At 47.7% G+C, this 58953-nt stretch overlaps 2 protein-coding genes across 2 annotated transcripts; both read right to left on the bottom strand.

Moving 5' to 3' along the window:
* Nucleotides 1-12373: 12373 nt before the first annotated feature.
* LOC141977964 (uncharacterized) lies at nucleotides 12374-36422 on the bottom strand. Its single transcript, XM_074939800.1, has 8 exons — nucleotides 36319-36422; nucleotides 34814-34821; nucleotides 34191-34286; nucleotides 27961-28100; nucleotides 23747-24014; nucleotides 15369-15547; nucleotides 14671-14729; nucleotides 12374-12527 (listed from the first exon to the last, which is right to left on the bottom strand). The coding sequence occupies exons 1-8, from the start codon at nucleotides 36420-36422 to the stop codon at nucleotides 12374-12376; spliced, it is 1008 nt and encodes a 335-aa protein (XP_074795901.1).
* A 9379-nt stretch (nucleotides 36423-45801) lies between these two features.
* Nucleotides 45802-53862, bottom strand: POLE4 (DNA polymerase epsilon 4, accessory subunit). The gene is made up of 4 exons (XM_074939799.1): nucleotides 53671-53862; nucleotides 46907-46991; nucleotides 46535-46576; nucleotides 45802-46155 (listed from the first exon to the last, which is right to left on the bottom strand). The coding sequence occupies exons 1-4, from the start codon at nucleotides 53860-53862 to the stop codon at nucleotides 46142-46144; spliced, it is 333 nt and encodes a 110-aa protein (XP_074795900.1). The 3' UTR covers nucleotides 45802-46141.
* Nucleotides 53863-58953: the final 5091 nt, after the last annotated feature.

The following is a 58953-nucleotide window of genomic DNA, read 5'->3' as shown; positions in this document are numbered from 1 at the left end:
TACCTATCACTGGGGGGGGGGGACTTAGCCATTCCTGTCACGGGGTCGGGGGGAGGGTCTGCCATTTCTGTCACAGGGGTGTGTGTGCAGGGGAGATGATAAACACCAGTTACTTTGCTATTGCTAATAAATGTTCTGAAGGGAAGGTGGCTGGAGGGAAGGAATGGTCCCTGTGCCCCATATACCTGTCACCCTGCAGGGGAGGCAAAGACCCCGGGCACAGACAACAGAGCTATTGTTATCTGGTTCATTTAGGCTGAAGGGCCAAATTTTTGGATGACAAACCAATTTTCAAGGACAGAGTTTGGGTCAAAAATTGCCATGGTAGCAGATGACAATATTCTGGATTTGAAGAGGAGGTTGATATTCACAGGCACCAGTGAATAGTTTATTTTGATGGGACAGTTACTGTTTTTGGGAAGCAGTTTCTTTGGGTGAGCATAGCTTATTGGGTCTGGGAACAAATAGGAGGCAGGAGGCATATGATATTTATATCTTCAGAAAGCCCTTGCTAAGAACTAGAATATGTTACCAAAATATAAAGAGTGATTAGACTTTGTTTCTGGCACTAAAGAGTAGTTGCCATCTAGCAAGTGACAGTTAGCAGTGCACACACACTTTCAATACCATTTAACTAAAGCCAAGTCTACGCTAGGAAATTAGGTTGCTAAAAATCCACATCCCTGAGTGATGTAGTTAAACCAACCTAACCTCCAGTGTAGACAGCGCTAGGTCAATGGAAGCATTCTCCAGTCAGCAAAGCTACCCTCTCTTGGAGAGGTGGAGTACCTATGCCCATAGGAGAAGCCCTCCTCTTGGCATAGGTAGTGTCTTTACTGAAGTGCTACAGCTGTAGCATTTTAAGTGTCCCTTAAAAGAAAAGATTATTGAATTTCAAGCTCAAAGAGCACAAGGTCTAGGCTTACCTTTTCCATTAACTGCTGTTACATTATTTCTTTGTACTTCACAATTCAGGCCAGGCAACTGTCACCTTTCCACAAAAAGAAAAGGAGGACTTGTGGCACCTTAGAGACTAACCAATTGATTTGAGCATAAGCTTTTGTGAGCTACAGCTCCCTTCACGATGAAGGGAGCTGTAGCTCATGAAAGCTTATGCTCAAATCAATTTGTTAGTCTCTAAGGTGCCACAAGTCCTCCTTTTCTTTTTGCGGATACAGACTAACATGGCTGCTACTCTGAAACCTGTCCCCTTTTGCTCACTTTACTCATAAAGTGACGGAGAAAGTGCATAAAGCCATTTTAAACAGAGGAGTGAATAGAGCCCACATCTTCAACATGAAAGACTCTTATCCCCTTAGTCACACTGCTTTTCAGCAGACACCTGCTAAATCTCTGTTCTTGGGTGTTCAATCTGTACATTCCTCTCCCAGATCCAGGAAAGGAAACCAGGACGCATGATTCTCAGCATTCTACTGTTGTCTAGAAAATATTCGTGCAACCCCTTTGTAAAGTGTGTGCTTCTTAACTAGCAGAGGTTTGTGGTGAGGCTATGAAGATCATGCTGCTGACTAGGTGGAATGGGGGAGCTTGGGGATACCCTTGATAGAATTTCTGTTTCCCTGTTTAGTTAAGGCTATAGAATCATAGAATCATAGAATATCAGGGTTGGAAGGGACCTCAGGAGGTCATCTAGTCCAAACCCCTGCTCAAAGCAGGACCGATCCCCAACTAAATCATCCCAGCCAGGGCTTTGTCAAGCCTGACCTTAAAAATATCTAAGGAAGGAGATTCCACCACCTCCCTAGGTAACGCATTCCAATGTTTCACCACCCTCCTAGTGAAAAAGTTTTTCCTAATATCCAACCTAAACCTCCCCCACTGCAACTTGAGACCATTACTCCTTGTTCTGTCATCAGCTCCCACTGAGAACAGTCTAGATCCATCCTCTTTGGAACCCCCCTTCAGGTAGTTGAAAGCAGCTAACAAATCCCCCCTCATTCTTCTCTTCCGCAGACTAAACAATCCCAGTTCCCTCAGCCTCTCCTCGTAAGTCATGTGTTCCAGTCCCCTAATCATTTTTCTTGCCCTCCGCTGGACTCTTTCCAATTTTTCCACATCCTTCTTGTAGTGTGGGGCCCAAAACTGGACACAGTACTCCAGATGAGGCCTCACCAATGTCGAATAGAGGGGAACAATCACCTCCCTCGATCTGCTGGCAATGCCCCTACATATACATCCCAAAATGTCATTGGCCTTCTTCGCAACAAGGGCACACTGTTGACTCATATCCAGCTTCTTGTCCACTGTAACCCCTAGGTCCTTTTCTGCAGAACTGCTGCCGAGCCATTCGGTCCCTAGTCTGTAGCAGTGCATGGGATTCTTCCATCCTAAGTGCAGGACTCTGCATTTGTCCTTGTTGAACCGCATCAGATTTCTTTTGGCCCAATCCTCTTAGTTGTCTAGGGCCCTCTGTATCCTATCCCTACCCTCCAGCGTATCTACCTCTCCTCCCAGTTTAGTGTCATCTGCAAACTTGCTGAGGGTGCAATCCACACCATCCTCCAGATCATTTATGAAGATATTGAACAAAACCGGCCCGAGGACCGACCCTAGCTAAGTGTCTCTATCAAACTGGATTTTGCATTTTCTAAAATGTACAAAAAAGTCAAATCAACCTGAAAAACTAGGAATTTGGAAGTATGAGAAAGGATTCACAAGGTCATGTCAGACAGAGCCAGGAACAAAAACTAGCTCCCTTATGTAGCACAACCAATAATTAAGCTAAATGAATGTCCTTGTCTATGCGGTCTGTTCAGTGTACCTACTCCTGCATATCCATCTCTGCTAAACACTGTGAGACATGCAGATGAATTTTCCTTGTAAACAGTTGCACACAAACACAGGTCTGTGCAGTGAATGAGGCAGGAAGTTTGAAAGAAAAGATGATGAGCCTATGGTTGATACAATGGACCACAGTAGGACTGGTTTCTATCTCTATCTCTGCACAGATTTCCTATGTGCTCTTGGGTAAGACATTTAGCACAGAATGTTTCTAGGTGGCTAGTAATTTTGGCCTTAATCTCTCTGGGCCTCAGTTCCCAGCGTACAATGGGGATAATACTCCTGCCCTGCCTCACGGAAGAGCTGTGTAGAGAGAAGGAAGAGGCATTGGAGAGATGGGGATTGAACAGAGCTTTCTCAGGTAGTGGGGCAGAAGCTGGGCTCGGGAGGGGGCCTGGACCTCTACTGTGCAGGGAGGGAGTAGAGAATGGGGTGCCTAGGAAAAGCAGTTTGGAGAGCTGGAAGACAAAGCCAGAGACTCTCTTCTGTGGTTTGTGTAGTGACCTGACCACCACCTTAGGTGCTGTAGGAAGCACGGAGGGGCCATGCCCACCCCTCCAGCCGTTGGTCACTTCTTGTCAACTTTTGTGACTTTACTGTGAGTCTCACGATATTTGGTGTTTTTTTCTTAAATCCCCAGTTTCTGGAGTCATGGGATTATGTCAAAATCTCAGTTTCTTTCTTCTTACTTTTTTTAATGTAATTTTCTAACCCTTGTGGTTAAAAGCTTGAAAATATGCCCTGAGCATAACCTAAAGTCTCAGAAACCTGAAGATTAAGGGGGAAACTCCTCACTACCACATTCGAAATTTTAAAAAACCCTCATGATTTTTAGGCCAATCTCTTGTATTTTTGGACCTGAGTCAAAATTTTTGAACACTTGAGGTTGGCAATACTGGGGGACTCACCATCCCTTAAGAACAGCCATACTGGGTCAGACCAAAAGTCCATCTAGCCCAGAATCCTGTCTTTTGACAGTGGCAAATGCCAGGTACTTCACAGGGAATGAACAGAACAGAACTGAGCCTTAGGACCAGAGGCCTCTCTAGCTATAAACAAACTATGCAGCTGTCTAGGATGGCAGTGCTGGCCTGGCCACTCCTGATGGAGGGGTGGTAGAACCAAATTTGAATGGTGTTGTGATCCTGTGTGTCAGGGCCAAATATGCCAACCTAGGCCTATGAGGAGCGGGGAGGCACACTGAAGTTTTGCCTAGGCTGTCTGAGCAGCCTCTGTTTAGAAGGCTCATAATGACCTTTCCCCAAGAGGCTATTTTGGCTTGTTTAGGGCAGATCTGTGCCTCAGGAGCCTTTTAAAGCTCTTGGGACATCCCACATTCCCCATCATCCACTCTCTGGTGGTGGGGATGCTCTGTGGGGGCCTTTGGGGGTACATCACAGTTACATTGAGGGCATATTTGGGCATGTTGCAGGACCATGGATCACTGCTGTGCTGTGTGTAAGGGGTTTGGTTTTAAATTGACAATAGTGATTATGCTCCAGGTGTTTCTGAAGCCATGTTACCCCAGTTCACTACACTCCCATCTCTGAGACATGCATTGTTCACCATTGTCACCACACACATTGAATCTATTTCCCCATGTTAAGTATCCTCACACCTTCTTGTCAACTGTCTAAATGGGCCATCCTGATTGTCACTACAAAAGTTTTTTTCTCCTGCTGATAATAGCTCATCTTAACTAATTAGCCTCTCACAGTTTGTATGGTAACTTCCAACTTATCTGTATATATGTTCCATTCTATGCAGCCGACGAAGTGGGCTGTAGCTCACGAAAGCTTATGCTCTAATAAATTTGCTAGTCTCTAAGGTGCCACAAGTCCTCCTGTTCTCATTGTCACCTTAGCACTGTACCCCAGATGAGATCAGGGGGATGTCTGGAGACAGGCATGGGGAGGTGTTGTGACATACGTTTCCCTAGTAGTGATCAGGCTCTTTTCTTTGACAAGATTGTGGCTCTCAGGGGAGCTGTTGTGCAGGCAGGGACTCTCCGGCAGTGGTTCTCTCTGCAGCACTAGTGTCAGGGAGAAGTCAAGCTCCCTGAGACACAGAGCAATGTCTAGCATTGTCTATAAAGACCTGCTGTCCCAGCCATGGCAGATGAGTAAACCCACTCTGGGTTAGAGACAAAGGCCAGATCCAAAAGTTATCTAGGCACCCAATTCCCACTGAAATCACCTCCTCTCACCCCATATCCCTGAAGAGAACGTTAGTATGAGAAGGAACAGCAAAGCACAGACTGACGAAAAGTAGAACATGTACAATGAACGGGCTGCTTCACACGTGGCCCAACCATGGAACCTTAACTCAGCTCTATAGGGAGGGCAATGGCAATAGCACGACCTTACCTCTCCCTCACAGCCTATGCCATTTTCTCTCTGCCAACACAACTCCACATCAGGACGCTTTTATCATCCATCCAACGGGACCCTCAGCACAGCCTGGCCAGCGGCAATATGGGGATCACACTGGACACACTGAACTACCCTGTCCTCCTCGTTTCCAGCGGCACAGTCTCAATTAAAGAGGCTAATGATGGTTTAGAGGATTCCTTGTTATTAGGTTCCTGTGTTTTAGGCCAATATTCCCCATTCCCAAAAGAACAATCCAGCAAGGAGCTGCCATCTCACGGGGGGGGGGGGGGCGGGGGAGAGTAACATTATACAGTCATTCTATGTGTGTGAAACAGCCCCTTAGTGGGGCATTTCCTGGTCTTTATACAAACCAATGGTGTGGCCTCATCTGGAATACTGTGTGCAATACTGGACAGCTCAAGTCAAAGAGGGTTGAGTAGAGCTAGAGGGGATTCAGAGAAGAGCGACAAGAATGATCAAGAGGAAGAAAAAACTCTCATACGAAAAGCAATTGAAAAGACTGGGACTGTTACCTGAGAAGAGAAATGAATATGAAAGGACATAATAAAAGTCTAAAAAATAATTACTTATCTAGAAAATGTAGATCAGGACCATCCGTTATCTCTGCCACAAACACAAGAACTGGGAGAATTTCAATGAAATTAACACGTGGGAAATTCAGAACTGATGAAAGGAAATGCTTTTTCACACAGTGCGCGATTAACTATGGAACTCATTGAGACCAAGAATTTAACAAAATTCAAAGAAGCATTGGACATTTCTATGGATATCAAGAATATCCAGCGCTACCATAATTCATTATAACAACAATTTCCAGAAGGGGTATATAACCTTGTGCTTCAGGTTTTAAGCCAGTCTCTAACTATTAGAGACCAGGATGAGACCTTTGTGGGGTGGAGGTTGGGGCAGATTATCTCACATCTGCTACCAGGGGGTTCTTAGTTACACCTTCCTCTGAAGCACCTGGTGCTGGCCCCTGTCAGAGACAGGATACTGGACTAAATGGACCTCAGCTCTGATAGAGTCTGACAATCCTTATGTTCCTGAATTCCTTTGTACGTTTGCACTTCACTAGCGAGCATTGCCAGGGCTACGCATGAGGGCAGGGAGCTTAACTGAGTATTTCTTATATCAGAGGGGTAGCCGTGTTAGTCTCGATCTGTAAAAGCAGCAAAGAGTCCTGTGGCACCTTAGAGACTAACAGACGTATTGGAGCATGAGCTTTCGTGGGTGAATACCCACTTCGTCGGATGCATCCAACGAAGTGGGTATTTCTTGTTTTTTGTAAGTCTGAGTCCAAGGTTTTGAAGTGCCTAGCTCTGGAAGGGTCTGGGGAAAAGGTGGCACTGTGTGTGGAAGGACCTTAGTAATACATCATACATTTTTGTAAGTAATACATAATACATTCAGCCATAATAAACCAAGGGCATCCTCTTCTGCCCAGGTCTGTGTTACCTATTACCAGGAATTACAGCTTGGTTGTATGTGCACAAAGCAGCAACAGTCTTAGGACCAATGGACTAGCCAGAATCCTACAACACACAAAAGATGCATCCCCTGCTGTGTTAAAGGAAGCAGCGTCTTGCACCCATTAGTAAACTGCCACATGAGTGGCACATCAGCACACACACAATGAAGAGAAAGAATTAAGGAGAACAGCCATGAAACAGTTCTGCCAAAACCACATGTTTAAGCCCCTGGGTAAAAGATAGAGGACAGGCACAAAATGGGAATTACCAGATAGCATCCCTCTCTTCCCAACCTTGGGGCAGATGCAGATGAAGATGGTGATGGAGTAGCACCATGCAGGAATGGCAGGCTAATGCATTTTTTTACCTGGGTTGGTAAATTTTTGTGGCAGTTCTGAGAGGCTGACTTAGATTAATAGTATGGGTAGAAACTCAAAAGGCAAACATACATTGATACATTTGGCCAAAATTGTCAGACCTGTGCCTAGAATTGGACTCCTAAATCTCTATGCAGGAACCTAAATGAAAGTGACCTGATTTTCACAGGTATCACTGAATTCAGGGTCTTCCCCACCTTTGAAAATCTGGCTTTCGGAGCCTAACTTTAGGTAGCCACTTTGGAAAAACTGGGGGCTTGGGGAAAAGACTCCAAATCACAGACACTGAACAGGCGGGAGACGAGTGAGAGGCATTAATGCAAAAAGAGACCAAAGTGTGATTATGGACAACAAATTATATCGGATTTTCATATAATCACAGAAATGTAAGGAAATGCGAGAGGTCATCCAGTCCAGCCCCCTGCACAGAGGCCAGACCAAGTAAACCTAGACCATCCCTGTCCAACCTGTTCTTAAAAACCCTCCAATGATCCTCCTCAGAAGCCTAATCCAGAGCTTAACTACTCTTACAGTTAGAAAGTTTTTCCTAATATCTAACCGAAATCTCCCTTGCTGCACATGAAGCCCATTACTTCTTGCCCTGCCTTCGGTGAACATGAAGAATATTTGATCACCGCCCTCTTTATAACAGCCCTCAGCATATTTGAAGGCTGTTATCTGGTCTCCCCCAGTCTTCTCTTCTCAAGACTAAACAAGCCAAATTTTTAAAACCTTTTTTCATACATCAGGTTCTCTAAACCTTTTGTCCGTTTTGGAGCTCTCCTCTGGACTCTCCCCAGTTTAGCCACATCTTTCCGAACCTCTGTATGCAGCAGCAGCAACACACAAAATTTGAATATTTCCAGGGGTATGTGTTGCATTTTGGTTCATGACTAAAAGGCCTCACACCTGCAAGCACAGATACTGTAACTTTACATATATGAGCAATTCCATTGACTTTAGTGGAGCTGCTCATATATATGCAAAGTAAAGTACACGCATAAGTGTTTGCATGATCATGCCTTCATTTATATTTTTATTTATTATGTGTGTTGTTTTAGCTCCTAAAGGCACCAATCAGGGATCTGGGCCCCATTGTGCTACGTGCTGAATACACATATAACTAAAAGATACTCTCTGCCCCAAACAATTTAAAATATGGCTATATCTACCTAAATAGCAAAGGCCCAGGGTACCAGAAGAATGAAAGGAGCTGCAGTGGCTCAAGAGAGACTGCCAAATTAGATCAACTTCCATTTTCAGTGGAAATTTAGGTCTGTTTCAGGAAATGGGGAAAGTTTAGGCCCAATTCTTAATTTGCCTGAATTGATTTTCCCACCCCTAGTTATATACTAAGAATATTAAAGCAATTGTCTATTATACCCTCAAAGCATATACATATACATGAGAGATGGGTAACTGTGCAAAAATGTTTTGCAAATACTCATTCAAATTTTTCATTGAGTTCATTTCATTGAGTTCCTGCCCCTTTTGTTATCACTTTCTACAGACATTTGTGTGATCAAGTTTTGTTGGCACAAGTGTTTATGGCACATTGGAATAGTCATAGAAAGAGAATTTAAAATTCACTTTCCAGGAGTACTCATATACTCTCTATTTTAACGGTAAGTAAGGAGGATGATAAAGAGCATCTACTAAAATTAAAAACCAAGTAATTGCACCTGAGTTTTAAAGGAGTTGTCTGAGACTCCTGGACAATTGATATTATTAAAGGCTTAGAAACATGCATTATAGTGATAGACTCAAGGAGCTCAATTTATTTAGCTTAACCTTAAAGATAAAGGTTAAGGGGTGACTTGATTACAGTCTATAAGTGCCTACATAGGAAAAAATATCTGATAATGGTTTCTTCAATCTAGCAGAGAAAGGTATAACATGATGCAATGGCTGGAAGTTGAAGCTAGACAAATTCAAACTGGATATTTGGCATAAATTTTTAACAGTGATGGTAATTAATAATTGGAACAATTTACCAAGAGTCAGGGTGGATTCTCTATCACCGGAAATTTTTAAAACAAGATTTGATGTTTTGCGAAAAGAACTACTCTAGGAATTAGGTTAGGGATGTGCTATGGTCTGCGTTATACAGAAGATCAAACTAGATTATCATAATGATCCCTTCTAGCCTTGGAATCTATGAATCATAGAATCATAGAATATCAGGGTTGGAAGGGACCTCAGGGGGTCGGTCATCTAGTCCAACCCCCTGCTCAAAGCAGGACCAATCCCCAACTAAATCATCCCAGCCAGGGCTTTGTCAAGCCTGACCTTAAAAATATCTAAGGATGGAGATTCCACCACCTCCCTAGGTAACGCATTCCAGTGTTTCACCACCCTCCTAGTGAAAAAGTTTTTGCTAATATCCAACCTAAACCTCCCCCACTGAAACTTGAATGATGTTCAATCTTTGATGTTAACTCTGAATAACTTGAAAAACTGAGAAAATTCCAGATGACCAGACAAAAGCCAATGTTCTGCCAATATTTAGAAAGGGTATATGGGGAGACTGGTTATAGGCTAGTAGGTCTGACATGAATCCTGGGAATATTAATGGAAAGACTGATGTGGAACAAAAATATAATTCATGCCAATCATGGTTTCATGGAAAATAGGTTTTGTCAAACGAACTTGATATCATTCTTTGATAAGATTACAAGTCTGATCGATAAAGGTAACTGTGTTGAGGTAATATACTTGAATTTTGGCTTACAACCATGTGATTCCAACTGAAAAATTATCACTATACAAAATCCATGTGGCACATATCAGACTGCTCAAAAAAAACCTGATAGATCTCAAAGCATAATTGTAAATGGGGAATTTATCAATGAGTTGAGACTCCTCGGGAATGGTTTTCTCTCAACTCATTCAATATTTTTATCAATGACTTGGAAGAAAATATAAAACGATTTCTGCTAAAGTTTGCTGATCACACAAATGGGGGGTGGTAAATACTGATAGGGACAGGTTACTGAGACAGAGCAATGGGATATCTTAGTAAATTGGCCACAGTCAAACAACACTGATTTTTAATACAGCCAAATGCACAGCCAGACATTTAGGAACAAAGAAATAGGTCATTCTTAGAGGACAGCAGACTGTAGTCTGGAAAGCAGTGACTCTGAAAAGAACTTAGAGGTCATGGTGGAAACCTACTCAGCAGGAGCTCCCATTGCGCTCTTGTGGCTATAAGAGCTGAAATGATTCTTCGATGTGAAAACAGGACTAGGGAGGTGATATTACATCTGTATACAGCATTTATGAGACCACGACTAGAATACTGTGTGACGTTTCGGTGTCCATACTTTAAAAGGGATATTAAAAAATTGGAGAGGGTTCAGAGAAGAGCTACAAAAACAATTCAAGGTCTGGAAAACCTGCCTTACAGTGAGATACTAAAGGTACTCAATCTTTTTAATCTATTAAAGATTAAGATATGATTTGAGCATGACCTATGATTACCTACAGAAGGAGATACTAGATATCTTTGAGAGGCTCGTTGATCTAGCAGAAAAAGGCATAACAACATCCAATGGCTAAAAGTTGAAGCTAGACCAATTCAAATTGGAAATAAGATGCAAAGAGGTAAATGTATCACCACCTGGAGTCTTTACACTGAGGTTGGATGTGTATTTCTAAAAGCTACGCTCTAGTCCAACCACCAGTCACTGGGCCAGATAGCGTCAGGGACACACTAGGGAGTTCTCTCCCCTGCAAGAACTCTCTGAGTCTGGCCTATGTTATGTACGATGTCAGACTAAATGATCAGACTGGTTTCTTCTGGCCTTAAAACCTCGGAGCAGGTGGCTGGGGGCAGCACAGGTTCAGTGAATTGCCCAGGCAGCCTCTGCCAGCTGGGCTCTTCAGTCATAGTTGCAAGCTGTGCTGCCCTCATCACAGAGACTGCACTTTAGCTTGATGGAGAAAATGATCGAAGGGTTAAAATGATGGGAGAACACTGGACTGCTCTCGTCAGCCACCTGGAGTCAGCCAGCAACACTCTGCTGAAGGACCCTCCTGAGTTTGCTCTCACACCAGGCTGCAATGTTGGGCAGCTCCTTAGACCTTCAGTCGTCTCACCAGTGGAAGTGACTGCAGCCTGGTCTCCTCCTCTCCTTACAGACCCAGGACGTGCTGCTCTTCCTGATACTCTCACAGGGCTGGCAGGGGCAGAAAGGTTCTCCTCGCACCTTTCATTTCCCCCACATCACAGCCTAGACTGACTGACCTGAAAATGGATCCTCTCATGGCCAGGCAGTTTGTGGGGTGCCTGGCCCATTTGAGCCCCCTGCTGGGCTGCACGGTACAGGAGATGAAGGTTTAATGGGATTAGGTTAATGTCGAAGTCTCCTTTGAAAATCGGTGTCTATAATTTATTCTAATCCAATGTAAGGAGCGTGAGAGGGCTCCTAATTATCCAGAATACACAGGAGCTAATTACAAGCAATTTGAGTAGCTTTTAGTTAATTGGCAGGAGGAAACTGTTCAGATTCTTTCCTTCCTCTGCACACTTCCCCATTGCCAAGGCCAGGGCTGTTTGTAAAACAGAACAGTGTAGGTCTGGGACTGCTCAGAGCCTACACACCAAGAAAGGGAAATGTCCAGATGGGCCTCTGCTCCAACACATTCCCCTGCCTCCCTCTCCCCCATTCCTACTGCTTCCCCACTGCTGCTCCCTCTCCCCTGATTCCTCCTTCCTCTCCTGCCTCCTCCGCTCCGTGTCTGTGTGTGTTATGGGGCATTATCCATGTTGTCGCAGTTCAAGCATATTTTGTATGTGAGTGTATATTTGTAAAAACTAAAAAATGACAAAGGTACTGGATCCTGGTGGGGTCAGTCCTGAGAAGGCCCCCTAACTGCGCAGCTGAATTGTCTCTCGGCAGTAATGCACTTTGCCTCTTTTCACAGGACACGCAGACAGGTGTGTTTGGCATGCGGTTATTCACACAGAACATGGGAGAGAAGAACACTGAGGCACATAAAAGCCCATCTTTAGCCTTTCTAGGTTCTGGCTCTTACAAGGCCATATTCTGGCTTTGGATACACATGGGCTCCCACTGGAGTCCTTAGGAGCTGCAAACGCTCCCCAGTCACAGACTATGGCCCGCAGTGTTTATTAAAAAGCTGCAAAACATTCTGGAGGTAGTTAATTTCCACACAACCACTGTTTAAAATACCTTTAATTTATAAAATAGCCTTCTCTCATTTACATATAGTACAGACAGTCTGGCAGAGGGTGGGCACGGCAGGACAAGGTGCTATTTGCACTCTCCCCTCCCTGGAAGCTCCAATCCCTCACTCCCCGAAGTCTCTAATAACTCCCACATTTACACTTCTGGATGGCGAAGACGGTGCGGATGTTGCCACTGCGGCTCTTGAATGTGTGTGTGTTGTACTGGTGAGGGACACAATGGCTGGAGGCACCTTCCGCCCAAACCAGGCATTTCTCTCCATTCTGCGAATCCCTTCAGTTAAAAAACAAAAGCATTGATTACCAAGATGCACAGAAGATGTAGCACTCTCAGTCTGACCAGGGATCTGGGTTCATAGCTCACATCCTCTGACAAAGTTGGGCTCACAACTCATGTCTGGTCTCTGAAGCAAGCCTGGGTGCACAATTATTATTTGTATTGTGGTAATGCCCAGCTCTCATACAGAGCTTTTCATCAGTAGATCTCACAGCCAATTACAAGGGAAGTATCATTTCCCCACATTTTACAGATGGGGAAACTGAGTCACAGAGAAGTGAATTTACTGGTTCAAGGTCACTCAGCTGACTAACAACAGATTCAGGAATAGAACCAGGTCTTCTGAGTCCCAGTCTAGTGCTTTTTCCACTAGGCTACACTGTCTCTCTGCCCAGGAGCCCCCATCATGGACCAGGACCCTATTGTGTTAGGTGCTGTACAAACACAGAATAAAAAGTGGTTCCTACCCCAAAGAGCTTACAGTCTTCAGTATGTACAGAGACACTGCAAAGAGGACAAAGCAATAGTAACAGTACAAAGAAACTATTTTTAAACACCCAGAGAAAGCATTAGCAAACTGCACAGAAGACTCTAGACAGTGGGGGTGGAGAGTGGTTAGGCTGCTCTCAGCCCAGAAGTGGAAAGATGCACTTGGAGCATCTGCCAGTTTAGATTCTGTTTGATGCTCTCTCACAGGCTCCTTGGTTGAGCCATTTCATCTTTCTGTGCCTCAATTTCCCCATCTGTAAAATGGGAATCATTTATTTATTGTTGCTTATTTGTTTCCGTTTGTGCTTATCAGAACTCCCTAGGCATGGTGCAAAACTAAAACAAACTGTAGCCAAATACATGTCAACAGGCAGCGAAAGACAGCGGTTCTCATCCCCAGACAAGTTCTGACCGCACCAAACCTCAAAACAAGCAACACCACTTCCCATTTCCCAAACCTCACCCACCCACCCACCCAGACAAGGCCTAGAACAACAGGTGAGTTTGCAGCATGTCAAAAAGATGATCAAATCCAGGCTCTGATACATCAAGGGAGAAAGTGAATGTGAAAACCAAAGACTGTCACCAAGAACACCCTGTTACCAGCCCTCTCTCATTTAAACCAGCTGTAGATTTGGGATGCCTGCAGAGGGACATCTATGGAGAGCAGTTTAAGGGGGAAAGATTCCACGGGGATGGCACCTCACCATGCCATGACTTCTATGGGCAAAGAAGGCAATTTCGGCCACAGATAGCAGGGCCATCATTGCCATAGTGTCTTCAATAAGATCCTGGCTAGCTTTGGTGTCCAACAAGAAGGATGTTGCTAAATTGGAGAGGGTTCAGAGAAGAGTCACAAGAACAATGAAATGATTAGAAAATCTGCTTTATAGTGTTAGTCTCAAGGAGAAAGGTATAACATGATCCAGTGGCTGGAAATTGAAGCCAGGCAAATTCAGACTGAAAATAAGGTATACATGTTTAATGGTGAGAGTAATTAACCATTGGAACAATTTATCAAGTATCGTGGTGTATTCTCCATCACTGACAATTTTTAAACCAAGACTGGATGCTTTTCTAAATGATATGATCTAGAATTATTTGGGAGAAGTTCTATGGCCTGTGGTCAGACTAGATGATCACAGTGCTCCCTTCTGGCTTTAGAATCTATTAAATACGTGTGCATTTGGCTGTCTGATAGAACAAGAAAGCTTGCAAGTTCTTTGTCCAGATTCTTATAGTGCACCCACTGATGTAGAAACAGTGTCCAAGTTATAAAACTCACACTTGGATTGCCATCTTCAGAGTCTATGCTTGATTCCCTTTGCTCGGCTCTCATGACATTACTAGAAATATCAAAGTGGGATGTGAATTTGCGAAAGACCAAGTGAACTCAGTGCAAAATACCCTACCAAACTCTGAGACAGGAGCCCAACGGTACCAGCTGGCAATGGAATGAAAATGACAGACTCCTTGGAGGCAGCTTGGATGCTGACTTTACACTTGTTCAATTGAATTCAGGTCGATGGAGATACACAGATATAAGTTTGTGCAGAATTTGTCCTTCATTCTGTAAGGAAGCTGCATTTTTAGAGGATTTTTGCTAACCCTACTGTAAGGGGAGGGGCTGTGTGTGAACAGCTGTGCTTACCTAAGCAGGCAATGATTCCCTGAGGTGCAGCTCCCCAAGCACCGTCCTACATCAATTTCCTGAAAAGATTTGCAAAACAAAGACATTAAAATCACTTGCAAGGCCCTGCCGATAAACGCCCGAAGGGACACAGCATTCCAGCTACTTGGCAGTAAGTCTTGCTTGTGGGATAGTGCTGTGTGCGGATACTGTCTACATGCAAGGGGTTATTTTAACCTATCTTTAACTGATGAATCGTATTAACTCTGGTAAAGGATGCAGCTTTCATTGTGTCAGAAGTACTTTAAAGTCACATTAAACATTTGACTTAATTCTTTTGCCCAAGAAAATAAAATGAATTACTTTATAACTTAGTTTGGGATTGCAGAGTAATCCATGGCAGTGAAGTAAGACCTCACCAATACACAGATATTGTACCAGTGTAACTATTTCAATTAGATGTGTGACTTTTTAATGAAGTAAACCATAGTATAACCCATAGTGTGGGCCCAGTTATGTTGGTATAAATTTGCTTACACCATTATAACTAATTGCCCTTGACTGTATAGGAATAGCGATACCTGTACAGAGCACCCTTAAGCCAGTTTAACTTGCGTCCACGCAAAAGTGGGAATTGTGCGGCTTGTAGTTAAAGCAGTACACCTTTTGTGTCTGGACGAACCCTAAGACTCTTTTAGAGCCGCATGCAGTTGACTAACCGTCAGTCGCTCCTCACTGTCCCCAGCAGAGTTGTGTATGATTTCATAATAGTATTCCACATAGGAAACTCGATAGCAGGTTTCTTTCATTTCACAGTTTTCCAGAGTTTGAACCACCTCAACACCACTTGGGCTTTTGATCAGAACACAATCGAACTTTACAGGTGCACAGAAGAGTCCTCCTGAAAGAGAACGAGAGTGAGAACGAGAGTGTAATTTCATGTGGGACCCCGTCCTGAGGCCTTTGCATGTGCAGCATTCCTGCTGGGCATTGTCAGCGTGAGTTCTGCGTACAGAGCAGCTGCAGAATCAGGCCTAAATCAAAGTACAACACGGAAAGTGCTCACTTTCTAGGTTAGGAGCTGGTCTCTCAGTTAGCAAGCCCTGGGCACACTTCTTATTGCCAACTTGAGTCACTGTTTTGATTGTTATGTTGCTGCCTTGGTGATTTCACTGCGTGTGGCAGTGATATTATGCTAGATGCAGACATCCTGCACCCAACAGACATACTTTCCTTCTCCAGGGGCCAAATCCCAAAGTCCACTCTTCAAAATCAGTTCGAGTTATGCCTGAGGAAGAGCTGCCAGACTTATACCCAATGAATATTTAATAATTTTTTAAACATATTAATGGCTGAGCTACCAACAGGTCTAGGGAGGAAGAGAATTTACTTTTACATGGTTCTTACATTGTGCAGGAAGCCAAAGCCCTTTGCAAAGGAAAGTATTGTCCTCAGAGCTACTTTGAGGCGTTGGGTGGTAAAGTAGCATATTGTGATGTTCAATTTTTCTGGATCGCCTTTTGGATTTGATTAGCTCCTCTCCTCATGATCCCCTGCCTGAGCTAGCAGACATCACTGTGGTCTGACGTCTGCTTCACACTTTCACTTTGGATCTTAGTGTTGAATACTTCCTGCCCTTCCATAAATTTTCACTATTATTTTCACTCAGGTCTGACAGACACTGGCTCATTGAGATGATGAATGTTCTCTGATATTCCTCCATTGCACAGCATTACGGTTTATGAGCTGTACATTTTCATGCTGTGTTTTTGATAAAGCCAAGGGTTGATATCTATTCCAGGCAATTGATGAAGGGAGTCAATATATAAATGTCTGGAAACTGGTAAAGGCACGTATTATTGGCGTGATCATTACGGGGATTCAAGAGGGCTCCGTATTCAATGGGCTCCGTGCTGTGACCTACACTAATGAACCCTTTCATCAGCACTCTTGTTCAGCGGTTTTTAAAAGTTACCGTGGACTCACTTCTTACACTAAAGCTTCTCCCATGGACTCTTAACCATCCAGCCTCCCAGTCCTGATCCCATCCCTACTTTGAGGCAAGTACATGTCCAGACAATGGCTAGCTCCAGTAAACTTGGGAGGAGGAGATTGCTCCTTGAGACAGACAACCCAAAAGGATGGTGTAAGGGTGGGACCATGGCCCACACCAGCCAGTAGAACTGATGCAGTTCTGTGCATACTAAACCCTACTAAAGGGCATGACATTCCCCCTCTCTGGTTTTCCAAGGGATTTCAGCATTACTATCCTCGAGTCCCCCTGCCAAACAAGATCTGTGGTTTCAAAGCCACAATGTAGCTGTGTGAAAAGACAATATATTAAGCCAGGAATCCAGTCTGGTCTGTGTAACCCCTCTAAGAAGCCAAGATGATACTGAACTCATTAATAGGGTCAGCCACTAGGCTACACCTCCCCTTTTGTCTTGGTGCCCTGGGTGTGGCACTTTATTTGTATTGGCAGTGACTCTCCCCTTGTTTCTCTAATCGCTCTGCAGCTGGGTACTGTCTTCCTGCATGTCTCATACTCATCCAGTTCTAGTGTCCAAAAAACTGATCGCAGCGGAATTTACCCCAAAGACAGACACACAGCAGCCACAGGGAAAGCGGGTGAAGAGGTAGTCGTTTCAGTTTAGTTGGTCAAAACCACAACATCAGCAACTCAAACCCTAGGTGAGTTCCGGAGTGGTTTAGAGCCAGCAGAAAGAATCATCCCTGACAGAAGACCAACAGATGCTTCATTATTAGAAGCGGCTTTGCAAACCACCTGGCAGTGCTCTGTGGAAAACAGCACAAGAACCACTGTCCTAGAAGGAGGTGTAAATTCAACAATGGTCCAGTTTGCAGATGATGCCAGCACTGGATGGGGAGCAAACAACCAGGGCAGAAATAAACTACAAAATGTCCTGAAGGGATTAGTACAGGAGACTGAGACACGGCGAGATTCAGCACTTATAGGAGGTTTCAGAGTAGCAGCCGTGTTAGTCTGTATTCGCAAAAAGAAAAGGAGTACTTGTGGCACCTTAGAGACTAACCAATTTATTTGAGCATGAGCTTTCGTGAGCTACAGCTCACTTCCTTATAGGAGGAAGCTCTATGTCCAAGGAGTGGAAACAAAATGGAGAGATTGAAAGCAGGACCTTGGGGTGCCAGGTCATGGGCTCACACACTGGTTTCCTCATCCTGAGTGTGGCTACTGTGATATGAAATAACCCTCATCAGCAACAACATTCTTAAAGCAAACTACATTTATTTAAAATAGCAAAGTGACTGACTTGAAGGGTACACACAGTCTGTCCAATATGGCTCTTTGTTAATGCATTAGTTGAGCATAAGAACAGATGTTCTTCTCTAACCTTCTCAGCCCCCTTTCTCCTGTGAGGTAGGTAAATAAGGATGAAGATCCCTGTTTTACAGGTGGAGGAGGGTGGCTAGTGATACAGCTAATAAGAATCAGACCCAGGAGTCAAACTCTGGTTCTCTGGCTTGTAGGTTGAGCTCCCCCCCAGCCCTTCAGGCAAGTCATTCAGCTTTTGTGACTGCTGTAAAGAGGGTGTGAGAATACTTTGTGCTTTTCCAGCTGTGCATCTCCAGGCACTTGACAACACAGGAAAGGTGTCATTGGCCTAAATGTTCGAAACTGACCAGCGATCAGGTGCCCAGCAGCAGATGCCTAGAAGGGGCCAGACTTCCAGAGGGTGGGTGCTCAGCACTGTCTGGAAACTGGGCTCCCTCAAGGTGTCTCAATTTCGGCATCCCAATAATCCCTGGTTATTTCTGAAAACTGAGAACTATTGGGGGATTTTCAGATCTGCCTCTAGGATTCTGAGGCCCAATTCATCCAATGGGAACTGGGTGTCCACGTCCTTTGTGCAACTTTGAAAATCTCAGCCCAGCCATTATTGTCACTTTACAGATGAGAGACAGAGAAAGAGAAGCAATTTGAGCTGACACAGGAAGTCAGATGCCAAGCCAGGAACAGAACCAGATCTCCAGCGTCCCACCCCTGGGCTTTAACCACTAGATTCTTCCTCACATATCTTACTGCAAAAAGCAAAGGAGGACTTGTGGCACCTTAGAGACTAACCAATTTATTTGAGCATGAGCTTTCGTGAGCTACAGCTCACTTCATCGGAACAAAAGATATTTTAAGTAGAGAGACTCTGCTACGCTCAGCATCCCACACCACATTCCTCCAACCACACATGGAATATCCTGAGGGAAAGAAAAGCCTCCACTGAGCTTGGAGACAGAGGGCCTAATTCTTCCACCCTTACACCTGTGTAATTTGCATATACAATACTTCCACTCACTTTAGTTCTTGGTTGGCTGTGTCCTCCTACTGGATCTCACACATGCTGTCTGGCTGGAGGAGGCCAAACTCACTACACATGCCCGCTCTGTTCCGGGAGTCTGAACAGCACCTTTCACACCCAGAGGTCCCTGTGTTCCTTGTTATCATACCATTGGCTTTGGACCAGATTTTTTAAGGCATCTAGGCATTGCCAAACTCAGCATTGCAGTGCCTAGCTGATTTAGGCACCCAAGCAAGTCTATGGGATTTAGGCACCTAATGAATTCAGCCTATGGGGTTTAGGCACTTGGGAATCTAATTCCCATTTGCCGTTAATAAGATTTAGGCCCCCCAGAGTACTAAAATCACTTTTCAAAATGAGTTTTAGGTTCCTAAATTACTAGGCATCACAACGCTGAGCGCAGCAATGCCAATATACCTTTAAAAATCTGGGCCTTTCTTGTCTAAGTCTCTCCGGACTTATTTCTGTGCTGCTGCTGTTTGCATATCCCATACTTGGAGAGTGGGTTTTTGTCCCTCTCTAGTGGCTGGTCCACATAAGATATTTATTAGTAGAGCTGGTCAAAAACCTTCTGATGGAAGAGTTTTTCCACAGAAAATACCGATTTGACAAAACTGAAAGGTTCCATGGAATCCTATCAATTTCAACAAAATTTTCAACAGGAAGTTATTGTAATAATTTGTTTAGACTTTATCATTTCAACTTAGATGCTATATTATGTTATAAGTTATAACATGACCAAAAAGTCAAAACGATAAAGTTTGAATGAAACTTTTCAACCTCATTGAAATGAAATGTTTCAAGAAAATAGTTTTGATGTGTCTGAAACATTTTTTGCAATTTTTGTTTTACGGTAAATTTTGAAAATGCAACTTTTCATTCCAAGTGAGGATGAAAGGACATTTTGAAATGTTAGAATTCCCTGCAGAATGGACACTCCGGTTCCTGAGCAGCTCTGCTCATGTGTCTGCGGCTGCTCACAGCTGCTGGACTGGACTGGTTTAAGTCCAGCAGCAGAAAGTCAGGGTTTTAGCACTGAAGGTTACAAGTTCAAAGCTGGAGGTCACTCCAGATAAAGTATCAGGCCCGAATGGGGGCGGGGGGGCAATGGGGGCAATTGCCCAGGTGCCCGGGCGATTTAAAAGGGCCCGGGGCCCCCAGCCGGTCTGCTGCTATGGTTGCGGTGGCAGCTGGGAGCCCCAGACCCTTTTAAATTGCCCGAGCAGAAGCGGCAGGTTGGCGGGCTGGGGAAGTTGGTGGCTGCTCTGTGCTGCCCCTGCAAGGAAACGCCTCCTCTCCGCCACAGGAACCAGCCCCAGGCAGGGAGGGCTGGGTGCGGCCCCGTGGGATGGGACTGCTCTGTGCTCCCAAGCTTCAGGTGTTCTGCCCTCTAGGACTGTTCTGGGTGGGGGGATCCCTGCTCTGCACTGGCTCAGCAGGGCTGATGAGTGCGGCCAGGGGGCAGGTCACGGGGGAGTGGGTCTCTGGGGGGTCTGTGTGGGGTTCTTGGCTGTGAGGGGGTGTGGGACACTGGGCAGTGGGGGAGGTTTGTGTGTGTTGGGAAGTTGAGGTGGGGCTGTGGGAGCGCTGGGCAGGGACGGTGGCATGCAGGGTGCTGGGCTGCTGTGATGGGCTGTAGGCCGGGGGGGGGGGGACTTGGCATAGGGAGGAGGCTGGGCATAGGCGGGTTTTGGGAGGTGGGGCTGTGTGGCATAGCACGAGCCCGCCCCAGAGGGGAAGGGGCTTGCTAGCAGCACAAGGTTGGGCAGACCACTGTACATCTGGCAGCTGTCGGTTTGTAAATAGTGCCCTCGCACTGGGCTGGGCAGAGTGGGGCCACCCCTGCCATGCCATGCCCCATTGCCGGCCCCTCGCTCTGGGTACCGACCTCCCCCCAACATGCTCCACTGCCCCCATGGGAGCCCACAAATATATTTGGCACCAGACCCACAAAAAATCAATCCGGCCCTGACTCCAGGGTCATCCCTAGCCATTCTGGTGCCCTACACAGCCCCCCCAGGGAGGGGGGGGGGCTGGGGGGGGCCCCAGGCCTCCATACGCCAGGGGGGAGGGTCACAGGATCTATGCCGGCGCTCCCACTTTTGTGCCTGCACCCTGTGTTTAGGCTGGTACAATAAAGAGTCCCACCACCTTCTTCAGTGGTTTCACCTTTGTGTCTTTATTTACAGAGTTCTTGTGCAGTCCCAATTCCCCCAACAACAATCACACCAGACCCCTCCCAGGGTCTTCTGGCCCTTGAGGTTCCTTCCAGTGGATAAGGAGACAGAGAAACAGCCCTCCTGTCTCCTCCCCAACCATCCCTTCACTGGGGTTTTCCCAGGGCTTTTATAGCCCTCCCACTCTTTAGCCCAGCTGTTCCCACTGGGCCCTGCTTGTTGCTCTGAGCTAGCCCTCATTAGGGCTTACAGCTGGGTCCCTGCTGCATACCCATGTCTCTCTACCTGGCCTTTTGACCAGAGAGCCGTCTGCAGCCAGCATTTTGGCAGGGCTTTAAAGGGGGTTTTACCCCTGCCCTGCCATAGGGTGGTTGGTCCCAGGCCTCTGCAGGGGGGCAGGAGCAGGCTCGGGGGCAGGGGGAAACCACACCCCAGCATGAGCCAGCGGAGCGGAGCAGGTTGGGGCCGGGTCGCTCCACTTCCTGCCGCCCAGTGAGTGCAGGGGAGGCCCTACCCCTGCTTCAGTCCTCACGGGAAGGGGTGGAGTGGGAGTGGGGGTGGGGCTGGGGTGGAGCAGGGGCGGGGGCATGGGGAAGAGGCAAAGCAGGGGCTAGAGCAGCATGCAGCTGTGTAGGGCACCAGGAAATGTGGTGCCCCAAATTTCCTGGTGCCCTACGCAGCTGCGTACTTTGCGTATGGGTAGGTACGGCCCTGCCTGTCTCCTAGGTGCGTGCCGGGTGGTACTGGCAATGGTGAAGGCAGCCGGGCGGGCACATCCCTTTCCAGGGGGCCCATTGACTGCTCTGCCCTGGGGCTCGGAATTGCTGTCCGCAGGCCTGTAAAGTACGATGTAAACTGCACCCCTTTTATTTCAATGTGATGTTAACTTTGAAACCTAACTAGCAACTGTTTCACTGCTGGTTATTCTAGCAGAATCAGTCACCTACTGTGCTTATCCCACTAGCCCAGACCAGCCTCTACTGATGTCTATACTGCACTTTCATGGAACCCTCTGTCGCTCGGAGATGTGAAAAAACACACCCCAGAGCGACAAAAGTTTTAACGATGGAAAGCGCCGATGCGGACAGCACTTCACTGGCAGGAGACGCTCTCCCAGCGATGACTCTACCGCCCGCCGTTAGAGGTGGTTTTACTTGGTTGCCAGGAGAGCTCTCTCCCAGTGACAAAGAGCGGCTACACTGCGTACCTTGCAGCGGTGCAGCTGCCCCGTTGTAAGGTGTGCAGTGTAGACATAGCCTTAGTCCCTTCTCAGGCACCATGAACCCCACTGGTCATAACCTCTGTCCTCCTTGAATCTGCCTCCCGCAGGTAAGCTTCCACAAAGCAAGTTCTGCATTTTGAATCCGAATCCTTCCTGTGTTGTCAAACATCACTTAGGGCACCGAGTCACTTTATTCTGGAATAATTGTGTGCTCACAAAGCAGGCTAACTATTCCAGAATAAATTCTGGAACAGAATGTCTCCACTGCCAGTTATTTCAGAACAATTTATTCCACAAAGCTCTTCTGGTCAATTTCCCCCAGTAGACAAGCCCCTAGGATTGTTAACCTCTTTTCTGCAGCTGTTCTAAAGTGAGGGTTTCCAGGATCTTTTTCACAGTAATCCTTACTCCCATATACTTACGCCTGATCATAGTGCATTTAGTGCATATTTCCCAGACAAGTTCATTGCTACTATCCCAATTATTTGGTATTTGTCTCCAGTTAAATGCATTAGCCACCTACTGCCCACCCCTTTGCAAGCTGGGTGCACTGTTCATTGCTGTTTGCTCAGCCTCCACTTTCAATATCATCTGCAAACTTAGGCTTTGTCCACACTAGCGCTTTTGTCAGTCAGGAAAAAAACACACCCCGACCAACGTAAGTTTCACCGAAAAACATGCCAGTGTGGGCAGCGCTACGTTGGTGGGAGATGCTCTCCTGCCAGAAGAGTACTGCCACTTGAAGGGAGTGGTGTAGTTATGTTGGCAGAAGAGCTGTCTCCTGCCGGCTACCCGGGAGACCTCTCAGCGGTGCAGCTGTGCTCACTGTAATGTCTCATCTGGCGGGTGGCCCCTCTAACTGTTCCGCATTCCTTTAGAACTCCATGTAAATTATCTTCAGATGAAAGGCGCATATTGTTATCAGTCCTCATGTCAACTCACAGAGGCAGAAAATTATCATCAAACCCATTTTACAGAAGAGGGCATTCAGGCAGAGGGAGGTCAAGTGGTTGCACTACAGGTCAACAGCAGAGGTGGGACTAGAACCCAGGAGTCCTCAGCATCAAGCCCCATACCTAATCCATACACCCTGCTGCCTCAGTGCAAGGGACTTGCATTAAATGCCAGAACATATGAACTACCCTCCTGTCTAACCAATAGTCAGACATAGCTTTAAGTAGCATAAGGGAGTTTTTTAGATTTCACCTGTCATTCTCAGGTTGCAATAGTAGCATTTGAGGTGCTGATCCCAACCCTGAGATATGACAAGGAGTAACCCCTTCCCCGTGTTCACCTCAGCTCATCAACTCCTCTCGCCCACCCCGTAAGATGAAGAGAGAAAAGTTCCTCCTCTTTTTCCATACCTCTTGCATGGGCTGGATTGGAGCACTTTCCAACATCCACAGTGAACTCCAACGGGGTGTCCGGAAAGAAGGTTTTCAGGGATGGCAGCCGGAGACACTCCTCTGGGCTTGCATTACACTGGCAGGCCTCAATCACTTCCACTTCCTGAACCCCTTCAAACAGCAGCACCCGCTCCACGTGAACTCTAGTGGGTTCACAACGGGAATCCAAAGGGCAGGAACGTTCTGCTCCAGTCGACAGAGGCAGCTCCATCTGCCTGTCCTGCAACTGCACAGAACAGTCACAAGGCAGCAGGTATATTTAAAAAAAGCAGGGGAGGGAACAAAAAGGACCCGGGTAATTATAGACCAGTCAGCTTAACTTCAATACCTGGAAAGATACTGCAACAAATTATTAAACAATCAGTTTGTGAGCACCTAGAGGATAATAGGGTTTTAAGGCATAGTCAGCACTGAGATGTCACAAACAGGTCATACCAAACCAACCTGTTTTTCTTCTTTGTCAGGGTTACTAGTCTAGCAGATGGGGTGAAGTTGCAGACATGATTTGCCTTGACGTTACTAGAAAAGGAGGACTTGTGGCACCTTAGAGACTAACCAATTTATTTGAGCATAAGCTTTTGTGAGCTACAGCTCACTCACGAAAGCTTATGCTCAAATAAATTGGTTAGTCTCTAAGGTGCCACAAGTCCTCCTTTTCTTTTTGCGAATACAGACTAACACGGCTGTTACTCTGAAACTTGACGTTACTAAGGCTTTTGATGCACTCCCCCATGACATACTCATAAGCAAACTAGGGAAATGTGGTCTAAATTAAATTACTATAAGATGGATGCAAAACTGGTTGAAAAAACACATTCAACAAATAGTTATCAATGGTACGCTGTCAAACTGGGGGCATATATCTAGTGGTGTCCTGTAGGGCTGTGTCCTAGTTCAAGTACGATTCAATATTTTCATTAATGACTTGGAAAGTGGAGTGGAAAACATGCTTATGAATACTGCCCCTCCCTCTACAGGAATAACTATCCTGGTATAGATCACATTTATACCAGGATAACTGTGTCCACTCTAAGGGCTTGTACTGTTGTATTTATATGGGTATAGTTAAAATGCTGCAACCTTTGGGGAGACAAGTCCTGACCAGCACGGGCGCTTGCTAGTTGTTAATTAGGGTTCTTTGTCTCGGCTGAAGTGTCACAGGTCATTTTACACAAAGAGAGGGGAAGTATCCCTACTAAGGATCTGCTGGGAGAGCCCTGATGGCCAAGTAGAGAGAGGCCAACACCACAACAAATAATCTGATTCTGTGGCTGCCAATTTTACTGCCCCAGACAGGAAAATGCACCTGGCCTCTTCCCACCTGTGCAAACTGACAAGCTTAGGAAAGAAGTTTTTAATTACTGGGACCTAGAGTAGAGCAGATGTGGCCTAAAGTACCAGCATCAGTGCTAGGCTGCAAGGGTTGGGGGGATGTTAAGTGATCCCAAAGCAAGAGCTTAGCCACAGGTGGGTCTGGGTGGACCGTGGCCCACCCAGATTGGGGCCGGAGCCCCCCGAATCCACAAGCTGAGACTCCTGACCCTGTCTCAGTGTCCGTCAGCCCGGCCGTGTCCCTCTCCTACCGGTGCGGCGCACTGCTGCCCCCGTGTCCAGGTCCAGGGCTAGCCCCGCAGGGGGTGTGCCTCGCGGGGGCGGGTCTAGCGCTGGGGCCAGAGACCAGGGCAGCAGCGCGTGGCACCAGCAGGAGATGGATGCGCCATGTGGCTGGGCTGATGGACACTGACCCGGGGTCTGGAGGGGCAGCCTCATCTTCTGGTGCCTGCTGAGCAGTAAGGGCTGGTTAGAGGGGGTCTGGGCTCCCCCACCCACCTCCTGCCCCCCACCCCCAGGGCACTGGATCCTTCTTGCACCCCTGATCCTTCCTGCCCCCCTCCCATGGCCCCCCATCCCTCCTGCCCTTCCTGCCCCCTGTCATCGCCCACCCAAAAGCCGGGACCCACACAGTTTTCCTGTCCTAGCTATGCCACTGTCCCAAAGTCCATCAAACACCATCTAGTCAAGATATTATAATGTAGGAAATATTGCAGAATCATAGAAATATAGGACTGGAAGCAGCATTGCCAACCCCAAATGTTCAAGAATCATGAGATTGGCTTTAGAATCATGAGATCATGTACAAATAATAGATTTGCTGCTCTTTTTATTTGCCTTCTGCTTTTTGACTCTTTGGGAGGCACTGGGGTCACATATGGAAACTTTCTCCTCAGGCATGAGGGCTAGAAACATAGTTTTTCTTTAGGAATGAAGGCTGAAATCATCACATATCCACTTGACTCCTGGGACTGGGGCTTTAAGGAAAACAATAATGATCATGAGAGTTGGCAACACTGTTTCTAGTCCAGCCCCCTGCACTGAGGCAGGACTAAGTCCTATCTAGACCACCCCTGACAAGTGTTTGTCTAACCTGCGTATCTCCATATACAGTTGAGCTCTGGCTGTTTCTCTCTGACACCCAAGGAGAATTCTGGGCTGGCAGGACAATATGGTAGATTGGGGTCGGCAACCTATGGCATGTGTACCAAAGATGGCAGGCGAGCCGATTTTTAATGGCACGCTGCTGCCTGCCGGGTCCCAGCCGCCGACCCCACTCAGCCCGCTGCCGAATCCCGGCTGGGACTCCAGCAGGCAGCAGTGAGCCATTAAAAATCCCGCCCGCCCCGGCCCACTCTTCTCTCCCCCCCCCGCAGGGGCAGGGTGAAGAAGCTTGGTCCTGCCAGCTGCTGCTGCAGGGAAGGCAAGGTCCCCTCTCCCCCGCCTCTTCCCCAGCTTGCTGGGTTCCTCCCCTCCCCTTCTCCCTCCCGATCAGCTGATGGCCCTTGCGAGGGAGGCGGAGAAGTGGAGCCACAACGGGGCCTTGGGGAAGGGGGGTGGAATCAGGGCATATCCCCTCCAGCTCCCTGCCTTGAGCCGCTCTGGGCGGGGGTCTGGGAGCATCCCCACGACCCTAGCCCACACCCCCAGCCCCTTGCCCTGACCCCTGCACCCCCACACACACACACCCAGCCCTCTGCCCTGACCCCTGCACCCCTCCACACATACTCAGCCCCCCACACCCCATGCCCTGACCCCTGAACCCCCCTCACATGCTCCCAGCCCTCTGCCCTGACTCCTGCACCCTCCTCACACATCCCCAGCCCCCTGCTCTGACTCCTGCACCCCGCACACCCCATGCCCTGACTCTTGCACCCCCACATTCCCACCCCTACCCTGAGCACCAGATGGGAGCTCCTGCATGCCCCCCTCCGCACATTCCCACCTGCACCCCTCTCACCAAATGGGAGCTGCCCAGGTAAGCACTCCACACCCAAACCTCCTGCCCCAACCCTGAGCCTCCTCCCTCATTCTAGCTCCTGGCCAGACCCTGCACCCCAACCCCCAGCCTGCTCCTTCACCCCCAGCCCTGTGCTCAGTGCACTCCCACCCTCAGCTCAGTGCAGAGAGAGAGAGGAAGAGAATGGGCTAGAACCAGGGAGAAGGTAGGTACCCACTCTATGTGGGCAGGGCCGGGATCCCAGATCGGCAGCGAGCTGAGAGGGGCTGGCAGCCGGGACCCTGGCTGGCAGGAGCCAGCGGATGGAACCCCAGACCGGCAGCAGGCTGAGTGGCAGCGGGCTGAGCCGCTCAGCCCACTGCTGGTCTGGGGTCCAGGCCACCGGCCCCACTCAGCCCGCTGCCAGTCTGGGGTTCTGGCTGCCAGCCCCTTGCCAGCCGGGGTCCCGGCCGCAGGCCCCGCTCAGCCTGCTGCCGGCCTAGGTGAACGGAACCCCAGGCCGGCAGCGGGCTGAGTGGGCCGGCGGTGTAAGATCAACATTTTAATTTAATTTTAAATGAAGCTTCTTAAACATTTTGAAAACCTTGTTTACTTTACATACGACAGTAGCTTAGTTATATAATATAGCGACTTTTAGAGCGAGACCTTCTAAAAACCTTAAAATGTATCACTGGCATGCGAAACCTTAAATTAAAGTGAATAAAAGAAGATTCGGCACACCACTTCTGACAGGTTGCCGACCCCTGTGGTAGATGAGCAGTTTAGTATATTTCAGGTGATCTATTTAGGAGTATATAGAAAACCATAATGCATGACCTACTTCTGGATGTAACTGCTGCCATTGTGGTGATAGCAAAACATGGAAATGCACATTTCTCACCTTTTTAGTTCTAAGAAAGTCCAGCATAGAGGAATGTTTGGAAAACCCTGGAAATCCAGACTGATGTGAGTTTATGCTTTGGGATAAACAGTGGGACTTGCACATCCCAACATCCAGACTTACAGGACTGCCAGAGATGTCTGTGAACATAGGAAAGATGAAGTCAGAATCCCTACAGAATGCAAAAATTCTTACTATTTATTATTTGTATTGTGCTAGTGCCTAGGACTCCAGCCACGGACCAGGACCAGATTGTGCTAGGCACTGTACAAACACAGAACAAAAAGATGATCCATGCCTCAAAGAGCTGACAAACTGAAAGAACCCTCTGCTGCAGATGGTTGCCTAAATCTGCAAAGAACAAACACACACAAATCCACAAATAGAATGTGGTCATTTATTTTGACTGTAGTTCATGATGATTTACTTTGTAGTAGACTAGCAAATTCACTCTAGCATATTTTATAAAAAGCAATATGCGCTCAGTCACAGGAAATCACATGACAATGTCTCTGCCATCTAGTTTTTAAAGAGAAGTGGGGCGAAGACCACCAGTGTTTTGGTGAGAATCACTATATCTGCATATTAGCAAAGGGAGAATGTGAGAAGTTCTATTGTGGTTGAATTATTTAACCAAGATAGTCGGAGTGTCTGGGTAAACTCTCTAATTCATGGGCAAACAGAGCATTCAAGCTGGTCCTCACACCACCTGAGGAAGTCTCACACATTCAAGTTGGGCATTTCTTGCCTGTGAAACACCAGTGATTATCAGCTAATAATTGTTTCCCCTAGAAATACTTCAGAAAATTGGCTAGTTCTCTCCAGCAGCCTTGTCTATATTCAAAGTTGCTTCAGTTTCACTTTACATTAATTTAAAAATCAATTTCAATTAAATCAGTGGACATTTTTACTTCAGTTTAGATTAAATCTGTTCCCAGTTGATTTAGGCTGAACCACAATGGGCCTGCTTTAAACCAGAATAAGTGTCCACATAGAAATTTGCACCGGTTTAAAATCACACAATTAGGCCATGACTACACTAGCACTTATGTCAGCAGAACTTTTGTCGCTCAAGGGTGTCGCAAGCACTTGTGTGCACAGCGCTTTGTCAGCAGGAGAGCATCTCATTGAGCTGGTTTTATTGTCTCCACAGGAGAGCTCTCTCCCACCGCATAACTCACTACATGAGCGCTCTTCCAGTGGCACCCCCATCAGTACAGTACAGATTGTGAGTATTGACAGGGCCTTAGTTAACCTGCTGCAATGTTCTCCTGTAGCCAAGGCCTTGTGTGGACACTTAGGGCTTGTCTACACTACGCAGCTTTAAGTGACAAGGCTGTGTCAACTCTCTATCGGTATTTTGTCGGCACTTTTGCTGACAAAATACTTGCAGCTCCACGAGTGGCATAAGCTTTGTCGGCAGGAGAGTGCTCCTGCCAACAAAGCCACGTTCACACTGTCGCTTGCGTTGGCAAAACTTGTCTTTCGCGGGGGGCTTTTAAAAGTACCCGCAAAAGACAAAAGTTTTGGCGACAATGTCGCCTTGTAGACAAGCCCTTAGGCTATGTCTACACTACAGACCTGAGCTGGCGGGAGAGGGCTCTCCTGCCAGCTCCAATGAGCAGCGGTAGCTCTGTTGGCAGGAGAGCATCTCCCACTGACATAGCGCTGTCCACACCAGCGCTTTTGTCAGTGACACTTCTGTCAGTCAGGGATGTGTCTTTTCACACCCCTGACTGATAAAAGTTTTACCAACAAAAGTAGACATGACCTTAGTTCAGTTTAAACCAGGTTGATATCAATTCAGTTTAATTTGATAAGGAATCTACTTAAACTAAATTGATATACTCCGGGTTTAAATTGAAGGAGAGGTAGGTACACTGGAGGGCAGGGATAGGATACAGAGGGACCTAGACAAATTGGAGGATTGGGCCAAAAGAAATCTGATGAGGTTCAACAAGGACAAGTGCAGGGTCCTGCACTTAGGACGGAAGAATCCCATGCACCGCTACAGACTAGGGACCGAATGGTTCGGCAGCAGTTCTGCAGAAAAGGACCTGGGGTTACAGTGGACGAGAAGCTGGATATGAGTCAACAGTGTGCCCTTGTTGCGAAGAAGGCCAATGGCATTTGGGGCTGTATAAGTAGGGGCATTGCCAGCAGATTGAGGGACGTGATCATTCCCCTCTATTCGACATTGGTGAGGCCTCATCTGGAGTACTGTGTCCAGTTTTGGGCCCCACACTACAAGAAGGATGTGGAAAAATTGGAAAGAGTCCAGCGGAGGGCAAGAAAAATGATTAGGGGACTGGAACACATGACTTATGAGGAGAGGCTGGGGGAACTGGGATTGTTTAGTCTGCGGAAGAGAAGAATGAGGGGGGATTTGATAGCTGCTTTCAACTCCCTGAAAGGGGGTTCCAAAGAGGATGGCTCTAGACTGTTCTCAGTGGGAGCTGATGACAGAACAAGGAGTAGTGGTCTCAAGTTGCAGTGGGGGAGGTTTAGGTTGGATATTAGGAAAAACTTTTTCACTAGGAGGGTGGTGAAACACTGGAATGCGTTACCTAGGGAGGTGGTGGAATCTCCTTCCTTAGAAGTTTTTAAGGTCAGGCTTGACAAAGCCCTGGCTGGGATGATTTAGTTGGGGATTGGTCCTGCTTTGAGCAGGGGGTTGGACTAGATGACCTCCTGAGGTCCCTTCCAACCCTGATATTCTATGATTCTATGATTCTATGAATTAAGAGCATCCACACCGTGTTTTTCATCACTTTAAATCAATTGGTTTAAAATCACACCTTTAGTTAAACTGGTGTAAGTTTGAATACGAGGCCTCACTATAGAAAGCCTGGTGCTACCTCTAAATGAGTCACTAATATGAACATATTCTTAACAAGCATGACAGCATAATAAGACAATTACAATGACTGAGGCTTTCTGAGGTGTTTCGCACCGTGTCTGAGATCATGAGGGCTATATAAAAGTCACATGCTTAGCAAAGCAAAAGGGAGCAGGCAAGAACTCCAGAGCGGTCTAGATAAGCTACAGAAGGACATACTCTGCTTGTTGTTTCTAGACTTCTCTGTGCTATAAAAATGTAGAGGGGGTTTGGAAGCTATCATCTCCTCTATTCCCTTTTCCCTCATTCCTTGCCTGGCAATACACCATGAGAACTTCAGCTAAAAAGTACCTGCCACAGCTCCAAACTCCAAGCCATAGCAGAAAGTTTGTCTCAACTTGGATGTGATACTACTATGCACTTGGACAGCACTTTTGCCCAAGGACCTCAAGCATTGAGAGAGATTAATTCTCGCAGCCCTCCCTGTGGTAGAGATGATTGTTCTTGCTTTATGCCCTGGGAAACTGAGGCACATGTCACATTGAGCCATTGCAAAGCTGGGAAAAGTACTCTGTAGGTTCTAGTCCTGTTCATTAACCACTAAATATAACATTTACAGTCAAAATTGCATAGATGAAGCTGGTTTAGGAAGCCTCTACAACTGTATTTGGCTGGCTGCAAAAGGAACCAAGACTATATAGGGCCCTTCGTTTTTGGTTTTTATTTTATTTAATTTTCCCCTGGAATTTATCGGTGTTTATTACTCCAACAACTAAAACAGGTGACAATTGGTGGAAAAACTATTAATAATTTTTCTGGGTAAATATCAGAGTTTATTTTGGTGGACGGAAGGACGGGGGGAAAAGTATTCAGTAGATTAATGCTTTGATTAATGGAATTCAACGTGGTTTGCTGCAGAACTAAAAGAGAATTCAATACATGCCATCTCTGAGTTTAAGAAAACAATAGTTCTTTAATCCCCAAATAAAACTTTTCATTTGGATAAACATTTGACTGTTGTAGACTTAGAACTATTAGCCTATAAATATTTACATTTAATAATTGGGCCACACCATGTGAAGCACACACTCACCTTCATCCTTTTCTCCTGGTTTTTTTTTAAAACTTTTGAATACTTCCTAGTGTTCTGAAGTGAACTCTGATACAGATTTTTGTTTTCTTTCCATTTTAGTGTGTCAGCTCTTTAACTGTTAGCTGCTAGCTGCTTGAAATGTGTACATGGTGGGCATGAGAAGCATCAGTATGTTCAGATGTACATGTATGGAGGGGAAGGGGTGAGATAGCTCAGTGGTTTGAGCATTGGCCTGCTAAACCCAGGGTTGTGAATTCAATCCTTGAGGGGGCCATTTAGGGATCTTGTGCAAAAATTGGGGATTGGTCCTGCTTTGAGCAGGGGGTTGGACTAGATGACCTCTTGAGGTCCCTTCCAACCCTGATATTCTATGCACACTTATTTCAACGCTTGTGTGCCTGTTTGTTTATTATGTGTATCTTCTAGACTAGGGGTGGGCAAACTGTTGCCTGGGACCGCATCCGGCCCTCGAGTTCCTGCTTGGAAGCAGGGTCCAGAGCTTGCCCTGCTCCAGCACTCCAGCCAGGGAGCGGGGTCAGGGGCTTGCCCCGCTCCGCGTGGCTCCCAGAAGCAGCAGCATGTCCCCCCTCCGGCTCCTACTTGTAGGGGCAGCCAGGGGGCTTCGGACGCTGCACCCGCCCCAAGCGCCTGCGGACAGGGCAGCGTACAGAGCCGCCTGGCCGCGCCTCCACGTAGGAGCTGGAGGGGGGGACATGCTGCTGCTTCTGGGAGCTGCTTGAGGTAAGCGCCGCCCAGAGCCTGAGCCCCAGCCCTGATCCCCCACCCACCCTCTGAACCCCTCAGTCCCAGCCCAGAGCACCCTCTTGCACTCCCAACCCCTCATCCAGAGCCTGCACCCCCAGCTGGAGCCCTCACTCCCCTCTGCATCCCAACCCCCTGCCTAGGGTGACCAGATGACAAGAACAAAATATCGGGACACATGGGGGGGCCGCCACAGGCTCACCCCCCCCCCCACCAGGGTTGGCTCTAGGTTTTTTGCCCCCCCAAGCAAAAAAAAAAAAAAAAAAAAAGCCGGAGTGCCACCGAAGCAAAATATCGGGACAAATGGCATCCCGACCGTACATCGGTCAGGACACAGGACAAACAACTAAATATCGGGATTTTATCAGGACGTCTGGTCACCCTACCCCTGCCCCAGTCTGGAGACCCCTCCTGCACCCTGAACTCCTCATTTCTGGCCCCACCCCAGAGTCCGCACCCCCAGCCCGAGCCCACACCCCAACTCCCAATTTTGTGAGCATTCATGGCCCGCCATACAATTTCCATACCCAGATATGGTTCTCAGGCGAAAAAGTTTGCCCACCGCTGTTCTAGACTAATACAGAGCCTTACTTCAACAGGCAGCTTTGCATTTACACACAGACTAATGTATTATTGTAATACATACAGCTCTTGCAACGTATTGTATTTTCCTAATAAGAGTAGCTATTTTGTATATATTTGAATGATACAAAAATAGGGTGAAAATCGGACAAAAATGAAAATAATTGTTGTAAAACCCAGGATTTTTTTGTTAAAAATTGGTTTAAACTGAAAACAAAGGGGCTTAACGATGTACAACTTTCAGTAGTTACAGCCCTTTGACGGATTTCTTAATTTGCACTCACTGTGAAAAGAAGCGGCACATTGGTCCAGAAAAAGATGTAACCTCACCCAGCTTTCAGGGGAGCAGCCGTGTTAGTCTGTATCCGCGAGAAGAACGGGAGGACTTGTGGCACCTTAGAGACTAACCAATGTATTTGAGCGTAAGCTTTCGTGAGCTATTGTTTCTCTAATAGCCTGGGACCAACACAGCTTCAAGGACACAGCACTCCCAAGATTACTCCTGAAAATCAAGTCGTTCTGGTACAATACACCTCTGAGCTAATACAACTTTGAAAGGATGCAAACATTTGTCTTGAGAGAAAGTTCAATACATTTGGTACAGAAAATAAAGCTTGTTTGGTTCAGGAGAATGTATTGACCAATTAACTAATCTTCCCACTAATTAATATTTTGTGACATGTGCTTTTAGTACCTGGTTATGTAAGTGAACAGTAGCATTAGCCTTTCAAGGATCTTGCTAGGACTGCAGCATCCCAGAGGTTGATCAGGCAGCATGCCTTGGGGTGCCACCATTACATTTACTTACTTCAGACCTTAGCTCTTTGGGAATAAAATGACAGTGAAGTCTTGTGTGCATCCATAGAATGTCCAGAGGGATGCTGATGATGGAACAGGAGTGGGGATATTTAAAGGAATCAGGCTTCTCAGAGCCTGAAGGAGAAGTTCACTTACCGTGCCCAATATAGACAGAATGGCTCTGCCTCCTGCAGCAGCCCCTCTCTGCAAACAAGTTCCTTCCTTCACTCTTCCTGCTGATGGCTCCTGCACCTGCACTCACAAAACATAAAGCTCATCTGATCACCAGCTTCAAGCTTGAGCTGCCTTCCTTCTGTAGCTGGAAGGGGAGTTTGAGCTCCAAGCAGAAGGCATACAGACCTCATTTCTTTAACTTTATGATTTTGTTTTAAGGAATAAGCAGGATCAAAGCAGTTAAAAATGGAAATGACCCTTTAGATCTCCAAGACTACTCCACAGCAAGGATAGACTGTATATACTCTATCATTAATTACCATTAATTAATCCTTGATTCAGCCATCCCCATTCTCACTTTACTCAGCGGGGCAGAATCATGCCCCAGCTTATTGCTGATGTCTGACAATCACCTCAGCACTGTATAGAAGAGGGAGCAGACAAGTAGAGATGATCCAGTTCTCCAGGAAAGGATGCATCGGGTATTAAAATAATTCTACACTTGACCTTGGCACTTCCCCTGTTCATTCGCAAGTCCTTTACTCCTTAAAATCAGCACACAGAGCAGTAAAAACCATAGGGAGGAAAAGAGAAATGAGACTTACTGACAAGGCTGGGAATACAGAAAAAGCCACTGAGAAGCACGGTAGCCAGTGAAAGATCCCTCATAGCTGCACCCTTGAAGACACTGACTTGTCTCCAGTATTCCTATCTCAGATATTTATAGCTAGAGCTCCCTTAGCAGGGGAGAAGGCGCTTGCAACAGAGACAAATGGGTCTGTATATTACTGACATATGTTGCCAAGATTGGGATCTGAATAAACACCAAAGTGGCCTCAGCAGTAATGGAATCTCATCACCAACTTGTCTAGGGGAGCGGGTTCCAGCCACACTTCAAAGCCTTGCTTGGAAAGGGCAGGTTTTCCACCGCAGGATGGGGGATTTCTCCCCCTCAGGGGGCCTTTGTTCTCACCACCACTTTCAAACTAATTAAGCTCTCAGTAGCTTGGAGTCATTTTTAAGTTGTCTCATTTAAAAGAGACTCAAGTTCTTCAGCCTCATTCATTGCCTTTTCTCTGGAGATAACCATCTTTTGTTTCTTTTCAACACCAGACTATAGATTAACCCTAGCTCTTTGGTAAACAAATGCATCATGCAAGGCTCAGAGTCATAGGAGATCTGCAGAGCATTCCCTCTGGAGAGCAGCCCAAGGCAGGTATCTGGGCCTCCCTTTCTGCCTTTCTTTCTTTATCAGAGGGGTAGCGGTGACCAGACAGCAAGTGTGAAAAATCGGGACAGGGTGTGGGGGGTAATAAGAGCCTATATAAGAAAAAGACCCCAAAATCGGGACTGTCCCTATAAAATCGGGACATCTGGTCACCCTAGTCTGTATCCATAAAAACAATGAGGAGTCCAGTGGCCCCTTGAAGACTAACAGATCTGTTAGTCTTCAAGGGCCACCGGACTCCTCATTTTTTCTTTCTTTAACAAGTCTGAACCTTTCAACTGGGAAGAAGTTTCTTTCTTTCTTGCTCAGTAAAAACAAGCAGGCAAGTTCCTCCTTCCTGAGCTACAGAGGAGCAGAAGCACCATGGGCCCTTCCTACGTGCAGCAAGAAATTGTCTCTAGATTGTGCATTGGTTTCTGGGACTGCAATATAACTCCCTGAAGAGCTCTCACAGGCCTTGTCTAGACTAGGAAAACAGGTCCTTCTTTCAACTGAGGTAAAGCTAGTTCCACTGAGTTAACGTGATTGAGGCCACGAGCATAGCTGTCAGGGTCCCTCTTTCTTAGGTAGTTGAGAAAACTCATGGCTACAAGAAATTGGGCTGTCAGGCTCTGTATCTGTCAAAGGTCACTAGTGTGCGGAACTGTGGCAGGCCCGCAAGCACTGCAGTGTGGAAGAGGTTGCAGAGCACAGGGCACTGAGCAGAGAGGGCAGAGTCAGCACTGGGCACAGAGGAGAAGAAAGAGGGTGCAGGGATGAAAGCTCATGGCATAGGGCATGGAGCACAGACCAGGGCGAAAGTGGCACCGAGTTGGGGCACTAGTTGGGGAAGGAGGGGACAGAGTCTGGTGTGCACAACGACTCCGCTTGTTCTTTTTTTACCTTCTGGCTTCTATCAGGTTGGAAAATGAAATGACCGTCCCATACCGTCCCTGCTCCGAGTGCCTGAACACCTGGAGCATGTCCCACTGGCTGAAGTGAATCATGATAGGTCATAGCAGTTAGAAACTTCATAATGTATCATGGAAAATGCTTCTGTGCATCTCTGTGCTCTGCCTCTGTGACTGAGGAGAAGAAATTGAATCCCACAATGGGTCAGAGGGTTTGCCAAGGCCTTACACCAGGGGGCTGGGATGGAGATAGACCGGAGACTCCCTTGTTAGCCAGGTGATTGATTAGATGGAACCCTGATGTCTGCTTCCCCTGGTCACAGCCACTTGCAGCTGGGCTCCCGGAAATCTCCTCAGGGTGTATGTGTTGATTGTAGGCTCCTTATTCTGTACCCACAGAGGCAAGAATGATAGAACAAGGTCATTATGAGTGAACTCCAGCAGCCTCTCACAAAGCCCTCGGCACAGGCACCCAGCTGGGAGCCTGCGAACAGCCCATTGACACACACGCAGCCCCCTTGCGGAATGCAGTGCAGGGCACACGTCCCAGTGCAACCAGTGGTGCACAGGGTGCATTTTTCTTCGGCCTATACGTCATCTTACCACCTCGGTTACAGCAAGGAGCTCCCCACGACACGCTCTGCTGACGGTTGCCTGAGCACCTCTGGAATTATAACCTGAGTTTTCCGTCACTCGGAACTTCTGAAACATTCACCTTTGAAACTGAAATTTTCCAGTCTTGGAAGGTTGAAAAGCCTGAAGGTGAATTTCATAGTCAGGCATCAGAGCAAAACCAATTCACCCGTTTCTGACAGGAAGCAGAGTAGAAATAATACCCCTTCCCCAAGATGTAAAAATAATTGGAACAGCCCAATAGTCCACAGAGCTGCCTTTGGCAGAGAGGGAGAGCTCCCTGAGGAGCAGTGCCCTTCCTTTCTCTGAAGGAAACTGGCCTTGATTTGATAGTTAATTATTATTCGTATTGTCGTACTGCCTAGGTGCCTCAGTCATGGACCAAGGCAACGTACTGTGGGAGGGTTTGGGGTTGTTTTTTTTTATTTTTATTTTTTTTGTTGCCTTCCTCTGGAGCATCAGGAATGGCCAAAGCTGGAGAGAGGACACTGGACAGAGCGGGACAGGGCTGTGAGGTGGCATTGGGCATTCTCTCTCCCAGGTGCTTGGCTGATCCTAACTCAGGGATGGTCAATTATTTGTCAAGGTCCAAATTTCTTGGTCAAGATATAGTTGAGGTCCAGACTCCAGAGGAAATAATAAAAAATATAACAACAATAATAAGTAAATAAAAAGATTTTGGCATCCATTCCAAAGTGTTTGGCAGTCTGGATTTGGCCCATGGTCTGCCTATTGACTACCCCGATCTAACTGATGGCCTTATGTGGGGTTCAGAAGGAATTTTTCCCCAAGTCAGATTGGCAGTGACCTTGTGGACTTTTCACCTTCCTAGGGCTATCTGGCTATATATCATTTAATCATTTCCCTGCCATTGCAGCAGCCTCTAACCCTGATGCACCTCAGTCCCTCCTCTTCTTTGCCTGTGCCACATAACAGCCTACTCTCCTGTGGGCTGTAACTCCTTGGTCTCACTTCAGTTGCTGGGGTTAGTGTAGAGGTGCAGGGCAGGGTAGGGGCCCTGTGATCTATAGGATGTCAAACTAGATGATCTGGGGGTCCCTTCCAGCCTTAATCTCTAGGATTCTAGGAGGTCCCCAGGGTGCTAGGTGCTGTACAAACACAGAACAAAAAGACGCTCCCTGCCCCAAAGAGCTAGAGTTGTCCATATTTGAAAATTAGGTTCTACGCCTTTACAGGAGCAGATTTTGTGAAGTTTGTAAGTGTCACTAAGCATAGGCACTGACTCCGTGGGTCCTCCGGGGCTGGAGCACCCATGGGGAAAAAATGGTGGGTGCTGAGCACCCACTGGCAGCCCCCTATCAGCTCCGCCCTACCCCCCAGTGTTTGCCACCCACCAGCAGGCCTCACAGATCAGTGCCTCCCACCCTCCGGGATCAGCTGTTTCACAGTGTGCAGGAGGCTTTGTGAGGGAGGGGAAGGAGCGAGGGTGCGGCGCACAGGGGGAGGGGGAGGAATGGGGTGGGAAGATGTGGGGTGGGGGCTTTGTAGGAAGGGGTCGAGTGGGGGCAACGCCTGAGGCAGAGCCAGGGGTTGAGCGCCCCCCAGCACATTAGAAGGTCGGCGTCTGTGTCACTAAGGTCAATTGCACGGTGCATCTGTGCACAGCTAACTTAGCTGCACACTACAGCCCCCGGGGCTGGATTTCCAATTAGGCACAGCAAGCAAGTGCCTGGGGTGCCAGCATTCTGGGGGCGCCTTACCGCTCTAAAACTGTGTGCAACACGAAGGTCAACTGTAGGCAGGAGGGTGCTGAAGATGCTGTCCTGAAGTGTAAATCCGGCCCTGAAGCCTCCATTTGCAAAAGTGTCCGCTCATTTTGGATGCTCAATTTTTGGATAGCCACATAGGGTTCAGTTTTGTCCTCAGTTACTTTAGCAGACTCTGTAAAGACCTAATTTCAGACTAGGGCATCACATCCAAAGGTGCTGAGCACCTGCAGAGTCCATGGACTTCAGCTGGAGTTGTAGGTGCTCAGTTCCCTGAAAATATCAAACCCTTGGTGTCTGAACTTGGATATCCAAAAATGGAGGCCCCAAAACTCATTTTTGAAAGTGTAGGCAAATTGAATCCTCCTGTCCCATGAATTACTCCAAAATGTTTCTGGGAAACATAGGATCTGTTAAAATGAGCCCTTGGACACATGCAGTCTACTGCTTTGCATTCCCATCAAAATGGCCTCTTTCCCTGTGAGAATGAGCACTGGGTTGGGAGCCAGGAGATCTTGAGTTACTTTGTCACCTCTTCCACTGAAAGGTCTCACTTCTCTTTGCCTCACAACCCTATAGTCCTAACCTAGGAAAATAGGCAAATATCATTACTCCCATTACAGATTGTGAAGCTAAGGTTAAGCAAGTCATACAAGGGCACAGAAAGCCTGGGACAAAGCTGGGAACAGAACCCAGAGCTCTGAAATGAGACACTGGTCTTAGTCACTACAATATCTCTTGGAGAGATTCAAATCTATGTGCTTAGTCACACTGCCTGTAAAATGGGGTTACCCATGCGGAGCCATCTTTATGTGCTTTAAGATACAGAGGTAAAAAGTGCCATGCACATGAGGGGTATTAAGCCCATTCTACATGGACAGACATAGATATAAAGGTTGCACGATTTGCAGTGGCTGCACATAGGATTCAGGACTGGGTATTCTGCGGCCAAAGACATTTTCAACAGGTGTTAACTCAGGGGTATTTTGTTAGTTCTAAGGGATATGAACACATGCATTAGTTAGGACTTCATTGTGAGGACATTGCTAGAATCCTTGGGCCAGGTTGGCCAAGTGAAAGTTGGAGTAAGTGGGTCCTGCCCCCATGGACACAAACAGTGGGGTCAGTGCAGCAGGTGTAGGGGTTTAGCATTCAAGACAAATGTCTAAGAATGCAATTTATGTATCAAGGATTCAATTCAGCTGTCACTATCAGGTGCAGCAATCAGTGAAGTTGCACACCTTTAAATGAGCGAAAACTTCAACCCCAAAGGTTCACACCTACATTCTTGAGGGCAGAATTAGGCCTCGACAGGACAGAGGTCAGGCCCTCAGGGAGAGATGTAGCAAGAAAACTAACCAACAGGAAGATTTAAGATACATTTTAAAGCTGCATCCCTGACTGTATCTTACACTCAGACCATCCTCAGCGTTCCCACTTGCACTTGCTTATGATAGTCATGAACTGGTCCCCACAATACCAAATACATGTAAGTTACACTCATTTTGCACACCCCTTGCATGGCAAATCAGTGCAAGTTACAGATCTCTGTGACTTTCATTTGCTTTATGGCCAGCTTGCAGCCCCTGCATAACTCTCGCCATTTATTCAATGTGGACTTTGGCTCTTCTTCACTTACTTTATTTTTATGAAGTAGGCGATTCATTGAGAGGTTTTGGACACAAGAAACTGTACTAGCTGTAGTTGCACTGAAGTGAAGGGAATTACTATAGTCATATGATTATTGTATGGTTTTTCTAAGACATGTTAGAGTCTGTGGCCCCAGATTAGATTAAACTGATATTTAAACACAACAGTGGTGTGACTACAAAGCAGAGTTAAGGTTGTTTGAGTGCCCTAACTCTGCATTTCTGTATCTTAAGGTTAAAGTTAAAACAAATCTCAATGTGTTAATTGCAAATTTCCTCAGTTTAGCATGCTTAGTCTGGGGATAATTATAACATCTAGTAACGTATTTTACCCTAAGTTACTGATACCCGAAGGCTACGATTCTGTCACGGAGGTCACAGATTCCATCATTTTCCAGGACCTCTGGGATATTTTCTGGACCAGGGCTGGAGCAGCTGTTAGCCCCAGGGCCGCCAGAACAGCTGACCGGCGGCCACCCCAGGGCCATTGGGGCAGCAGTCCCCAGGCAGACAGTGGCTGGGGTTGAGCCACAGGAGCAGCGATGGGGCTGGAGCAGCTGCAAGCCCCAGCAGCGCTCTGTCCTCCCCACCGCCTCCGGGTAGTTTTAGTAAAAGTCAGGGATGGGTCATAGGCTTCCATAAATTTTTGTTTATTGCCTGCGACCTGTCCCTGATGTTTACTAAAAATACCCGTTACCAAATCTCAACCTTACTGATACATGCGCTCAGAGTTAACTCCATCTTACTGTAGTTTATGTCAGGGAATTTCCTTTTAATTAAAAAAGTCACACACAAATACTGAGCAATGATTTGGAGATATGATGTAACAATCAGTTTTTAAATGTCAACTTTTATGGCCAAATTCACCCGTATACTCTGGCTGGTTTGCCCTCACCCTGGAGCAGCTCGAGGCAGCCAAAGTATACAGGCCAGTTAGCTGTTTTGCCAAAGCAGTCACAGTGTGCATCTCACTTTCGCCCTCCCTCATCTTCTCCGTTATGCAGATAGTACATGATCCTATCGGTAGCTTTTGGAATTAACTATTTAGGATTAATGGTGTTATTTTGCCATTATTTTTCATAACTAAAACTTTGGGCTTGGCTACACTTGCGAGTTACAGCGCATTAAAGGAGCCCTGGGCGCACTAGCTCACTCCCTGTCCACGCTGGCAAGGCACGTCGAGCGCTCTGACTCCACGGCTACAGCGCTGCTGGTCTCCACCTGGCGAGTGGAATAACGTTTGCTGCGCCCCCACTAGAGCGCCGCGGCACCAGTGTGGATGCCCTGGTCTGTTAGTGAACCGTGATCGGCCTCCAGAAGTGTCCCACAATGCCTGTGCTAGCCACGCTGGTCATCACTTTGAACTCTACTGCCCTGCCCTCAGGTGACCAACCGTGAGACCCGCCCTTTAAATTCTCTGGGGATTTTGAAATTCCCCTTCCTGTTTGCTCAGCCAGGCGTGGAGTGCTCTTAGCGCATCTTCCCAGGTGACCATGCCTCCACGGGCCAGGCGAACCCCAGTCTGGAGCAACGGCGAGGTGCTGGACCTCATCAGTGTTTGTGGGGAGGAAGCTGTCCAGTCCCAGCTGCACTCCAGCCATAGGAATTACGAAACCTTTGGACAGATATCAAGGGCCATGCTGGAAAGGGGCCATGACCAGGACGCACTGCAGTGCAGGGATAAAGTGAAGGAGCTGCGGAACGCCTACCACAAAGCCCGAGAGGCAAACCGCTGCTCCGGTGCTGCCCCCGTGACCTGCCGTTTTTACAAAGAGCTGGACGCAATACTTGGGGGCAACCCCACCTCCATGCCGAGTACCACCATGGACACCTCAGAGGCCAGTGCAACAAGGCAGGAGGAGGAAGAGGAGGAGGAGGAGGAGCAGCAGCAAAGCAGGAGCGAGGGTGCTCCGGCGGAGGAAGACACCCCAGCATCCCTAGATGCATGCAGCCAGGAGCTGTTCTCAAGCCAAGAGGAGGGTAGCCAGTCATGGCGGCCGGTGCTTGGGGAAGGACAAACACCAGAGGAGGTTCCCGGTAAGCGGCTTTTGTTTAGGGAAGGAAGTTATTCGGTGCGGGCTCTTGGGGCGAGGAGGGTTAGGGCTGCATGCATGCCTAGATGTGGACTAGGGCGTTGATCCTTGTCCCAGTCAGGCTAACTTGTCCGCGCCACTGTGCCGTGAGGGGCGGGGGGACCATTGCTGCACACAGGCAAGCTGCATATGGGCCAGGGCAGAAGCCATATTGCAGTACAAGACCCTCCCTTGCTTCCCACGTCACCCTCAGCAGCGAGATCTCTTCCAGGACGAACTCCTGTAGAAAATGTGGGGACAGTGTTCAGTATAGAGGCCCCCTGCCACTGTTGGCTCTCCCCTAAGCACAGAAAAACCCAGAGGGCAGTACAGCCATGAAACTATCAGTGCCCCTTGCCCCTGTGCTTATTCACCATTTTGGGGCTCCCGTGGGTTGTGTGTGCTTGCTTTGGGACAGGCAAATTATGCTATTGCGTAGACTGTGCTAGCCCTTAAGTACGGGGGAATCATTGCTCTGTCTGGTGTGAACAATGCTGCCTCTGTGAAGTGTTGCATTTTGCCTGTACAGATGCAACCTTGAGATCTCAGCCATCCATGTTAGCACCGGCCGTAAGTTGTGTTTCTTTTCAATAAATACATTTTCTTTTCAATAAATGGATTTTTTACTTTGAAAACATTCTTTATTACTGCATAAAGTAAAAGATACCGTAGCCCAGGAAAGAAACAGGCACCGCAAGTCAGCGTAGCAAACAGATTCCTACTAACATTGGAACCACTACAATTCACTCCCGTGCAGGGCACCAGACATTACTGGTGGCTTTCAGCCTCAAACTGCTCCCTCAAGGCATCCCTAATCCTTGCAGCCCCGCACTGGGCCCCTCTAACAGCCCTGCTCTCTGGCTGTTCAAATTCAGCCTCCAGGTGTTGAACCTCCGAGTTCCATGCCTGAGTGAATCGTTCACCCTTCCCTTCACAAATGTTATGGAGGGTACAGCACGCGGATATAACCACAGGGATGCTGTCATCGGCCAGGTCCAACTTCCCATACAGAGAGCGCCAGCGGCCTTTTAACAGCCAAAAACATACTCCACAGTCATTCTGCGCTGGCTCAGCCTGTTGTTGAACCGCTCCTTGCTGCTGTCAATGCTCCCTGTGTGGGGTTTCATGAGCCACGGCATCAAAGGGTAAGCAAGGTCTCCAAGGATCACAATGGGCATTTCGACTTCCCCTACAGTGATCTTCTGGTCTGGGAAAAAGTCCCGGCTTGCAGCTGCCTGAACAGGCCAGTGTTCCAAGATGCGTGTGTCATGCACCTTTCCGGGCCAGCCTGCGTTAATGTCAATGAAACGCCTACAGTGATCCACAAGTGCTGGAGAACCATAGAGAAATACCCCTTCCGATTAATGTACTCGGAGGCTAGGTGGGCTGGTGCCAGAATTGGACTACGCATCACATCTGTCGCCCCACCCCACCCATTTGTGCAAAGCCAGCCACAGTGTCATGCATGTTACCTAGAGTCATGGTTCTTCTAAGTAGGAAGAGATTAATGGCCCTGCAAACTTGCATCAACACAATTCCAACGGTCGACTTTCCCACTCCACACTGGTTAGCGACCGATCAGCAGCTGTCTGGAGTTGCCAGCTTCCAGACTGCAATAGCCACCCACTTCTCCACCGTCGGGGCAGCTCTCAATCTCGTGTCCTCGCACCGCAGGGCTGGGGCGAGCTCCACAGACAGTCCCATGAAAGTGGTTTTTCTCATCCGGAAGTTCTGCAGCCACAGCTCGTCATCCCAGACTTGCCTGACGATGTGATCCCACCGCTCAGTGCTTGTTTCCTGAGCCCAAAAGCAGCGTTCCACGGTGGTGAGCATGTCCATGAATGCCACAAGCAAACTTGTGTCATATGCATTACTCGAGTCGATATCATCGCCGGAGTTCTCACTGTCACTTTGGATCATAAGGAATAACTCGACTGCCAAACATGACGTGCTGGCGAGACTCGTCAGCATACTCCTCAGCAGTTCGGGCTCCTTTCCCGCAGAGCAAAAGGGAAGACAGAGCGCGTTGTACAAAAACCGTTGAAAGATGGCGCCAAATGTGGACAGAAGCAAAGGGAATGCTGGGATGTGAACCGATGAATCACGGGGCATTGGGACAGGACCCAGAATGCCCCGCCCTCCCACCCCCTTCCCACAGCGCCAGAATGGGAAGAGGTGCTCTGTGGGATAGCTGCCCATAATGCACTGCTCCCAATGCCGCTGCAAATGCTGCAAATGTGGCCACGCCAGTGCGCTTGCAGCTGTCATTGGGGACTGACTGCACCGCTTTCCCTACTGCGCTCTCGGAAGGCGGGCTTAACTCAAAGCGCTCTATATCTGCAAGTGTAGCCATGCCCTTTTGTCAGCTGCGGCTGGTACGTAAAATCTTCTCCTTAACAGTAACTCCCAAAGATTTATCCTTTTTTCAGAATGGTTATCGTCTCCCATTGTTCTCAGTGGGACTGAAGTCATAAGCTACCCTCAGTTAAGCGTCTTTTTCAAAACGGCCAGTGCTTCCCATTGTTCCCAGCAAGAGTGAAGCCAAGCTGCCTTCAGAGAAGATGTGGACCACCTATGCTGTCAGCAGGCTGAGGGAAAATCTCTGAGGAGCAGCTGAAGAGAGAGAGCAGCCATGTTTGCTCAAGGGTTCTTGTGGCCTTAGTCCCCTGAGAACAAGAGGTGGCAGTCATTTTGAAAGTGCAGTTCTACTCTGAATTCTCTGTACTAAAATATTCTTCAGCCTCAGCTGTAGAAAAAATTTTTGGTTTTGCAGAGTGACAGGGAAAAATGACTACTAATCCTAAACGAAAAATTCTTCATATGCCACTTACAGACAAGATTAGTGAGTTTTAACTATATGGGAAGTTTCACACATCTGTTTCATTCCTTATGGCCATGGGAGGGGCAGGGGGGGAAGGAGATCTGACATATTCTAGATTTTTTAAAGACCCATTTTAAAATTAATTTTAATTGCTATACTAATCAATGGATTTACTTGTAAATTCTCAGAAAATTCATTCTATGCTCAAAGAGTACGAGCTGTAATTTTGGGAAAGATAATGCTCTATTTTCCATACATAGCAAAGAGGCTGAAGCCCTCTTTTAAGTGCAAAATTCAACTCAATGACGGATCTGCAACTGTTGCCTGCAGAACACTGCCTAGTTCAACTGAGATGCCAAGTTATATTATCCAACCCACTCTGAGGCCAACATTTCCCATAATGTATGCATGAATGTGCGCACCCCACCCCAGTCCCTTCACATAGACGCACTGAAGATAAACTATGACACCCATTGGTCAAGAAACATTTAACTCTATTTGGCCAAGAGAGTAACAAAAACAAGAAACACATTTCCATAAAAAAATAACCACCCTCGGACTTCAGAGGCAGGATCACAATGCTGTTTATTACCACCGAGTTCTAAGGAGATACTAGTACAGCATGGCTATTCTGAGCTATTGCTGTGTTACACAGTGAAAGTCTGAAATGTGAGCTGGAGGTCACATTACATACAAAAATGTATGAAAAAATACGGATTTGCAATAAAGAACTATCACAACTTAAGCTTTTTACAATACATTCTTGCTGAGATTTCCAAAGTAGTCTAGGAACAGAGACATCTTCCACGAAAATTTGTCTAGATTAATTTGAAAATTTCATGCCACATGTCTTCCAAGGGCCACCCCACTCCGCTGACTCCTTCTTCAGGTAACTCTTTTCTTCCTGGTGAGATCAGTCCAAAGTACCTAGAAATTCAAAAGGAAATTCAAAAGGGGCAAAGGCAGACAGCACAGGTAGACATGAACAAACAGTGGAAACTACTTTACAAGCAGCCAAGGGAAGATGCTGTAACTTATCAAAGCTTAACCAGATCACAAAATTCTAAGAACAAATCTCCCTGAAAGGTATTTCATTGCTGATGTTCCACTTCACACCTCAATTCAATGTTTTGAATGCTGAATTTCAAATGTTACCAAGACAAGTGGCACATTTCTAGTTGGACCATTAGCTATTACTAAACTGAAGTCAAAACAGAAAGATCTGCAAATATCTGCTCTCCCTCTGTCAATATGGAGACAATGTATGCAAAAAATTAAACCAAAATTAAACCAACCAGAAACTCACCTTCCAGAAAAGCAAACTCATCAATAGCTTCAATGGCATTATCTGTAAAACAAAGTGAATTGAAAACAATTGGCATAGATAAACCAATTCAAGTGCTGAGATATTTTAAACACATCAGTATATGATTTTAACAATGACTTTTTAAAAATAGGTTTATTCATTTTGGAGACTATGGGGGTGGGGGAAGGGGAATATTTTACAGTGTAATATTTGGCAGAAGAGAACTTTTTTCTTTTCATTTCTGGGAACAAGATAATACTGTTTTAAATCTGCACCCACAATGCCACAAAACACATGGAATCGTCTGGAAAGAGCCTTCAGTCAAATAACATTATTGACAAAGGTTAGCATAACAAAAATGGTCTTTCTTACCCAAGTCTTTCCTTTGCAGAGTTTTCCTTTTTCCTTGTTGAGCATACACATAAGCATCTTTAGCTATGGTTTCAACAAACAACTCCTACAGGACGGAAGAGACAGATTGTTACAACAAGTGAAAGGTGTGACTGCAACCTGTTGTTACAAGCACAGTCGAGCTCTGAAGGATTAAAGGAAAAAATTATACCCTCTCCCCCTCTAGATGCTCCCTTTCCTTTGATCAGCTCTAAGAATATTCAGTGAAACCTTTAAACTAGACAATTACTGCATATCAGGGACAAGTGTTATTATGGTGCCGGGGGCGGGGGGGAGGGTTGTCTTTAGAGGTCCCGGTGTATATCTGGAGGTGAGGGAAAGGAGTGTGAGTCTTGCTTTTCTTCTCTCTCAGAACATCACACTTGAACATGCAACATACTTTTCTGATTCTGTGACCAGTTATCCACTTTCATGGATTACTGAGGCCCATGGTTAATATTCCTACCCCAGGACCTGAAACTTGCAAAATTATGACATTTGATGATTTGAGCTTAGCAGGCTTTGCTATCCAAAGTAAGTATTTGTCAGGGATACCAGCTACCAACTGCCCATCACTGCACCTTCTGAGTGCCAATCATATCTGCACTACTTTCAATGGACAATGTAGAATAACCTATCTATAAGTACCTCCACCTACCACCAAATGAGCTTCTTAGTTGCAGCAAATAAATACATCTTGTACTGTGCCCTGAAGGACATGGAACCCAGGCTCTGACTGATCAGAAGAGGGAACAAATTCCACAGCTAGACACTCTCCACTGCCCAGACACCACACTACCAGAGCACAACCACTGGAACGGAGAGCAAGAGTAGCTCAGCTGATCTCATCAGGGCACAGAGAGACCATTTACAGCTTATCAATCATAACACTTGGAACTGCAACCAGAAGCAAGCTGGAATCGAGTGCAGAGCAGAGGTGTACAGTGCTCACGTCAGCCTGGTGCACTAAGAAAGGGGGTTGCCACATTCTGCACTAGCTAAAGCTCCCAAGTGCTCTTCCAGGATAGCCTGGAGAACATTATAGCAATTCTGCATGCAGGTGACAAAGGATTTCTGCAGCAAAGTCTGCAACCTCCTAGACAGCACTTATAGCCACCACTATTATCTCAAATTAGGAGAGCCGGAGGTTGTGGAATTCTTTGACAAAGGGCAGACATGCACCTTTAACAGAGGGAGTAAACAACCTCCTACCAACTCTCCAGACTCTTCTCCCTTCCAGCATCCTCGAGTTCAGGCTGAGCCTTACCCAGCTCATTATCATCCAGGTCCCTCTCTTGGCCAAACAAGGCAATGCAGAGGTAGCAGAACCTGTTATAGGGAGATGACAGACAGGACCTTCAGCAAACTGAACTGCTGAAGCCTTCTGGGCTTCTACAATTTCCCTTAATGGTTTCACAAACACTAAACAGCAAAAAGAACAGGAGTACTTGTGGCACCTTAGAGACCATCTTAATTAGCCTCTTACAGTTGGTATGGCTACTTTCACCTTTTCATGTTCTGTGTGTGTGTCTGTGTATATTTTTATATATTTTTTATTTTCTTACTATATGTTCCATTCTATGTATCCGATGAAGTGAGCTGTAGCCCACGAAAGCTTATGCTCAAATAAATTTGTTAGTCTCTACGGTGCCACAAGTACTCCTGTTCTTTTTGCGGATACAGACTAACACGTCTGCTACTCTGAAACTAAACAGCAAGACTGTTGTGCTCTAAAAAGAGAAAGTTTGAGACCAGGTTGTAACTGACAAGGCAAATAATAGCAAGTGGTGATTTTCTGAGCAAGGTTATAAGCACTGCTTGTTAAGGAGAGATTTATCTTGCTCCCTGAGAAGATTTCAGAGTAACAGCCGTGTTAGTCTGTATTCGCAAAAAGAAAAGGAGTACTTGTGGCACCTTAGAGACTAACCAATTTATTTGAGCATGAGGTTTCGTGAGCTACAGCTCACTTCATCTGATGCATCTGCAATCTGATGTCTTCTGCAATTTCCACAGTATGCATCAGATGAAGTGAGCTGTAGCTCACGAAACCTTATGCTCAAATAAATTGGTTAGTCTCTAAGGTGCCACAAGTCCTCCTTTTCTTTTTCCCTGAGAAGAGGCACCCACTATCCCATTCAGTATTAGATTGGCCAGCTCCCCGCTGGCTGGCAAGAGTCCATCTGACAGGCTGTCATAAACCGTCCCGCAGCACGCACAGGCACTTGTTGAGCAGGACAGGTGACATTCACCTTCAATGCTGCAAATGTGAAACCTGCAAATCTGCCTCAGGTCTTCTGATCCAATCAGTAAATGTAACTTCTCATAAAACAAGCCCTTAAATGATTGCACCTTTATGGGTACATGTAAAGAGATTTCTATTCTCTTCTCCCACTTTTTCCACGGCACAGGAATGCAGAATTTTTATATGCTACAGTCAGATTCAGAGCAAGCTGATCATCACAGGCCTTCAAGTCAAATTATCTGCCCTAAACCATGGTAACCTGCAACAAAAATCCAGGAAGGGAGAAAAGTGCAGGCTACTCTGTCAGCCAGGAAGAATAAGTGACATTAATAAAATGAAGGAAGCTAATAGATAAGATGAGTTAAACAGGATAATTAGTGAGGGTAACTGAAAGAGAGCTGGATGGGCCCTGAAAGAGACCATAATAAAGCCACACAAGCCTCAGCACCAATCTAAATGAAAAAGTCTCACAACCAAGACAGAAAATGGACTGACTATTGAATGAAAGCGGAAGCCAGATTATACAGCCAAAATCTCTGCAAAAGGGCTGCCGGAGATATTGCTCTCCAATGGGAGCAAGTGACTGAACGAAACATTCTAAGGGTCCTACAAGGCAATTCATTCACATGCTCATTTTGCAGGTGGCATAGAGCCGCCCCACTCAAGCGGAATTGCTCCTGGAATTCTCCAGGACAGAGGCGTGCACACTGGACCGCTCCGTGGGATGGTGCGGTATGCTTCCCCGCTCTGTGTCCAGAGAGTTCTAATGGCAGCTGTAGGAGTCACTGAGTCACGCCCTGCCTACTCCTCATCACCTTCGGGTTAGTTTGCCTCCTAGGGGATGCTAAGAAGGAAGTTATCTTAGCTCTTGCCTATATTTCCAAACTGGTCTCTTACTGCTCTGCTCCCTAACAATTCCTAGCCACGTCTCTGACAACTGCCTCCTGCCTTTAATGCTCCTGCTATGCATGGAATAACCTCCCTATTCTGGTCTGTAAAGCTACCATTCTCTTGCCATTCAAATCCATCCTAATGGCTCACTTCTTCCACAATACCCAAGAAGGAAATTAACAACAGTAACACTTTTTAAAAAAAATCCTAGTCATTCCCTCTTCTGTTGTTCCCAAAGCATCCTATCTTCTCTGTGTCTCTTGTTTAAACAGTAATCTCCGTGGAGCAGAGACTGTCTGAGCTCAGTGTTCCATAAAGTGTTGAGCACACAGTCAGCAGTTAAATAATAATAAATATGCCATAGCCCAGGGGTCTCCAACGTGGTGCCCGCGGGCGCAATAGCACCCGCTGGGGCAGTTGTGTGCGCCTGCAGGACACCGCGCCACCAAAATGCCACCGCTGAGCACAGCTGCAGAAGAACCACCTGCCGAAATGCTGCCGAGAAGCGTTGCCGTTTCTCGGCGGCATTTTGGCAGCGACGCTTCTTGCCACTGCTGCTTCTCGGCAGCATTTCGGCGGCGGGGTGTCTGGTGCCCACCACAGTCTTCTGGGAATAGGAATATGCTATTCCCACAGAAAGGTTGGGGACCACTGCCATAGCCTACAGCCACAGGCATCTTATCAGATTTACAAACATCACAAGTCCACACCTGGGGCACTGAAAGTCCCTTCCCCTGCTTCTTGTAGGATGACAGCCTCCCCACTGGATCACGTCCAGAATTAACTTCAAATCTTAATCCTCCACTGCATCTATCATCTCGGAGTCATGTTCCTCTGGGACCCAATATTGCTGCTAGTAACAGGCAAACAGTGACAGGGGAAGCTGTACAACCTAAACAGGTTATTTTCAGTTTTGCTTTGCCATAAGAGAGGCATGGACACAGCCCATGTTGTGGCACCATTCAAACTCTAGGAGGCTGTTGTGGGGTAGAGGCCAGAAGAGAAGAGGGAGATTTTTTTAAAAGAGTCTTATTTTACATTGCAACCAGAGAAGTTTACTTTAGTTTCAAATTATATATGAAAAGTTCTTCCAGGGGACAATGTTTCCCTGAAATGCAGCTGTGTGTTAGCAGGATCAGGTTCTGATCTGATCTGACTAAGAATCTCTTGAACACTCAAGTATCAGAGGGGTAGCCGTGTTAGTCTGGATTTGTAAAAGCAGCAAAGAGTCCTGTGCCACCTTATAGACTAACAGACGTATTGGAGCATAAGCTTTCGTGGGTGAATACATGTTGCATCCGACGAAGTGGGTATTAGTCTCTAAGGTGCCACAGGACTCTTTGCCGCTTGAATACTCAAGGGTTTCAAAACAGTCTGGCATCTCTGATTTGGTCTTGTTTATGCGGAGACAGTGGAGAGAACTGTGCTAATTCATGCCAATAACTGGAAAGACTTGCTGCAAATAACTGATTTTGCAAACTGATGACACTGACCAATCTCAATTGAAAAAGCAGATTCTGTACCTTAAAGCGCATTTCTCTCTACTTATTTTGAGAGGGTTTTTACAATCTTGGGTATATGGTAGTAAGTGTTCTGTAATGTTTTGTAAAAGTAAAAAAGTTTCCATAGTAAGAGATCTCACTGCTGCCCTATAGGTAAATCATATGTGGAAGTGACAGTTTTATGGGTGAATTATAGAGTGCAGATTAATAACACTACCTAGCTTTTATCTAGCACTTTTTGTCAGTATGCCTTAAAGCACTTTACAAATGAGATCAGTGTCATTATCCCCATTTTACAGATGGAGAAACTGAGTCACAGAGAAGTGAAGTGATTTGCTCAAGATCATACAGCAGGGCAGAGGCTGAGCTGGAGCCCAGTGGTCTGTCCACTGGGCTACACACTGAGATTATGATGGCCTGGCTCTTTGTTGCTTGTGCATGAAAATAAGCAACAATCTGAAATGGACAAGGATCTGTGGGTTACAGTGGGTCACAAATTGAATATGAGCCAATGTCATGATGCAGTTGTGAGAAAGGTGAATATCACTCTGGGGTATATTAACAGGAGCGTGGTATGTCAGACACAGGAGGTAACTGTCCCTCTCTACTCTGCACTGGTGAGGCCTCAGCCAGAGTAATGCGTCCAGTTTTGGGCACCACATGTTAGGAAAGACATGGACAAATTGAAGCAAGTTTAGAGGAGAGCTACAAAAATGATAAAAGGTTTAGCAAACATGTCCTATGAGGAAAGATTAAAAAAACTGGGCATGTGAGAAAAGGCGGAGCGGGGACCCGACAAGAGTCTTCAAACATAAGGGCTGTTATAAAGAAGACCGTGATCACTGGTTCTCCACGTCCACTGAAGGTAGGACAAAAAGAACAGGAGGACTTGTGGCATGTTGGAGACTAACGAATTTATTTAACATTCTATGCAACCGATGAAGTGAGCTGTAGCCCACGAAAGCTTATGCTCTAATAAATTGGTTAGTCTCTAAGGTGCCACAAGTACTCCTGTTCTTTTTGCGGATACAGACTAACACAGCTGCTACTCTGAAACCTGAAGGTAAGACAAGAAGTAATGGGCTTAATCTGCAACAAGGAAGATTTAGGTAGATACTAGGGAAAACTTTCTAAACATAAGGATAGTAAGAAGTGGAATAGGCTTCCAAGAGAAACTGTGCAATCCCCGTCACTGGAGGTTTTTAAGGACAGGCTGGATAGACACCTGTCAGGGATGGCCTAGGTTTACTTGGCCCTGCTCAGCGCAGGGGACTGAACTTGACCACCTACGTTTCTGTGATTCTAAATTCTTCAGGCTTTGAAGCAGAGTACTTCAGCCACCAAAGAGCACGCCAGTCAGTTTCACATTGGGGCGGGAACATGTGTTGCCTAAATGACAGCAGGACCTATTGCCTGTGACCAGTGCAAGTAACTGACCTGATGCCAAATACAATATAAATCAATGTGTATCCAAGGGCAGCAGTGACCAGCACAGCTTCACTGAAAAAAGCTAAAAGCTGCCTGGGGCAGGCAGTTCAGAAAGGGAGAGAGGGAGGAGAGCCGCAAACAGAAGAAATAGCGGAAGAGAGTCAGAGTGTAACGCAGGAGGAAAAGCAAAGTTCAGAAATAGGACAGACCCACAGCCTCCCCATGGGCACCCACCCCCACCTCTGGGGACTCCCCCCCACAGGCACCCCACTTCCCCCATGGGCACCCCACCCCCGCCTCTGGGTGCTCCCCCCACAGGCACCCACTTCCCCCACGAGCACCCCACCCCCACCTCTGGGTGCTCCCCCCCACAGGCACCCCACTTCCCCCATGGGCACCCCACCCCCACCTCTGGGTGCTCCCCCCACAGGCACCCACTTCCCCCACGAGCACCCCACCCCCACCTCTGGGGACTCCCCCCCACAGGCACCCCACTTCCCCCATGGGCACCCCACCTCTGGGTGCTCCCCCCACAGGCACCCCACTTCCCCCATGGGCACCCCACCCCCACCTCTGGGTGCTCCCCCCCACGGGCACCCCCCGGGCTGCCGGGCCGAGGGAGAAGGGGACGGCGGCTCTGCGCACCCCCAGCGCCCGGGCAATCGGCCCCGGACGCCCCTCACCGTGGCCCGGGCCAGGACGAACACGGCCTCCTGGCTGGCCAGGCTCACGTCAGGGTCGGCTTTGACCAGCGCCTTCACCCGGGCCAGGGGCAGCCGCGCCAGGCGCAGCGGGGCCGCGCACAGCGACCCCGAGCCCGGCTCCTCCGCGGGGGGCGCGGCCCCGGCTCCCGGCTCCGCTGCCGCCGCCGCCATCCTGGACACGGGCGCCCAGCGCGCCGGCGCACCAGCCACCCGCGCGCCCCACTGACGAGACCGCGCGTGACCTCCCCGGGAGCGCGCGCGCGCCCCCCCAGGGTCCCCGCGCGCCCCTGCAGCCAGGGCCCCTCCCCCTCGTGACTCTGGGCCCACGTGTCTCCCCCCCGGGAACGTGGCGCGCAGCCCGGCCCGCTCGGCGCGGCCCCCGGGGGGCTGCGCTGCCCGGCCTCCCCAGAGCGGCCACCAGGGCCAGAGCAAGGGGCGGCCGGGCCGGGTGCTGGAGGGGGGCCGGAACGGGGCGGGCAGCGGGGGCTCCCGGGGCAGCGGGGGCGGGGGTTCGTGCCCGGCTAACAGCCATGACAGGCCGGGCCCTCTCGCGTCCTCCCGAGCCCCCAGTGTCCCCAGGCCCCCGAGCCCCCTGCGGCCGGAGCCCCGAGCGCCCCCGCCGGCCTGCCCCAGCCGTGCCCGCTGGCCCCACCCCTGGGCTGGCCTGAGCTCCGCCCCGGCCACGCCCGAGCTCCAGGGCGGAACGGGGGAGCTGAGCCCCCGCTTGCCTCAGAGGAGGGGGCACAGCCTGGAAGGGGCCACAGCCTAGGTTAGGGAAGGCTTAGCCTCCCCGGCCTGTGATACCCGGCCCCCCTGCTTTTAGCCTTCACAGCACCCCCTGGCAAGGGGTTCCCCAGCATGTCTGTGCCTTGTGTGAAGCACTTCCTGAGGTTTGCTTTAAACCTGCTGCCGGTTCATGTCACTGGGTGACCCCTAGTTCTTGTGTTATGAGAAGGAGTAAATAACACTTCTCTAGTCACTTCCTCCACCCCGGTCATGATTTCATAGACCCCTTTCATAGCGCCCCCAGGTCGTCTGTTTCTAAGATGAAGAATCCCAGTCGTCATAGGGAAGCTGTTCCAGCTATCCGATCCTTTTTGTTGCCCTTCTCTTTACATTTGTTAATTCTAATTATTTTTTAGATGGGGCGACCAGAACTGCCCACAGTGTTCGAAGTGTGGGCATACCATGGATTTATGCAGTAGCATTATGATTTTTTTTCTGTTTTCTTATTTAGCCCTTTCCTCATGGGTAGCGGGTGGAGCCCCACTTCAGAGAGGCTAGCCTCTGGCTCCACCCCTTCCGCGCCCCCCCCTTGCAGCCAGAGCCCCGATACCCCTGCCTGCCCCACATCCCTCTCCCTGAGACCCCCTCCTCGGCCCGAGACTCCCCTCTGTGGCCAGATGCCGAGACCCCCTTCCTCCCTCTGTGGCCCAAGACCCCCCTGCCACAGCCCGAGCCCCGAGACCTCCTCCCCGCCCCCCCGCAGCCAGAGCCCTGAACCCCCCTGACCTCCCTCTATTGCCAGAGCCCCCTGGCCCCCCGAAGCCTGAGCCTATCTCCAGGGCTGGAGCCCCAAGACCCCCTGCTCCTCCCCCACAGCTGGAGCCCCGAGACTCCCTGCCCCGCCCCTTGCAGCCTGAGCCCCAAGACACCCTCCGCAGCCAGAGCCCCAAGACCCCCACACCCACATAGCCCAAGCTCCGAGACCCTCTCCCCGCTCTGCGGCTGGAGCACAGCCCTGAGACCCTCCTCCGCAGCTGGAGCCCCGAGAACCCCTCCATGGCTGGAGCCTCGAGACCCCCCTCCTCCCCCATGGCTGGAGTCCCTCCCGGTCATCACAACCCAACTCTCTATACTTCAAGTTCTAATAAGTGAATCCTGCATTACTGTCTCCTGTTTCTTCCTATCCTTGCAACAAAGCCCGTTGCCAACTGTGTCAACATATCTATTCAGGGGACACCATCATAGGGCCTAATCACATCAGCCACACTATCAGAGGCTCGTTCATCTGCACATCCACCAATGTGATATATGCCATCATGTGCCAGCAATGCCCCTCTGCCATGTACATTGGCCAAACTGGACAGTCTCTACGTAAAAGAATAAATGGACACAAATCAGATGTCAAGAATTATAACATTCAAAAACCAGTCGGAGAACACTTCAATCTCTTTGGTCACTCGATTACAGACCTAAAAGTGGCAATTCTTCAACAAAAAAACTTCAGAAACAGACTCCAAGGAGAGACCGCTGAATTGGAATTAATTTGCAAACTGGATACAATTAACTTAGGCTTGAATAAAGACTGGGAGTGGATGGGTCATTACACAAAGTAAAACTATTTCCCCTTAAAAAGAAAAGGAGTACTTGTGGCACCTTAGAGACTAACCAATTTATTTGAGCATAAGCATCCGAAGAAGTGAGCTGTAGCTCACGAAAGCTTATGCTCAAATAAATTGGTTAGTCTCTAAGGTGCCACAAGTCCTCCTTTTCTTTTTGCGAATACAGACTAACACGGCTGCTACTCTGAAACCTATTTCCCCTTGTTTATTTCCCCTCCTACTGTTCTTGTAAAGTGCTGGAAATGGCCCACCTTGATTATCACTACAAAAGGTTCCCCCCACGGCTCTCCTGCTGGTAATAGCTCAGCTTTCCTGATCACTCTTGTTACAGTCTGTATGGTAACACCCATTGTTTCATGTTCTCTGTGTATATAAATCTCCCCACTGTATTTTCCACTGAATGCATCCGATAAAGTGAGCTGTAGCTCACAAAAGCTTATGCTCAAATAAATTTGTTAGTCTCTAAGGTGCCACAACTCCTCCTTTTCTTTTTCCTAACAACAGGGTCCCCTCCCCCAGAGGGGTGTCCTCAGTGAGCAAGGATACCATGACAACATCGGGAAGAAGGGTCCCAACTATGAGATCAGTTCCCTCTGTTCCAGCTTGATGTTCTCCTTCCCTGAGGCTTTCATCCTCCCCAACAGCACAGAGGCTTCCAGACTGGGGCTGGGCCCGCTCTGCTGTGTCCTGAAAAGTCTGGTCTGTCTCCCTGAGCTCCTCCAGTTCAGCCCATATTCAGCCTCTGAGGGCCAGGAGCTGCATGCACCAAATGCACACATAGACCACCTGCCCACAAGGCAGGTAATCGTATATGCTGCATTCAGTGCATATCCCCCACCCTGTTGCTGGCCATCTGCTTATATTATTTTGACTCTTGCAGGGTTTTTGTTCGTTTCTTTGTTCTTTGTTTTTCAGGGGGATATTGGGCTAAGTTTAGCGTATGTTTGTTAGGTGTGTCTGGCTCTCATGCACCCTCAAAATTCCCTTGCAAAATTCCCATTTGCTGCTCCACTGGTCACTTAGGAGCTGACTTTTTAAACCCCTCTTCTTCCTGAGTTAGCCCCACCCCTCCTCAAGGGTTCCTAAAGGGAATAGGGATCAAAGGATGCTGGGCTAGGTAGGGTAGTATTTTCTGCATTTTACAGATGGGGAAACTGAAGCACAGATGGATTAAGTGACTTGGCCAAGCTCATATAGGAAATCTGTGGTAGAGCAGGGAATTGCACCCTGCGCTCCCGAGTCCTAAAGTCTATGGGTCTGTCTACACAGCAGTTTGGAGTGAGTGGGAGTGAGCCTACTAGCCGGGGTTTGACAAACTCGAGCTAGCAGGGCTAGTGCTGTTGACACTCTAAAAACAGCTGCTCTGACACTTAGGGGGTGGGGTGGGTTTCAGAGCCCGAGCTCCAGCCTGAGGTGCAACTTCAGCTATTTCTAGAATGCTAGCGTGAGCCCCACGAACCCGTCTGTTGACCCAGATGGGGAGGCTTGTGTCTGCTTGCTCCAAAGTGTAGACATACCCTTAACCCCAAGGCCATCCTCTTCCTAAAGTTCATGGGGTGTTCTCTGCATGGAGCTCAGAAAGGCAGACCAGGGCTTGCCTCCTGCCTCGGAAGCCCATTCATTCCCTGCCCTCTTGGACCCCGTGTATAGCTGCCGCCTCTGAGACAGCAAAACTGGCCATTGGCCACCCTGCAACAAGAAGAATGGTCTTAGTGCTGACCATAGCGAATTATTACTAACATGTTTAGAGAGCCAGTTTACACACAGGTTTCAGAGTCGCAGCCGTGTTAGTCTGTATTTGCAAAAAGAAAAGGAGGACTTGTGGCACCTTAGAGACTAACCAATGTATTTGTAAGAAGAGTTAGGATGAGCTCCACCCTGACATCTGGTGGTGAGGTGTGGCAAGTTGTGGACAAGAACTTCAGGGGCCGATCCCATTTGCATAGGCACACCCACCCCGCCTAGCATGAGCCCAGAGCTGCCCAAATGGTCACTTTGGCTGCTGTGGGATCCCCAGTGTCTCTGTTATTGGGGCAGGAAGAATAAATTGTTATTACCCTGACTATGGGAACTGTCCTTGGAACTGTACTGGGCCTTTTGTTATGATGGAGGGACTCACCATCAACTAAGCAGCACTCGCTAGGCAAGGGACATGGGTTCCAAAACTCTGTGAATAAAGAGAGGCTGGGGGTAGGTATTAATACATGGTGGTATGGGCCTCTTGGTGATGGCCTTATATGCTAATTGTGTTGTTTCCTCTCTCCACTGTGGAATATCAGAGCTAATTTTGATTCCATTAGGAGTCTAGTTATAGGCTGCTGAGCTCACTTTGGGCTAATGGTGCACCAGCACTGAGGCTCCCAAGCTGAATTCACCTAAGAGCTGAAATCACTGAGTGTTGTGTTAAGTAGTGGGGGGAGCCTGAAGATATATTGTGGAGCAGTTTGCATGGAGTGCCTTGTGGACAGGCTGGTGGAGCAGTTCGTAGGACGGCAGGAGCTGCTTGTGGGATGCGGAGCAGAGCAGTTCGTGGGACGGCGGGAGCTGCTTGTGGGGAGCAGAGTCGAGCTGAGCGAAGCAGTTTGTGGGGCGGCTGGTGGGGCGGAGTGAAGCGAAGGCCTATGGAGCTGTGGGGCGGTCAGTTTCAGATCATGTAAGGTGCCCCTTACCTCTCTCTCTCTCCCCCTCCCCCATCTCCACCCAGGTTGGGAGGTAAAGCTCTGCAGTTAAACTTTTGAACTCTGGGGCTGCCCTGACCAGGGACAGAGACTTTTGGGCCACTGGACTTTTGGGACTTTAGGTGATTTGGGGTTGCTGGACTCAAGAACCAAAGGGAAAGGGCATGCCCCAATTTGCTTGGGATGGGTTTTTTTGCTCATGGGTTGTGTTATGAATCCTGTTGGTGGATTTTCCCCAA

The sequence above is a fragment of the Natator depressus genome, chromosome 25 (assembly GCF_965152275.1).
Source record: "Natator depressus isolate rNatDep1 chromosome 25, rNatDep2.hap1, whole genome shotgun sequence".
In the NCBI taxonomy this organism is placed as follows: Eukaryota; Metazoa; Chordata; order Testudines; family Cheloniidae; genus Natator; species Natator depressus.
This window is presented reverse-complemented; position numbering and strand designations above follow the sequence as displayed.

What these genes read in the sequence shown, in the direction of transcription:
- LOC141977964 (XM_074939800.1), bottom strand. Translation starts at nt 36,422, where the DNA reads ATGATTCACTTCAGCCAGTGGGACATGCTCCAGGTGTTCAGGCACTCG. An exon ending in TTCTGTCTATATTGGGCACG is followed by an intron (nt 28,101 to 34,190) that starts GTAAGTGAACTT and finishes CTATGTTCACAG; the next exon opens with ACATCTCTGGCAGTCCTGTA. An exon ending in CAATCCAGCCCATGCAAGAG is followed by an intron (nt 15,548 to 23,746) that starts GTATGGAAAAAG and finishes CTCTTTCAGGAG; the next exon opens with GACTCTTCTGTGCACCTGTA.
- POLE4 (XM_074939799.1), bottom strand. Translation starts at nt 53,862, where the DNA reads ATGGCGGCGGCGGCAGCGGAGCCGGGAGCCGGGGCCGCGCCCCCCGCG. An exon ending in TCGTCCTGGCCCGGGCCACG is followed by an intron (nt 46,992 to 53,670) that starts GTGAGGGGCGTC and finishes TCCGTCCTGTAG; the next exon opens with GAGTTGTTTGTTGAAACCAT. An exon ending in TCTGCAAAGGAAAGACTTGG is followed by an intron (nt 46,577 to 46,906) that starts GTAAGAAAGACC and finishes TTTGTTTTACAG; the next exon opens with ATAATGCCATTGAAGCTATT.